General features: G+C 40.1%; 1 protein-coding gene and 1 long non-coding RNA gene across 8 annotated transcripts; one reads left to right on the forward strand and one right to left on the reverse strand.

The window, feature by feature from the left end:
* Positions 1-4,481: 4,481 nt before the first annotated feature.
* LOC120384765 lies at positions 4,482-14,812 on the reverse strand. Its single transcript, XR_005589094.1, has 3 exons — positions 14,663-14,812; positions 13,722-13,774; positions 4,482-5,601 (listed from the first exon to the last, which is right to left on the reverse strand). It is a non-coding gene; the product is annotated as an uncharacterized LOC120384765 (long non-coding RNA).
* On the forward strand, positions 7,395-52,899 carry SLC7A6 (solute carrier family 7 member 6). 7 transcript variants are annotated; one of them, XM_039503800.1, is made up of 11 exons: positions 7,395-7,661; positions 19,726-19,802; positions 21,247-21,818; positions 27,829-27,954; positions 30,201-30,345; positions 33,315-33,438; positions 48,045-48,148; positions 49,161-49,257; positions 49,522-49,671; positions 50,586-50,769; positions 51,754-52,899. In XM_039503800.1, exons 3-11 carry the CDS (start codon positions 21,287-21,289, stop codon positions 51,843-51,845), a joined length of 1,554 nt encoding a protein of 517 aa, XP_039359734.1. In that variant the 5' UTR covers positions 7,395-7,661; positions 19,726-19,802; positions 21,247-21,286; the 3' UTR covers positions 51,846-52,899. The 7 variants fall into 7 exon arrangements, with proteins under 7 accessions (XP_039359734.1, XP_039359737.1, XP_039359732.1 ...); XM_039503798.1 differs by lacking the exon at positions 7,395-7,661 and adding an exon at positions 14,883-14,994; XM_039503801.1 differs by lacking the exon at positions 7,395-7,661 and adding an exon at positions 15,551-15,663.
* The last annotated feature ends 1,496 nt before the right edge of the window (positions 52,900-54,395 follow it).

Below are 54,395 nucleotides of genomic sequence, written 5' to 3' on the forward strand. Positions count from 1 at the left end.
TGCTCACCCTGTTGCCCCCTTACTAACATTCAGTGGGGGTGTTTTGGTTGGCTAGCTCCCAGAACTAAAAGGGGAAGGGTCGATGGGAAATCAGGACCCTGAGACTGACAGTCCCCAGGAACAATGGGGAGAGGCCAATGCTCCAGGTCAGCCTGGCTGACAGAGCGGACAGGCTAATCAGGGAGTCAGGAGGCCTGGGGGGGGCCATCCTGTCCTCCATGTGAGTTGGAATTGCCTGGGTCAGACAGAGTGGGGCCAAGCTAAGGAGAAAGCAGGGGCCCAAGCTGAGCTGGGGACCAGAGCCTTGCCAGACCCAGAGGGGCCAGAAAAGCAGCCACAGAGCCAGAGGCAGCCCAGGGAGAGCAGATCCTGTGCTGGGAGAAGAGCTGCAGCCACGGAGTCAGAGACAGCCCAGGGAGAACAGATCCTGTGCCGGGAGCAGAGCTGCAGCCACGGAGCCAGAGACAGCCCAAGGAGAGCAGATCCTGTGCTGGGAGCAGAGCTGCAGCCACGGAGCTAGAGACAGCCCAGGGAGAACAGATCCTGTGCTGGGAGCAGAGCTGCAGCCACGGAGCCAGAGACAGCCCAAGGAGAGCAGATCCTGTGCTGGGAGCAGAGCTGCAGCCACGGAGCTAGAGACAGCCCAGGGAGAACAGATCCTGTGCTGGGAGCAGAGCTGCAGCCACAGAGCCAGAGACAGCCCAGGGAGAACAGATCCTGTGCTGGGAGCACAGCTGCAGCCAGAGCCAGAGACAGCCCAGGGAGAACAGATCCTGTGCTGGGAGCACAGCTGCAGCCACAGAGCCAGGTGTGGTGAGCAACTGGGGCCAGCCACTGGGGGGACCTTGGGCAAAGGGCCCAGCACAAAAAGACACCCCCAGCCAAGGGTCCTTAGAGGCCAGGCTGGGAGGGGGATCCTAACCCAACAGGGGGCTGACGCTGGGAAGGGTCCCACCACCCAAAGCCCGGAGGTGTATGGCCACCACCAGAGCAAGTGTCCAACCCGCAGCATTCCTGCAGCACAGCCAGGGCCTGAGAGGGAGACCTGGGACCTACAAGGAACAGACTGTGAACTGCCCTGATGTCCAGAGACACTGTTTGTGATGTTCCCTGCCACAGAGCAGGGTGATGTGTTTTCCTTTAACCTTTCCCATTTTTCCTTATTCTTTTTTAAAATTAATTGTTAATTAAACAACTTGTATTTGCTTTAAATTGTATGATGTGATCAGTGGGTCAGGGAGGTGCGCAGTGCAAAGAGAGTACCCGGGAGTGGGGACACCCTAGCCCCGGTCCTAGGTGACCACAGCAGGGTTGGGGGTTGAGCCCCCCAGGAATTCGGAGGCCAGCCTTGTCAGGGTTCAAGGATTCTGCCAGACAGGAGAGTGGAAGGGGAGTCCTCAAGGGCAGGGAGGCCTCTGGGTAAAGGAAGTGGGAGCGAGGACTCGGATCCTTTTGCTAACCTACTTTAGCCTACTTCACCGGGGTAGTGCAGAAGCCAGGAAAGTACCCCACAATAGCGGGACCATTCCCCCGCTTACATATATATGATACATATATATGATATGGAGACAAAAACATCTTCTTGACCTGCACAGGAAATCATATGACATACAGAGGCATGAGGTTTGGTTTCCCTTGTCACATTGACTGAACTGTGATATAAACTCACTAATGCTGGGTCTGTACTTCAATTATATTTTCTGGATCAAGTAAATTTAAGGGTAAATGTCTCCAGTTTTGTCATATGTAATCACATCTGATGGAATCAAATTGCCAGTATTCAAAAAGCTCTTCCATGTAGCATTCAGTAATGGCCATCAGGTACTGAAAAAAGATTAGTAGCAACCTACAACAGAAGTAACAGCTTTTTTCTTGCACTAAAATATACTTAGGAGTATATGCACAGAGCTTTGATTGTTTTTCAAAGTTTAATTTTATGGCACTTCACAGTAAACAACCATATGGCTTTGAAAAGGCTTTTCATATTTGTGAGGATCTTGCATAGCTTGAAGTAGTTTTTAATTAGTCCACTGTGGTTTGCTCAGTGGGACACTGTATGCATCAAGCAATCAAAAGCCAAGTGCGGGACAAAGGAACAAAAGGGAGACCATAGATAATGGAGTGCTGGGAGCTCCAGAAATCACATTAAGAAAGTTAGCAAAGTTATCTGTAATTATCACTTTAGGGCTGACTGCCTTCTGACATTAGCAAAGAACAGAATTTGGAAAAAAAAATGTCTGCTTGGAGACAGAAATTTGGATCCATTTCACATGACTGTGCTACCTCCTGCAGGGGCACATGACATGGGCCTGCAACAAATCCTCACGTAGTTTTAAAGAATTCAATTGACTTAATCTTCCAGAATGTCAAAATAGTGCAAAGTTACACATTTGAGTTTTAAAGGGGTACTGTTGGGGTAAACACTACAAGTCAAATCCTTGCTCAGGCAAGACTCCTTGAAGTCAACAGGAGCTTTGTCTGAGTAAGGACCAAGTAAAAAGTCTTCAGGATTGAATCCCATATTTGTGAAAACACACGCTTTCCCTTATGTTACACGTAACACCCAGGTTATTAAAACTTAGAATTCAAACTCTCAGCTTTAGACTATATATGCACTTTGCTCACTTTTTGCATATCACTTATGTTTGAGAATGAGTATAGACTAGTCAGTTTCACTTTTGTTTATATTCAGTTTGTAGTTAGTTTCTTTAGGATTGTAGGCCTGGCCTCACATAAATAATTAAACATGGGGGTGCCTCATTTCTTGGAAGACAGGAGAAGGGAGGTAAATTGGTTAGCAGGCTGAAAACGACTCTTTGTGCTAAGATAAGTAAATGGGTCAGTAAGCTAAGAGACAGAATGTAATGTTCTCTCAAGATAAAAGGGGGAACATCCAGGGAACTCTTTACTACAAACAAGATAATGAACAAGATAAGTCAGGAATGTAAAGATGAGGTAAAGAGTAGGTCAAGCGTCAACAGTATGTGAACAGGGATTAGTCTCTACCATGTAACCCAAGCCACTCCAAAAATGTGTAATGCAGTGTATATAGTAAAGGCTTAAGATTTTGTCATGTATATTTTTAGTAAAAGTCACGGACAGGTCCTGGGCACCTGTCCGTGACTTTTACTAAAAATATCCATGATAAAATGGGAAGGGACTGGGAAGCTGCGGGGTGGCTGGGAGGCTTCCACCACCCAATAGAGCTCAGAGCTCCGGGGTCCCCCTATCCACCGAAGCGGAGGGGAGCTGCAGGGTCCCCCTGCCTCCTCCCCAGTGGCAGGGAGTTGTGGGAATCCCTCTGCCGCCACCATGGTAGGGAGCTTCAGGGTTCCCCCTGCCTTCCTGGGGTGGAGGGGAGCTGTGGGGGTCCCCCTGCCCTGCCACGGTGGCAAGGGAGCTGTGGGGGTCCCCCTGTCCCACTGCGGTGGCCAGGGAGCTGTGGGGACCCCCCTGCTATCATGGCTGGTGTGGAGCTGCAAGGATCCCCATGCCTGTGGCGGCTGGGTACCCCTGCTGCCCATGGGGGCTGGGAGCTTGGGGGCCCGTCGCCTCAGCTCCCTCACAGCTCCCTGCTGCTGCGGGAGGCGGCAGGACCCTGCAGCTCCCAGCCACCCGGGCTGAAGACACGGTTGTCTTTGGAAGTCATGGATTCCTTTTGTTTTAACTGTGGGCAAATAGGACATTTTTCAAAACAATTGTGAGAATTCTCCTGACTCCAACCTAGTACATCAGCCTTTGAGTCAGACAAGGACACGTAAACACTATCTGTACAAATCCCTGCTCTTTTATAAGTTCTGGTGAAACAGAGGCTTTAACTGCTATATTGTTTTCCAGGAAGTTACGCTTGTGTTCTCTCTTACTGTGAATGGCTTGCCAACTACAAAACCAGTTTCTCCTCCCTTGGTTTTCACACCTCAGCTGCCAGAAGAGGGCCTCATCCTCCCTGATTGAACTAACCTCGTTATCTCTAGCCTGCTTCTTGCTTGCATATATATACCTGCCCCTGGAGATTTCCACTACATGCATCCGACAAAGTGGGTATTCACCCACGAAAGCTCATGCTCCAAAACGTCTGTTAGTCTATAAGGTGCCACAGGACTCTTTGCTGCTCTCTTTACACTGGAGATGGGCTAGATCCTCAGTGGGTTTAAATCAGCTTAGCTATACCAATTTACACCAGCCAAAGATGTGGTTTAACCTTGTTCATTAAATGTAGTTAATTTTAGGTGTCTCCATAATAAAGACAACCACCCTAAAAACAATCACAATTACAAGTGATCAATTTGCACAAATAAGTCCCAAAGGCAGATTAAAGAAACCATAAACACTGCACAAAATGTCCAATAAAGAACCTAATAGTAGACAATAAAAGAAAAAAAAGGCCTTGGACATTGCCCAGAAGGAAGCTTAAGAAGGACTTAAAAGGAATAGATTACACTGGCAGATTGGTTGCTTTCTTGTGCTACCTTTTTGGCCCAAGCAGTTAGCCACAATTCAGGCTAGCATGTTGTTTGAGTTAGGAGGTTGATATTGGAGTAAGGTATTTCTTTGATATAATACTATTTACAAAGAATGTACATACTCCTGTTTTCATTAACACAACAGGAGTAAAACAGCAGGTGACAGCTTCTTTGCCCAGTGTTCCAAGCCCCTTTCCTGCCAGCACTTAGTTCCACAGGTCTCTCTAGGCTTTTCTCAGGGCTACGTTCCCGATGGCTGTATCACTGGATTTCTGCTGCTTCTCTATCAGCTTCTCTGGTGTTCTTCCTATTTTTCTCATACACACACACACTTCTCCTAAAACATTACCCAGTGAAACCTCTCCACCGACATGGGTCTGTGTTTTTGGTTTGGACAGTGCTCCTATTATTTCAGCTACTTTGTTCCATAAATGGGCTTAAGGGCATCTTATATTTATCCCAAATGTAGGTTGGTTGTTACAACCACCAGTTTCAACAAGGTTTACCAAACCCATAACACTCAAGGTTTTCTTGGTATCGTTTGGAAATTGTGTCCAGCCTTTTGAAGATATCATTGCCCAGCTCAGCTCTACAGCATGGATAGAGTTGAAGAAGTAGAAACTGGACTCACGCACGACCATTGTGTGTATCAACAAACCGGTAATTATTGATTAGTGTTGATGTCATCAGGGCCATCACTTCTCCCCGGCTCCAAAGCATACGCTACCATGCCCAGACTCAGTCAAGGTTTATTTTTCATAACCGAGGTTAGGAAATGAACAGAAAACTGTGTCTTAACCCAGTTCTTAGTCCCAGGCTTCAGGGCCACCTCTTCCAGGGGTCTCTGGTGGCATTCCAGCTCCTGGCAGCTTTCCAGCTTCACTCAGCTCTACTCCCCACTTGGAGCAGCAACCACAGGGCTGTTTCCCTGGCCTCTTGCTCTAGGGACTGCCACAGAAGTTAGCTCCACTCCAGTACAGCTTCCTCTGCTAGTGCCGGGTTCAGCCTGTCTCAGTCCTTCCTTCAGATGCCTACTAGCAGCCCTTTGTAGGCCCAGGTGTACCCCAGCCCTCTTTAATTAGCTGAATTTCCAGGGGAGCCTGGCTCTGTCTGTCCACAGAGACCAGCTACCCTGTGACTGTGGACAAAAATGGGTAAAAGGACAAAGTCAGGTAATAACAAGTAAAATGTTACTTGAAAGATAACAGAGGCAGACAGGTGGGAAATGAGGAAGGAAGATGGGATGGGAGAGTTTATTTCACCTCTATGAACTTTTGCAGACTAGTGAGTGAGACCAAGATTTTCAGTATAAGGGCCTAAAATTAGCCTCCGAAGCATCCGAATAAAGGAAGTTGCTGGCTGCTCAGTACTTTGGAATAATCAGACAACTTATTTAAGTGCTTATAAATCTATAAGATATACAGATTTAGAAGCCCAAATGTAGACTTTTTTTTTTAAATCTTCAACTGCATTTTTTTATCTCCTCCCTCAACATTGCATACATTTTGTGTGTATATGGTGCTTGCACTCATGCTTGCCTGAAGTGGGCATACACATGCTCTTGTTAAGATTCTGTTGCAACACTCTACCACACCTAATATTCCAACCCCCTACTTACCTTAAAAAAAAAAGTCTCTGTTGTTGGCACAAAAGTTGCTTTGTTTTGTGTAAAATATTGTTCCACAAATGAAGCACTGGGGAACATGGGTAAACAGTAAGAAAATAATTATCTTTACATCCATCTTAACAAAGCAGAGCAAGCAACAACAGGCCCTTAAATTGCCTAACAAGAATGATTCTTTGTTTCTAAATCAGTGTATGAAACATAAATACTTACGGACAGGATAGCAACTGTAGCACCAGTGATGTGCTGCCCATGTATTAGGAAATTTTCCCAATAATCCAAAATTAAACCCTTGTTCCAGAAAAGCATGTGAAGCACTGAGGGAGAATATACACATTTATTTTCCTATTTTTAAAAAGCCATTCATAACTTTAACCCAAAATAGTGACAAAAGCACTTAAATTTGTAAAATCATTAGCTTGAAATATTTCCATTGCTCTCCTGAAAGCTATGCAGAATATAAGGATAGTAGTGCCCTGAGCTCAGGTTGTACGGTTTGAGGTGGTGAGGTTGGTATGAACATCTTCCAAGGAAGGAGTCCCATTAGAAATTGGAAAATCTGCCAATTGGTCAAATCTGGTCCACTCCATAGGTAATACAGTCTCTCTCCCAAAGCATATTTATGAGCCCCAGTGACAAATCTCCGGCAAGAATACTATAGGAGCGTCCAGTAAACATCAACAGAAGCTGGAAAGTGACCCCAATACTCAACTTTGATGGCAGAATTTTAGCAGGGGTCCATATAAGTACTCACCAATGTGTTACTATAAGCAGCCCCTCTATGACATTTGCACTGGGTACTGGGTCATCTAGTTCCATGTAACTGTCAATCCTACTGGCTACCTGCAGGCCCAGCTCCACTGGACTATCACTATACAGGGGATGCAGAAGCAATGGCACCCTGCCTTCTTGGATGTTAAACGGTATGGAAGGGCTTATGCTGGCTCTTCATATCAGGACAAATTTCACCAGTTAATAAATAATTGACTAGTGTACTTGGATTTCTCTTATTTGCAGATATTCCCCTAGTTTTGTCAGATTTTGATTTTTGTTTAGTTTCATGAGTCTTGTATGTTGGTTTTCCTTCAAATTTTATTTTCATTTGTTTAGATTTTTTTTTTTTAGTTTGTTCAACTGATTTCTATGTTGATGTGTTTACTTGGAAACAGAGTAACTTGCCCCTGGGCTGGAGAGCCTGGAGTTGAGCTAGCCCTGGTTACAAGATGAGTTCCATCTCAGAGGAATCAGGTGATTCAAATATAAAAGGCAGCCACAGGTTATAGGGAGGGTTTGGTTGGATGGATGGAAGAAGCAGCTCAGGCTGCTAGAGGCAGATGGTCTGATAGTCTCCTGTTTCTTGGGTTTTGCCACCTTACTATGTAGAACTAGAACTGATGAAAGACTGTATTGTTTTAGGATGTTTTTGACAAACTCTGCTGCCAGCCTGATGATGAGCGCATCAAAGGACTTAAGGCTCAGAATGTGAGTGGAAAATGTGAGTTCTTAAAGGGACCCTGATAAAGGGGAAATGGAGATTAGTAGCAGCTGCAGAACTACAGGCTCATAAAAAAAAGGTAAAACTCAGATACATCATTAAGTTTTATAAAGCCCTGTTTGGCATTATCTTCGGGGAGGGGGGGTGGCAGAGGGGAGGAGACAAAGGTGTGCTCTTACCTTGTGTTAACTAATGTATGGTAAAGGCTGCGTGAAGAAAATTCTAGACTTCTCCGTAGTCTTTAATTTGACTTGCTAAGTCATGCAAAAACTACAAACTGCCTTATCTCTTGCTATGATTTTTGTCATGTATGAGCTAACTTGCATTATAACAACACCTTTTTCCTAGAGATATGCATTTTTAAAATACTCATATAACCAATCAATATTCTTTATATTCCTAGCTGTTATTTTGTTAGCAAGTTATATTTGAGCTTGCTTATGGCACTATTATTTTGTCCTGGCAAAACTATAAATTCTTAACAGAACACACTGTGACATTATGAGCGTGATATATCTCACTGAAAGATAACAGGGCCAGAAAGAATTAATTAACTCACCTCATCGACTGACCTGACCCATGGGTGAACCTTAAGGACTGGTTAGGAAGATATGTAAATGAATAGAGCTTTGCAATGCAAGTCCGCATTGTTAAAGATCTCAAGGGTAGATATTTGTTCAGGTCTTGTGATATGAGCAAACAAGTCTTGTCTATCACTATAGCTTTGATTCAAAGATCCAAAAAGGAATATTATCATTTAGGAAGATACTTGAGTGAAATAGTAGTATTGTCTGTGTCTCTTTGAAGGTTGTGGTAACCTGTATTTGTACTGTTTAATGGATAAATTACCATGTACTAATTGCCAGGCTACTTGGGAGAAGGAGTTAAGCCTATTGTTTTCTCAGGCCGAAAGGCTGCTGGAAATGTATAAGAACCCTGGGACACGATTCTACTTCATCTCAGATCTGCTTTGGGTTTCAAAAGGGGGAAACTTTAAGCCACAAGGATTGAGATCCCCAGTCATTGACTGGAGCCACCCTGAATATAAACATTGGACTATAACCTATGAACTATATCTGAAAGGACTTTTGGCAACTACAAGCTCACCTCTGCTATGTATCTGAACCTCAAGAATTGAATTTAAGTCTGTATGTATTGATCTTTTAACCAACTCTCTCTTTTCTTTTTTAATAGATTTCAGCTTAGTTAATAAGAATTGTCTATTACTGTGTATTTTGGGTAAGTCTAAGTTATAATTGAACCTGGGTATGTGGCTGATCCTTTGGGATTGGAAGAACCTTTTCTTTTATATGATGAGATAACATTCTCAGTAATCATCATCATATCTGACAGGTGTGTCTGGATGGAGGCCTAAGGCTGGGTACTTTAAGGGAACTGCGTGGTTTGGACTTCTAAGTGACCAGTGAGGTACTATAGAAGATGTTTTGTGCTGGCTTGGTAAATCTAAGTATTGGAATAACCACCAGCGTTTGGGGTTGTGTGCCCTGTTTTGTTCGCCGTTCACCCTGATTGAGTGACCTCAGTTGGCTCCCATGGGCAACACTGTCACACACACACATCCTGAACAGATGTAATTTGCAATTCCAAGTCCTAGAAATACTAACTTATGGATTCCAAGGTCAGACAAGACCATTGTGATCATCTAGTCTGACCCCCTGTATAATGCAGGCTATAGAACTTCCCTATAATAATTCCTACAGCATCTTTTAGAAAAACATCCAGTCTTGATTTTAAAATTCACAATGACATAGTGATGTAGAATCAATCATGACCCTTGGTAAATGTTCCAATGGTTAATTACTGTTAAAAATGATAGGTTCAGCTAAACTATTCAAGTCTGTAAGCTTACTTGTATGTGATGTTTGTAAGATCAGGGCCAGGGTAGCCTTCTCTAGTGTTCTGCAGTAAGGACTAGAGCAGGGGTGGCCAATCTGAGCCGGAGGAGGAGCCAGACTTTACCAATGTACATTGCCAAAGAGCCACAGTAATACGTCAGCAGACCCCCCACCCCACAGCAGACCCCCCACCCCACAGCGCCTCCTACCCACTGGCAGCCCCACGGATCAGCAACTCCCCTTCCCTCCCTCCCTCCCGATCAGCTGTTTAGTGGTGTACAGGAGGCTTTGAGGGAGGAAGAGGAGGAGAAGTGAGGGTATGGGAAGGGGTGGAGTGGAGCAAAGCCAGGAGTTGAGCAGTGAGCACCCCCAGCACATTGGAAAGTTGATGCCTGTAGCCAGCCCTGGAGTCGGTGTCTATTTAAAGAGACGCATATTAACTTCACATGTGGCTCTGGAGCCACAGGTTGGCCATCCCTGGACTAGAGGCTTACACCTGGCTCTGCCTATTAGTGACACTGAAGAAGTGACTTACTGTGCCTATGCCCATATCCATCCTACAGATGGGTGTAAAACATCCACCTCACATGATTATTGTGAAATAAGTTAACTGGTGTCTAATCCTTTAAACATAAGAACAGACATCCTGGATCAGACCAATGGTCCATCTAGCCCAGTATCCTGTCTTCCGACAATGGCCAATGTCAGGTGCTTCAGAGCAAATGAACAGAACAGGTAATCATAAAGTGATATATCCCCTGTCACCGATTCCCAGCTTCTGGCAAACAAAGTCTAAGGATACTTTGGAGCATGGTTTTACATCCTGGCTAATAGCCATTGATGGACCTATCCTCCATGAACTTATGTAGTTCTTTTTTTTAACACTGTTATAGTCTTGGCCTTCACAACATCCTCTGGCAAAGAGTTCCACAGGTTGACTGTGTTGTGTGAAGGAATACTTCCTTTTGTTTGTTTTAAACCTGCTGCCTATTAATTTCATTTGGTGACCCTTGGCTCTTCTGTTATGAGACAGAGTAAATAATACTTTATTTACTTTTTCCACCCCACTCATGATTTTATAGACCTCTATCATATCCCCCTTAGTCATCTCTTTTCCAAGCTGAAAAGTCCTCGTCTTATGAATCTCTCCTCATATGGAAGCTGTTCCATACCCCCAACCACTTTTGTTGCCCTTTTCTGTACCTTTTCCAATTCCAATATATCTTTTTTTTTTGAGATAGGGTGACCAGATCTGCAGGCAGTATTCAAGATGTGAGCATACCATGGATTTACATAGTGGCATTATGATATTTACTGTCTTATTATCTATCCCTTTCCTAATGATTCCAAACATTGTCAGCTTTTTTGACTGCTGCTGCATACTAAGTGGATGTTTTCAGAGAACTAGCCACATTGACTCTCTCTCTTTCCTTAGCGGTAACAGCTAATGTAGACTCCATTTTGTACGCATAGGTGGGATTATGGTTTCCAATGTGCGTTACTTTGCATTTATCAACATTGGATTTCATCTGCCATTTTGTCCCTTTGTAACTCTTCACAGTCTGCTTTGGACTTAACTATCTTGAGTAGTTTTGTATCAGCAAATTTTGCCACCTCACTGTTTACCCCTTATTCATAAATGAGCTGGAAAATGTTGAATAGTACTGGTCCCCGTACAGACGCCTGGGAGACATCACTATTTACCTCCACTCTGAAAACTTACCATTTATATCTACCCTTTGTTTCCTATCTTTTAAGCAGTTACTCTTCCATGAGAAGACTCTCCCTCTTCTATGACAGCTTACTTTGCCTAAGAGCCTCTGGTGAGGGATCTGATAAAAGGCTTTCTGAAAATCTAAGTACACTATATCCACTGGATTACCCTTGTCCACATGCTTGTCGACCCCCTCAAAGAATTCTGGTAGATTGGTGAGGCATGACTTCCCTTTTAAAAAAACTATATTGACTCTTCCCCAAAAAATCATGTTAATCAATGTCTGATAATTCTGTTCTTTACTATAGTTTCAACCAATTTGCCTGGTACTAAAGTTAGGCTTACCGGTCTATAATTGTCAAGATCACCTCTGGAGCCTTTTTTAAAAAATTGGTATCACATTAGCTATCCTCTAGTCATCTGGTACAGAAGCTGATTGAAGTGAGAGGTTACATCCCACAGCTGGTAGTTCTGCTATTTCATATTTGAGTTCCTTCAGAACTCTTGGGTGACTACCATCTGGTCTTGGTTACTTCTTACTCTTTAATTTATCAATTTCTTCTAATGACACCTCATTCTGGGACAGTTTCTCAGATTTGTCACCTGAAAAGAATGGCTCAGGTTTGGGAATCTCCCTCACATCAGACATGAAGACTGATGCAAAGAATTCATTTAGTTTCTCTGCAATGGCTTTATCTTCCTTGAGTGCTCCTTTACCATCCCGATTGTCCTGTGGTCCCACTGGTTGTTTAGCAGGCTTCCTGCTTCTGATGTACTTAAGCACTATGCTTTGTAATAAGTGTTTTTTTTTAAATTGAGCATCTCTATGGGACTGCTCTTGACACACATTACTGAGCAATAATTGTAGCTTCTTATCCCAAGCCCTCCATATGACAAGTGTTTAGGGTTTATCTATTAACTCCTTCTCTGAAAGTTCTGAAAGCATCTTGCTGGTATGTTCTATAAGGAATCTCTTCTGAGGTCATAAAATGATATTTCATTCTCTATCTCCAGCAGAACAATCTGACTACTGTTTAGCTCTAAGGTGCAATGCTCTAATTATCTGAAATGTCATGAGCCCAGAATGCTGGGGACTGAATAATGTCTCTGATGAATGCAGTTTTACACAGCTAGCCAGGTACTCCAGCAAGAGTTTATATTTACCCCCAGCTCTCCTTCCTAAGTTAGTTACTAAGGGGACAGCAATAAAACATAGTGTTCTGGCATGACAGAAAGCAGCAAGTTAATCAGTAGTGACTAAAAGTTGTTACCATCTAATAACCCTTCAGTATGATTTGAGTTCATTTGCCATTGAATATGTTTAAGAAACAATGGTAAGGCATGCGGGCAGGGAGGAAAGCCTGAATTACCACTATTTGTGCTGCATCATTTCAGAGGGCTCAACATGTCTGGAGAATGAGAAGTCAGGGGAGGGTTTAAACATTAGGAGGAACTGTCTGAATTTCACCTAATGTTTCTATACTGGTTTTAAGAGGCAGTATGTCTTGTCAAGTTGGTTCCATATGTAACAGCAGCAGGACAGGAGTGCAAATCAATTGTTTATTATTATTGTATGGTAATAACTAAGATCCCTGTGATTCTTTACATTAATCCTTTAATTAATGACACAAATACTTTTCCAAAACTGCTAGGACAAAGGCCACTCCCTCAGGGTATGATTAACTAATGGGAGTTATTCTGATGATGTAACGTTCAGCACGATAGAAATGATACACCTTGCAGATAAAGTACTGAATAATGGCTCAGAAGCTTCTCGCTTACATCTGTCGTTCAATTTTTATTAAAGCCACCTCCTAAAAAAACAACCCCAAAACCTCACTTCATTTTACACATACTGCTTTATGGTATATTTGGAGTATGTGGTTACAGCTGGAGATGGGGGTGGTTGCAGACACTTAGTGTACCTTCGCTTTCAGAAAAATCATTAAACAGTAGAGCTATAATGGGTGTGGAGTGGAGGTGCTAAGAATTAAACAATATAGGGACCCATCTTGCTTCCTGGGAAGTCAGTAGTTAACTCTCATGTTCACTGGTAGCAGGCATACTGTACTATTTTTCCACTTTGCTTAAGGCAGCATAAAGTTTAGGCTTCGCGTTAATGAGCCTCACATTCCTGAGCCAGTACACTCTGGTTGATAAACACCCTGTGACTCATGTAAGAAAGGGACTGTGTTTTGGCAGAGGGATGGAACAGATGATTTTAAAAGTCAGACAGAGGATGACTACACTAGCTCCTGAGGTCCTCTGCTACTTTCTCAACAGGGTCAAATAAAGGCTCACCTTCCTTCTACCTAGCTGATAACAACACAAGGGCTGGTAATGGGAAACCCCAAGAGCAAGAGGGGTAGTCTGAAGTTCCATGGAATAGACATTCTACAATCAGTGACTTATTTAAGGAAAGAACATGTAAGGAACATGCATAACCCCCCACCCCAAATTACCAGCTTGTAAACCTTCATCCACCTATCATTCTTCTCTTCCCTTCCCTCTGCCATCCACAGCAACAGAGGGCAATCTCATTTACTAAACATTGTGCCTGGCCATTTACCTTAATCAGCAGTTCTGCCGGACCTTGGTGTGCCTGGCTTCCCCGGACTTCTCCTACAAAACAGTCAAAGAAACCAGTGGCTAGACTCCAGGGCCAAATGTATCTTGTTTTAATTCCAGTGGGGGTGAAAACAGGGATGAATTTGCCCATCTGGATAGAAACCTGTGTGGGCCAAGGTACACCCATGTACAGAAGTATCATAATATACCTCACATATGCACTAGCCGATAGTCTTACTGCTGTATGTGCGGTATCTGCATAAGCTGCTGTTTTGATGCTACAAATACCAGGAATCTCCTTATCTACCCTGGAGGAGGTGGGAGAGATTTACCCAATTACAAACACCTGTGGGGGGCAGAGCATTGTTTTTCAACCTCTCCAAACTACTGTACCCCTTTCAGAGCTAGACTGCCACTAGCAGTGCAGAAGTAAGAGTTGCATGGTTTAGTAGTGCCACCCTTCTGTACTGTTGCTGGGGGCGGTGCTGCCTTTAAAGGTGGGTAGCCGGAGAGCGATGGCTGCTGGCCGAGGTGTTGGCGGACAAGGCCTATTTTTTTTAATCCCGTTCCTCTCCCACAATTCCCCTTTCCTCCTTTGTTTTGTTGAATTTTTATCCTGCTCCTGCTATGATGGCAGCAGGTCCGTTGGGACCCAGGAGATCCCAGTCCTGCTGCAGGGCTCTAGCCTGTTGTAAAATTAGGCACATACCCCCCGGATGACCTCTGCCTATCCCCGGGGGGATGCATCCCTCTGAGTGAGAACCACCCTCCAGATAACCCTTAGTCCTGCCTCCGGGTAGGGGACTGGCCTAACTACCGTACTCCAGGGAGCCTCCATCCTACGTCTAGGGTTCCCCCGACAGCGGCGGGCGCTCTCTCGACTCCCCAGGAGATCGCTTACACACCCGGGGGAGGGGAAATCACGCACCCCCCCTTCCCTACCTTTGTGGGGGAGGCTTTACCCCGCCTGGCGCTGAGGCAGGCCCGTCCCACAGCCACAGGGGGCGGAAGCGCGAAGTCCCCGTCCGCAGAGGGGGAGGGGTCGCAAATCGCTCGTGGGGAGCGCAGGACACACCGGGGGGGGGGGGCTCAGCCTCGCCCGCCATGGCTGAGGTGAGGGGCCCGGCGGGAGGCGGTGCCTGAGCGCGCGCGCCCCCCACCCAATCCAGGGCGGAGCGGGCCGGCCATCACGTGCCGCTCCGCAGAGGCCGGGCGGGCTACGAGCATCCCCCGAGCCGCGGCGAACGGGGCGGTAACGGCGGGGAGCAGGAGAGGTAACGGGGGCTGCGGGAGCCGGGCCCCGGGAGGGGAGGCGGTAAACCTCTCCTCAGGGAAGGGGCCGGGGCGGGGAGCGCCGGTGAGACGGGCGGAGGGAGCCCGCCCCTGCCGCAGCGCTGGAGAGCCGCCTGGCGCTGTGGCCGGGCTCCCCCGGGGCTGCGGGAGGCTGGCTGGGTCGGTTCAGGTTCCGCGGCCGTCGCCTGCCAGCGCCCGCTGTGTAAGGAGGCGTGCGGGACCCCCCGGTGCCGGTATCGGGCAGCGCATCCCCCGCCGCGAGGAGCCCACCGCCCGCCCTCCCCTCTTCTAGCTGCGGGGCGCGGCGCGGCGCTGAGGACGGAGAAGAAAATCCGGCTCCCAGTCCTGAGCTTCAGAGACCATCGCCTCCCCCCGCACCCACCTTTTCCCCGTATGAGCTTTGCTGGGTCGCTGGCGCCTTGCTCGGGGGCAGGTTTTGAGGCTCCGTGGCTGGACAAGTGATTCAGCAAGAGCTTAGCCAGCGTACAGGCACCTGAAGATGATCCATGTGTTGGAGCTTTTATGATTATTATTTATTTATTCATTCATTATTTCTGAGACTTTGTCAGCGTCTGCTTGGGCTCTCAGCCATATGTATCTATAGCAGGTTTGAAGTATGTGTGAGAGGCCTGTGGTAGTCTTGGGGATCTGTAAGTAGGCATGTTATTTCGCTGTAAGACCCATCCCCTGCTGTCTGGAGCGTACCAGACTCTTAAGCACCTTTATGTCTGATTGATTTATTTTTTAAACTGAAATTGAAGCGCTTTGAGTCTCCTTAAAATGCGGAACACAGAGTTGGTCAATTTAGAGGACCCTCTACTGTGCTCAGGGTGTTACAGCACTTAGGCCTTGTCTGTACTGCACTTTTGTTAAAACTTTTGTTGCTCAGGGGTGTGAAAAAAACACACACCCTGAACGACAAACGTTTTAACGACAAAAAATGCTGGCGTGAACGCTCTCCTGCCGACAAAGGGGTGGTTTTATTTTGTTGTTGGGCAAGCTTTCTCCTGGTGACAAAGGGCAACTACACTGCACGCCTTACAACGGCATGGCTGTAGCGGCACAGCCACGCCATTGTAAGGTGCGCAGTGTAGACAGAGCCTCATTTGGCTTCCCTTCAGAACATGTCAAATCTCTTGCAACATCTGATTATTAGTAAGGAGAGATGTGACAAAGATCTTTGCAGAGAATTGAGGTGAAGCTCATAGACGTAACCCTATTGCTGTGGTACTGAAAGGACTCAAATTACAGTGAATGTCTGTAGATACGGTTCTTCCTCTAATGTAGTTACCAGGCATTATAATTTTCTGGTGTGTCACAACCAGTAATAAGTCTGTGTGTAGATTCCCAGCCATTTTAGTTATGAAACTACCATTATGTCTGTCTTATGGTTATTGAAGTTAAAATTTATCTTCCTTTTAGCCATATGGGTTGTTCTGTTTGATTGCACGCATATAACAAGGGTGATGAATGATGTTATCAGAACCGTGATAGAAGGGACATTATATTCATTGGATCGCCCTTATCCACCTGTTGATTCCCTCAAAAAATTCTAATAGATCGGTGAGGCATGATTTCTCTTTGCAGAAGCCATGTTGACACTTCCCCAGCATATTGTGTTAATCAGTGTCTGATAATTCCATTCTTTACCATAGCTTCAACTAGGGTTGCCAATTAATTGCTGTTAATGCCTGTGATTAACTGAAAACAAAATTAACATGTTAATTTTTTTATAACCGTGCTAACTGCATCTCTGTGGGCAGGGAGGGAGGCATTGGCTGTGGAGGGATCTGACAGTGACTGGTCAGGCAGAGTAACCCAATCCATCTCTGGAGAGAGAGAAGAGGAAGTGGCTCCTATCCTGGCTCTGGAAGACAGTTAGGGATCCTGACCCCAGGGGACTTAATGTTAGCATCCCCTAACCTTTTTTTGAACTGTAGTTAACTGAAGTTCATGGGTCTTTTAGTAGTGTTATAATATGTTGTAAACTACCATGGATTTATCGATAAAGCAGGAGCCACACAAATAGACTTCCACTGGGGAAAGATCTTATTCCTTACTTTTAAATACCGGTATTTCCTTATATCCAGCCTCTTAAAATTCTGTAGGAAATAAAATTCCATGTCTGGGGTTCGCACTGAGGTATCCTGCTGGTGGCCTTTAGAATACCAAAGTGATTTTAAAGGTGTTATTGGAAGGTCATTCAGCAATAAAACAACATTGTGCCACTGACATGCTGGTATATGGCATGGAGCTAAATGGGCATGCTGAGGAGTATGAACCTGGAATTGTCATGTACTAGAAAACACCTCACTGCACCTTTGTCTCCTCTTTCTCTCCTAGCCGTCTATTTTCTCTGCCTAAAAATGGCCTCTGGCAGAAACCTGGGTTTTAGTAAATATTTTCTGTTCACAGTATGTGTTTTTCTAACTTTAATGCAGTTTCAGTTTTGTTCACTAATATTTTTCCATATTCTACACTCTTCCTCCTTGGTTACATGGAGACTGATAAATTTGGTGCCAGTTAATGTTAGGTGTAGTGTTTGTAGAGACACTATCTGTAGCATTCTAGATATTTATATAGACAAACAAGCAGTCCCTGCCCTGAAGGTCCGCTGGTCATAACTGACAGTATAAAATAAGACAAGAGGATAGCTTGTATCTAACTGAGTGAACTGTTATGTGCATGTATTAATACCACAGTTTCTGCAATATTTACCATTTAGTAAACACTTATAATTGTGACTTCAGGAGGTGCTTGAAGGTGGGGAGCAGACTGTCAGTGTGAGATTCTCCACGTAAGGGCTATATGGGAAAATGTAGACTAGAGTGAGAGGACATTGTGGCAGTTGTCTTGAGCAAGGCAGAGCATGGTAATAGATAAAAACAGAGATAGATAGAAGCTAAGTTGTGTAGGACCCTGTAGGCAAGGAGCTTAAGTTTGTGGTGGTGGCAAGGGCAAGTGAAGGGATTTGAACTGTGGCTGGACCAGGAGTTTCCAGCTCTTTAAATATGTCTCTGGGATTAGCATTTGAACATAAACTTGTGTGGCTTTTGTTCTGAGTTGGTACAGAAAGTCTACCTCCACTATCTTTCTGCAGGATTAGGTTTTGTGTGTGAATAAGTTCATCAAAATGTTTGTTGAGTCACTAAGACTCTGTCTACACAATAAAACAGGCCATGTTTTGAAAGCTGTTTCAATAGAAGCAGTTATACTGGCCAGTGTAAGAATACCTTAAACACTGCAAATATTTCCTGAAATTGTGTTTAAGAAGAGTTCTTGCTGCACACATCTTGTTTCATAGTGTAAGTGGGGGCTTTAAAATATTGTACTATTTTATAACTTGACTATACAAAACTAAGAATAAATATCCAATATTTTCAAAATAGCAGTGGTTTCAGTATCCTCATTAAGTTAGAGCGGTGCTTCTCAACCTTTGCAGACTATTGTACCCCTTTCAGGAGTCTGATTTGTTTTGCGTACCCCAAGTTTCACCTCACTTAAAAACTATGTGCTTACAAAATCAGACATAACAATACAAAAGTGTCACAGCACCCTATTACTGAAAAATTGCTTACTTTCTAATTTTTTCCATATAATTACAAAATACAATATTTATATTCCAACTGATTTGTTTACATTTCAGTGTATAGTATATAGATCAGTTTAGACAAGCCATTATCTGTACGAAATTTTAGTTTGTACTGACTTGGCTGTCCAAAGAGATTGTGCTGATGTTGTTTGTTGTAGTGATGGAGGTTCTTGCTATGTGTATGTGAATTCCCTCAGAAACTTGCTTTAAGCTTGGCATCAGCTAGTCATTCCTCCAGTGAGCTGAGCTTCTTGGTGGAATAAAAGAGGATAGAGAAGTTTTCCAAATATAGGACTGCTTATTAAACTAGCATACACAGAGTTACTTAAACTAAACAAATCCGCCTCCGTAGTGCTTTATAATTACAGTAGAATTAGCTCCTTAAGACTTTGGTAGGCTTTCTTAATCAGGAAAGCTTTTACCTATATCTTCACTAGCAAATTACATCCTTGAATGTCAACACCGTCTCACCAAATAGTTTTTACAGCACTGACAGGAATGCAGAAGAGTTGGTATGATTTAGGGCCTTAGATTCTTTCTCACTCCCTGCTAAAAGGAAATAAACAGACCTAGCTTTACTTCCCCTTCCTAGGTTTCAGTGAGGGAAGAGGCTATGTTCTACCATGCTGTGAGTGTATGGCTATATTGGAGCAAATTTTCCATGACCTATTTTCTGGTTGGGCCTTTTTCCTCTGAAAATAAATGCCAGATAACTATGGGGAAAGAGAGAAATCCTGAACCTTTCAGAACTCTTAATATTTGTGGAGAATAAATCCAGTTTAAAAATAAAAAATAAAAAAAAATTCTGAGGCTCTTTTCTTTTACTTGTGATAGTATATTCTGTCATACAGATGTTTCTGTGTTGGATGACTTTTCCAAATATGACTGAATTTGACTGTATTATGCTATTACTGTTTGCTCTGATAGAATAAAAGTTTAACATTTTAAACAAATATTTTAAATCTTTTTATAAAAGCCTTAAGGGAGGATTTGCAATAATACAGCAGACTTATTTGATGATATAATAGTCTTTCAAGTGCAGTCAATATTTTAATGTATGTACATAATACTACTTTGGATACTTACTGAATTTTTCTTTTTCTTTTTCTTTTATGCAAAGAGATAGAAGGCTCATACTGGAGATAATGTGAACGGGCTATATTCCATTCCAGTAAATGGCTTACATTCCATTTCTGTGTAGGTTACATATTTATTTGGTTTAAAATATTTAAAATGGCTTGAAAGAGCAAGAACATGTTCTAAGTATATTAGTTCAGAATGTTTTAATTAACTTACATTGTAGAGTATAATGTTGACAATATAACAAAGTAAGGATTTGATTTTTTTCAAAAGGAAGGATCTATAACTGTGTGAACCAAAAGTGAGTGCAAATTACCATAAATGCATAGACCAGTGTGTTTATACTCGTATGCCCAGGTAGATGCATCTCTTAATTACTTTCAGGCACAAATACCTGAATTGTGTACATAATTATATATTGGACCTACTGAAAATCAGACCATAAATACTTTGTATATGCCTTTTCCCTCTTTACTAGGTTAGTGCCAGGATCAATTTCAAGATGATAAGTTTAATTTTGGAATGAAATACCCCTAATTAAGTTTCTGTTATAAAGAAAATATAATGCAAGATAAACTAGTTGCTTTCTCTGCGAGAGCAACTGCTTTGCCAAATCTCACTCAGACTTGCATCTTTCTGCTCTGCAGTAGGCAACTGAAATGTGCACTCAGGATTTAGTGCTTGGCAAGGACATACAAAAATGGTAGCACGTTTTTAGGAAAGGTGTAGGCTCGCTCTTATGAAACTTCTGATAATCCAATCAGAAGTTAGATTTTGAATGAAAGCTAGTGTCAATGCAAATTAAAGATCAATTTGTAATTAATTAGATTGTTTCATCTCTAAACTTCTATATTGTGTCTGCATTTCAGAATTGTTGATACTGGTATAATCTTATGTCTAAGTGTTAAGGCCAGCAGTGATTCTTTATAAGAAGGAGGGAGGAGAAGATCCTTTTGAGACTTGAGATGTAAGATGTTCAACTCTGAAGTCCAGGAAAAGAAATATGAACCATTCAGAAGCTTTATCCATGCTTTTTCCACTTCTGTATTCTTGGGTGCTTTTAAAAACAATTAGTTATGGAAGAGGAAAGAATGAAACTTACTTGAAATGTGTTTTTTTTTAATATCGCTATAAACCTGTCATCTTCACTACTTCCACCTTCTATTCTTTCTCGTACTATGCTTTCTCTTTCCTTATACACCTCCATTACCCCTTTTAATCTTTCCAGTTCAACTGACAGGTGTCAATGACCTTTGAATTTTCTCTGCCCTGTGCTTCCCCACAACTTCCCCCTTGCAAATCAGCACCATGTATTTTTCTTTTCATCTTTTTCTTCCAAGATATTTTGAAACTGTCACTTGTTCAAATGTCATGTTTTTTACCATCCAAAGATTTACCCCTGTTCAAAATCACATAGCACAAGGTAGCAAAAGAGGGATATTACACAAGAGGAGGTTACACAAGTCAGTCCTATGCTCCAAGCAGAAAGAAGAATTGATGTGAAGGGTTAGACAAAGTTATTGATGTTATTAATTTTTAGCTGTCTGTAATTTTGTTTTAGATTGGGATTGATGTTATAGAGAACACACAACAGTTCCACAATGGAAGAAAGGGCAAATGGTACAGTGGTTCATAACTCACTGGCTGAATACTCTCCCATCAAGGAAGCAGGCAAGCCAGATTCAAGTGATAGCTGTGAAATGTATGAAAGAAACAAAGAAACAATGCAGCTGAAGAAAGAAATCTCTTTGCTTAATGGAATCAGCCTCATTGTAGGCAACATGATTGGTTCAGGTATCTTTGTCTCGCCTAAAGGAGTTCTCATCTACAGTGCCTCCTATGGATTGTCGCTAATAATCTGGGCAACCGGGGGGATTTTTTCAGTGTTTGGAGCACTCTGCTATGCTGAACTGGGAACCACTATTACCAAGTCAGGAGCCAGCTATGCATATATCTTGGAGGCCTTTGGGAGCTTTATTGCTTTTATTCGCTTATGGACCTCATTATTAATTGTTGAGCCAACTAGTCAGGCAATTATTGCAATAACTTTTGCTAACTACATTGTGCAGCCTGTCTTCCCTTCTTGTGAGCCTCCTTATGTTGCCTGTCGTCTCATCGCAGCTGCTTGTATATGTAAGTATTTATATGACAACTAATGTGATTATTATCTTGACTGTGAACATCTATTACATATAGTCCTGTTTAGATTCCAGAACTGTAGCATTCTGAATCTAGAATGGTTTGAGTTAGAGTAAGGAAAATACGTGGTTTACAGGCAATCAGCATAGATTGGATGTGCATGACGAGGATATTTTGACATCTTAAAGGCAAGATCTTTCACTCTTAGCTAAAAACTTATCTCAAGTCCTAATTCTTCTTGGAGGAATTTTTAATTATGGCTTGCAGAATTTAGCAGTCGCATCTTTAAACAGACAGGCTAGGTTTATGTAATTTTCTCTGTCTCTCTCTGCCTCCCTCCATGACATCCAGAAAACCCAATTTCTTATTAGAAACCTTGTGTGCTTTCAAACACAAACTCTTCACTTTTAAACTTCACTTTCAGTGAATAGCTTTATTGACAGAGGCCTGTCTTTTGGGACTCAAGTAACTTTTTTTCTTTTTTGACGTGGGTGCTGGGTGGATTGATTTATCAGGGTGATTTCTATAATTATTTAAATCCGCAAGCAGGGAACCTTGATTAAAATAATTTGTAATCTTGTTTTGCATTTGTACTTTTCAGTTCTTTTCCTAAAGAAAAATTGATTCTTGTTGATTTGGTATAACCGTTAAAACATGGTTTGCAACTAAATATAGTTTTTATTAATATTAAATTTATACTAATTTTAGTACTTTTTGCTAACTTTTTGCAATTCTATATCTTAATATACATTTATTCTGATTCTTAATTTTTATACTTTTTTAGATGAATGACATTTATTTATTACAGAGTGATCAATTTGTGATTTGTGTCTAGCTGCATTTAGAAGACATTGAAATTAAATTAAAAATGCACAAAACAAGCATTTTCAAATTGTTATTAAATAAAACTACCTGAAGTGTGGTGGATACACACAAAAAATAATCACAGCATATTTCTCATTTAAAACTATTTAATAAAACAAAGTATTAGCTGTACTTAATGAATTGGACTGATTGTTTCTGGTCACCAGGTCCTTGAAGGTTTTAGAACTAGTAGATCTCATCCTCATTGTCTTTATTTATAGATTGGAAGTTGAAAAAGCTTGTTTTTTCTCTTCCAAAACAGTTTCTCATCTTTGACTGAACTCTAGTTATTCAACTGAACTGGTTTAAATGAAGAAAATATTCTCTCAGCGCCTGCAGAAGAGGCTATTGCTGTCAAAAGCTGGTTTAGTACTTAGCCAGTGACTTCAAATTTAAATTTAAAAATCCAACTTTTTTATTTAAAAAATATATATATTTTATCCAGCATGGGTGGGTGAGTAAAATTTCACTAATCTTTCCTTCTCTATCATACAGATGAGAAAATACCTTTTGTGCCTACGATTGTAAATTGTATGTTTTATTATAAGGCTCTGATAGTTGAAAATCCCCTTTTGTACAATAAGGAAACTGATCTCATGGATCAGTAACTGGTTAAAAGATAGGAACCAGTCTATTTTCATAATGGATAGAAGTAAATAGCAAGGTCTGCCAAGGACTTAGGCTGTTCAGCATATTCATAAATAATCTGGAAACGGTGTAAAAACAGTGAGGTGGCAAAATTTTGAGATGATGCAAAATTACTCAAAATAGTTGAGTCCAAACTGATTGCAAACAGTTACAAAGGGATCTTACCAAACTGAGTGACTGGGCAACACCATGGCAGATGAAATTCAGTGTTGGTAAATGCAACGTAATACACATTGGAAAAAATAAATTCCAACTATACATACAAAATGATGGGGGCTAAATTAGCAGTTACCGAAAGAGATCTTGGAGTCCTTGTTCTCTAAAGATGTCTGCTCTGGTGCAGCAGCAGACAAAATAACTAACAATGTTGGGACCCATTAGGAAAGGGATAGATAAGAAAGAAAATATCACAATGCCACTATATAAGTCCATGGTAAGACCACACCTTGAATACTGTGTGCAGTTCTGATTTCCCCATCTCAAAAAGATATATTACAATTGGAAAAGGGCAACAAACATTCCAAGTGGTTAAGAACAGCTTCCATAGGAGGAGAGATTAAAAAGAGTGGGACTGATCAGCTTAGAAAAGAGACGACTAAGGGGAGAGATATGATAGAGGTCTATAAAATCATGAATGGTGTGGAGAAAGTGAATAAGGAAGTGTTATTTACCTATTCACATAACACACAAACCAAGGGTCACCCAATGAAATTAATAGGTAGCAGATTTAAAACAAACAAACAAAACAAAAGAAAGTAGATCACACACCCTACGTTCTCCCTGTGGAACTTATTGCTCAGGGATGATGTGAAGGCCAAAAGTATAACTAGGTTCAAAAAGAATTAGATAAGTTGATGAAGGATAGATCCATCAATGACTGTTAGCCAGGATGGTCATGGACGCAGCCCCATGCATTGGGTTTCCCAAAACCTCTCACTGCAAGAAGCTGGGAGTGGATGACCGGAGATGGATCACTTGGTAAATTGCCATGTTCTGTTCATTCCCTCTGAAGCATCTGGCACTGGCTGTTGTTGGAAGACCGGATACTGGGCTATGTGGATCATTGGTCTGATCAGTATATCTGTTCTTATGTTAAAGAAATGAGAGAAAAGCAGACACATTATTTCTGGCTGAAAAGGTTATGGCTTTCATGCTTGATTAACCTAGCGTTAGATCTTAAGATGTGTCTATCTTGGAGAAGAAGAAGTAATTTAATAAATCAGTCTCCTTTGTGGTTATGGCAGCAGGGAGAAACCTTTGCAGAAAAGCTTTGTTTTAGAAATCAGTTGTGTACTTTAAAATTCTGCCTTCAACCACTTGACTTCCTTGCTAGGACTCACCCCACTGCACTACTTTTATTTGTAGCTCTCTCGCTACAGAAGTCCTCCCTTGCTACGTGGCAGCAGTTTGCAACCTAAAATTGAGAATCAAATAAAATCTGTGAAGGGTACTAACTCGTTAAGGAAAACCAACATGAGCAGTGTCTCTGAACGTTATTGGGGATAGTTTCTGTGCAAAAATGGAGATTTTGTTTTCCAGTATACATAGTAACAAATACAAATTGTTTACTAGCTGATACACTGCAATATCATCTGCTTCCTGAAAATTCCAAATGTTGTGACACTTTACCATTCACTTCTGAAATCTTTACTATCATGGGATATTATCTCAAAATGCAGAGCCACACTTTACAATGCTATCAATATAAGCTAGCAAATTGACAACAGCTGCAACAAAATTGATAGAAGTAATCTTAGGGCAGGTTTACACTGCGGGGTTAAGTCAACCTAAGTTACATAACTTCAGCTACGTGAATAACATAGCTGGAGTCGACGTAGCTTAAGTCGACATATTGCAGTGTCTACACTGTGTTGGGTTGATGGGAGAAACTCTCCCGTCGACTTATCTTACGCTTCTCGTTCTGGTGGAGTACCGGAGTCAACAGGAGAGCAATCTACGGTCAATTTAGCAGGTCTTCACTTGACCCGCTAAATCGACCCTCAGTGGATCGATCGCCACAGTGTCGATCCAAGGTAAACGTAGACATACCCTTAGTAACCAGAAAAAAGCATATTCTAACAGTGAAATGGTTTGGTTTGTCCAAATTCTTAATTAGATTTTTTTAAACTCCAGAGATAGGACAGCACTTCACAATCAAATTGTCATGAAAACAGAGACCAAATGTTCTAATGTCTTCGTAATAGGAAAAACTTTTCATAAAAAATCATTTGCATATGGAAAATAATTACCTAAAAATGGTTGGCTAGAATAAAAAATCCTGTTCACATAAGTATGGTTTATTATAGAGTAACAAAAACAACTGTTTGTTTATGTTGGAAGGCAGATCTGATGCCAATTGTTTTCCCCTGAGTGTTTCTCAGGAGCTGCTACGGTCATGGTTTTCGAAATTTGATACTTCTGTTTTTCCCAGTCTTGACAAGTTGAAGGAAATGTGGTTCATCCTTTTCAGTTGCCAACTTTTCAAGTTCACTAGTCTCACGCTTGTATGGGATCATTACCCTTGTTTTTTAGTATTTTTGAATTATTATTTTTCCATGGGGTAACTGGACTAAGTACATTCCTGTCTCCGTGTGCTGCCTCCTGTTTTTTTTTCCTTGCTGGGTTGTAGCTCTTTAACCAAGTTTTAAACTATATAAGAATATAACTTTTTATAATCCAGAAAATTGCTTTGTATATTAGTTAGTTTTGGTTTGCCACTACATCACTTTATCAATCAATGTGACTACATTGTTTAAGATACCCTTATAATACCATGTTTTTTCAGTAAGAAAGCTTTGTAAAATACAATTGGATTTCACTAACTATATATTGGTTGCTAGTGCAGATATCTGCATCTGGGGAAGTGCCTAAAATGCAGGATTGAAATAAATTAATTATAATCTGGATAGTGCAAAAATTCCTCTGAATTGTAGAAGAACAATCAAGATACAGCTAGATAATCCCTGAATATTCAGATGGTACTTAGGTTGGGGAGATGTTTGAGGAAAAAATGAACACAATAGAGCAATACTGCGAACTGTTGAATGTAGTGTGTAGCAACAGCAATCAGAGGAGAGATGATCTGATACATTTGGTTACATGAGCAAGTCTAAAGTCACAGAATCATAGAATATCAGGGCTGGAAGGGACCTCAGGAAGTCATCTAGTCCAACCCCCTGCTCAGAGCAGGACCAATCCCCAAGTAAATCATCCCAGCCAGGGCTTTGTCAAGCCGGGCCTTAAAACCTCTAAGGATGGAGATTCCACCACCTCCCTAGGTAACCCATTCCAGCGCTTCACCACCCTCCTAGTGAAATAGTGTTTCCTAATACCCAACCTAGACCTCCCCCACTGCAACTTGAGACCATTGCTTCTTGTTCAGTCATCTGCCTCCACTGGAAACAGCTGAGCTCCATCTTCTTTGGAACTCCCCTTCAGGTAGTTGAAGGCTGTTATCAATTCTCCCCTCACTCTTTTCTCTTCTGTAGACTAAATAACCCCAGCTCCCTCAGCCTCTCCTCGTAAGATATGTGCCCCAGCCCCCTGATCATTTTCGTTGCCCTCCACTTGACTCTCTCCAATTTGTCCATATCCCTTCTGTAGTGGGGGGACTAAAACTGGACTCAGTATTCCAGGTGTGGCCTCATCAGTGCTGAGTAGAGGGGAATAATCACTTCCCTCAATCTGCCGGCAGTGCTCCTACTACAGCCCAATATGCTGTTGGCCTGTTCCCCAAGGTGTCTCCTTATTTCTATTTTTCATCACACTAACACCAGTTTTAATGAAAAATTTTTCCCATCAGTCAAATGTTGCCTTATCTGTGGAGCTTACCCCGCTAATTGGTGAGATCTGTTCTAACCTTGTCTCTTTCAACTGTCTTAAAATGTGCAATTGATCTCAAGAGAATTATCAATGTCCATTTTCAGCTTTCCAAATTTCACATTTTAAAGACTATAAAACCTGTGAAATTATCTTGGATGTTGAACTAATCTTCAGGCTACCAAGAAAAGGGCAAAATCATTAACTTACCATTTTTTGCATCTGTCTAAAGGAGTTTTGAGGTGAACCAGAACATTATTGTAAAATATAAAATGAGAGGAGATTCTCTGCTGCCTTTGACTTGAATGATAGTTGCAGAACGGAGCCTCAAGACTGAGGGGTAAAACCAGGAAAATGGGAACAGGCCCAGCAGGTCTGACATGTGGTGGAGGGTCTTTCTTCCTGTCCTTGGCAAAAAGAATAGAATGTGTCTTTAGAATGGATGTTCCCCACTCTTGTTCTTTTGTCATAAATTAAGCAATGCATAATAGTAAGACAATATGTTGTGAGTGCCAGTAAACATTGCTTAGTTTAATTTTCCCAGGCTCTTAAGCTTATTTTAGCATAGTTTAAATTTAGCATCTATACACTGACAACATGGACAGTAATTAAAATCTGTGCTTAACAAAGATCATGCATAACTTCATTTTCATCTTCCTTTTTTGTCTCCTAGGTCTTCTAACATTTATAAATTGTGCCTATGTTAAATGGGGAACAAGGGTGCAGGATATATTCACATATGCTAAAGTCATTGCCCTTATTGTCATCATCATAACAGGAATTGTTAAACTATGCCAGGGTAAGTGTATGAAACTAATTAGAGGTTGGTGTGTATCAATAAGGCTGGGGAATAATCAGTTTGGTTTTCATTAGGAATATCCATAGTAGCTGCAAAACAGTATTTTTAAATTAATCTGTCATGTTATATTTATGTAATACCAGATATCTCTATTAAGCAATAAGGTTCAACATATCCATCCAGATATTAACAACTTGGCCAATGTTGTGAATGAAGATCATACTTGAATTGGCCTAAGACACCTAAGCAATTTTACACCCTCTAGTTTGGAATGGTTAGTGGAATGAAAGAGCAAGCAGCAACATGCAGAACTTGCAAAATACAATATGAATAGAGAAATATGATCTCTCCAACATCTAGTAAACAAATCTTACTATCATATTGTTAGGTTCAGTGAACCTCAATCTAAGCTTTTTGTAATCTGGATTTTGGATAAAATGTGCAATTACACAAAACTGTAAAATTGCAATACTTCTCTTCAGAAGTATGCCTTCACAGATATCTGTCTATGAAGCTGAATGGACTCAAAGCCATTTAAAAGGAGCTATACACTTAGATGCGTGCCTCTGAAGGTGACTGTACTGCATCTATAGAAGGAGTATCAGCCCAGCTTGCTTTGTTCCTGACTTCTCTTCTTTATTGTTCAGCATTAAATAGTTTATTGCTGGTTCTTTTTCTTATTAGTCAGAATATTTTAGTTTTTAAAGTTGTTTTCCATCAAACTTTTTTTTTTGAGTTTTACTCCTGTGTGTTTTGGAAGCTCTGTGTTGGCTTAAAGTACACAATCCAATTTTAAATTATATGAAAAATGTGTCCTTAGTCCAAATTATACTTTCTGTGTTTAGAGTGAAGTCACTGTTGAGAGACTGTAGCCCTTGTTCTTTCCTTATTCTTGGGCCAGTATGGAACAAAACGTGCCTATATGAGCACTATTGCACAGTGTGTCACTTCTTCAGTTCAAAACACCGCTGTACCATCAGCTGCTCCACTGACCTTAATATGTTTACCACTAACATCCTGGATGCTGCCTACCTTCTTCCCTCCTCCTAACTTGGCTGTTGCTCCATCTTTCTCAGTGTCATCCAAGATACTGAGGAGAGAGATGCAGTGACACATTTAAAGGACTCAAATATTTAGGCTGGTCAACCTTGGCAATGCCTTATAAACTGCTTTTTCCACCCTACACATAGCAACATATTGCTGTAAAGTACAAGGTGTTTAGAACTGTAGCTATATATTTGGGCATTGGAATGAACAAGATAGTAACTTGCCTTCCTGTAGTCAATATTATAAACTGTTTATATTGCTATCGTATTGCCACTGTGCTGACAATGTCAGCACATGTTGGAAAAACTCACTCCAAGTTGAAGGGTGATGTAAATGATATTAGTCACAACAGTATTGATAGCACACAAGACTTAAGTGTACTTGGGAAGATTTTCTCCCAACTATTATTTAATTAGATTTTACGTTCCCTTAATTGCTATCAATTTGGCCCTTTTGATACTTAAACTAAATTGGTCTACCTCTTAAAATGCACGTATTCATTGACTCGTTACTTTTTGTATGCACTTAAATGTTTACAATGTAATGGATAGTAGTCTGGTCCTATGAAGTAACTGTAACTCATCAAATAAATCAGAACTTTAACAAAATTTAGATACAGATATTTATCCATTTGGATAAATGACTGATTTTAGAAATCTGCGTGCATTTTTGAAAGAGAGTAATCCCTGACTCCCCCGCCCCCACCCTCCAAAAAACAAAACAAAAAAACCCAACCACCCCAAAAGGCTTAGTTTTGACACACACAAGCAAAGTGGTTCAGAATTTCAGAGATAGTATGACCCATAGAATTGTACCATTTCATTTGTATACATTGGCTTGCGCTAAAAGGATACTGCCAACGCTGTTACAACTATGATTGAACTGTATTTTGGGTTACAAGCCTGTACTTCACTGTCCCTCAGTTCTGTCTCTGCTGTTACTGTGAACAGGTCAGGTATTTATTGCATAATAATAATGCTTTCTGAGTTCTCCATAGAGTAGACTTTTTACAAAATTAAGTGCCCTGCTTATTCTCAAGGCTGTAACAGGCAGAATGGAAAGATGGGTCAGTGAGTGATCTTGAGAATGTCAGAATTCCTAGTTCTTGGCTTGTTTTGCAACTTTGTATATCAAACTAAAAAACATTTTTACTTACTGTCATACAATAATGTATGTATGTATTTCTCCCCAACACACAGGACATTCAGGACACTTTCAGAATTCCTTTGAGGGATCTTCTTGGGACCTAGGAGACATTTCTCTTGCACTGTATTCTGCATTGTTCTCTTACTCAGGATGGGATACCCTTAATTTTGTAACAGAAGAAATCAAAAACCCAGAAAGGTAAAGGCTCCCTTTTTTTTTCTTTTTTAAAGGAAGGATGTTATTTCATTAAACCTAGACAGTTCTTAAGTCACTAAGGTAGTGACTATTTTTCACTGAAATGTGTTCTGAGCTGACAAGGAATTTGATTATGGTAGAATTACTCTGTATGGACACACAACTCTCACAACTTTATACTGGATCACCAACACAGGATTATTAAGTGTAAGGTTTATTAACGGCTGAAACACTTTAAAAGTAAGGAAGCCTTGATGACTACAGCATACTAGTTGATTAGCAATCGTTACTTTGCAGTTACGTATCATGGATAGTTCTTTACAAATAGACTTCAATATTGCAGTGTAAATGGTGCACACAATGTTTTTATTTGTGCAATTGCCAAGACAGTTTCTAAGTCTCAAAACATAATCCCCACACACAGGTGAATGCTGCAAATGTACGCCTGACAAGTCAGTTAATTGTGTAGCTCAGTCTTTAAACAGAAATGGTTAATGTAAAATTCACATCTGTCTGACAATTTTTACCTATTACAAGTAACAGCTAAGATTGCTATAGCTGAAAGATGAGAGAGAGAGAGAGAGAGAGAGGGGTTTCCTTTTTTCCCCAGCTGGCTTGCTTTATACATTATTAGTCAGTTTGCCCTGTTTGAGCTTTCACACAGCAAAGGAGACACATTTTCCTTTAAGAATTGTTGTTGCAAAATGACAATTAGCAACCATCTCTTAACTGACTAGATTTCAGGCTGACAATGTCTCTTTTTAACTGCTTTGGTAGTGAGTGTTGTACACCTACCCATAAGAGATTTAACACTGCTTATGTTAGTTGCCTTTCTGCATCTGTTGGCAGAGAACATTTATTTTAAAAACTCCCTTTTGAGTGCTATTGCAATATCTTTCCACCTTCCTCTTAAAGATAATATTCTGCTGTGTTAACAGTTAAGTAATTTTTTTCTATTGGATTTCATGTAAAAACAAGCTTTCTGCTAGGAACATTTAATTAAGATGATGAAACCTCCTTTACATCAATTTGTTGTTCATAAGTTCAAGTTTCTAATGCAGCAGGCTTTATTCCTGGCAGTGACTCTCACTCATAAAGCAAGCTTCACATTCTAGTCGCCCATATTATACTAATGCTCAAAAGAATAAGGAGGTGTTTTGATCTCCTGAAATTCCTTTGAGTATGATAGAATTTTTCCATAATCATCCTGTCTTATGCTTGTCCTGTGAAAGTTCTAGTCCACAATTACATGTGAAAAGGTCCCTGGGCTTTTTATTTCTTGAAGATTAATGCTCTTGAAGAGCCATTCCAGTTTTTTTTTTGTTTCATTAGGTGACATGTCTGCATTTCTTCTTCATGCTAAGATCCACAGACCCATTACAATGGGTACTTCAGGCTGCTTGTCCCGGACCAGGGACTCTATAGCCAGCAGCCACGTACTGCCCTGCCTCCTACTCCACCATCTGTTTCCCTAGGCCACTTCCCCGCAGCCCTAGCACCTTCTCTGTCCTCGTATCAGGGCCTCAGTCTGGCAGCCATCAGGTTGGAGCTCCCTCTTGCTCCCCTGACCCTGACGGCACTGCTCTGTCCGTGCTGCTGTCTCTCTCAACCCTCCTACAGGGCAGCCAGTCCTCCTCCCAAGAGACTGCCTCTATTCTGCTCAGCAGCCCTTCTTATATGGGCCAGCCTGATCCTGATTGGCTGCTCCACTAAGCCTTCTCCCTATTGGCTGGCTCAATAAGCCCTCTTCTAATTGGCTGGGTTCTGCGCAGCCTCCCCAAGGCAGCTTTAACCCTTCTTCTGCCTATGTGGGGCAGCCACCCCACTGCACTGGGGTACTAGATTATTACTAAATGTCTATTAGTAATATATATTTCAGGAATGATCCTTGTGTTCCTTGTTTTCCAAGAATGTAGTGGGATATAATTATATTGGTTAATCTTTGGTGCAATGAAAATTATTGCTATTGCTGAGAAGAACATAGTTATATTCTCCATTTTCTCTCCTTTCTTCTCTGCGGAGCTGGCACTTTCCTTTTGTTCTTGTTTCACATCATTAAATTGTAGCTTAAACTGGTATTTGAAGTAAGTAATTGCTCTCTGGATGGATCTCAGCCACTAACCAGTACAATGCTCAGATCTTTGAACCACGAGTGTTGCATTAGTCACTCTCTAGGAGAACAGTCCCAAGAATCATGGTCTGTTAGTTATCTTTTAAAGAGTTTTTAATGACATTTTGCCACAGCAATTTGACTTTATGATAGTGATGACATTGCAATGGTGTTGAATACCTTTTTTAATGTCATTAAGTCAGTAATGGAAAAAATCCTTACTCTATGCTAAATTATATTTTAAAAGGTAAATGACTCTTCAACATATTAAATCCAATAAATGCAAAAGGCTGACTTGGAGTTTATCACTCTCTAAGAATTGATCCAGTTTGCTGGCTTTGCCACCCTGAACGAGTGACAATTTTTTCAAAACTTTGTTTTGTTTTGACAGGAGGTTTTTGAAAGAGGAAGAGCTTGCATTCAGTTTGATTACATTTGATAAATGTTTCTGTTTAGTCTAGCTCTAAATAACTTAGATATTTCCATTGACATCTGACATTGACAGATAGGCAAAGTAAGAAAAATGCTACTTAGACCTTATTAGAGTTTCATTTAACGATATTACTTTGACATGCGATGTTGACAGTTTGTGTTTTAACAGTTATAAAGCATTAACTTTTTGAATCTGTATTTAGTGTTTTTAGTCTAATTATTGTCTGACTTCCACCATAATTTTCTGCAACTGTGAAAATTTAAATCTATTTAAAAATAGGGAAAAAAATTAACCCATAATTTTGCACAACTGTAGACCTGTAAATAGTTTAAAAATGCTTAAAAATAAATATTGATATCTGTTGAAATGATATATTTTAAAAAACCCTAGAATTTTCCCAAGCCTATTTGCTGTTTTTTGTCTCATCAGGAATCTGCCACTGGCTATTGCAGTTTCTATGCCCATTGTGACGGTTATCTATATTTTGACCAACATAGCTTACTATACGGTGTTGGATATTCATGCTGTTCTTTCTAGTGATGCTGTGGCGGTGGTAAGTCAAATATATACCATACTGCTGTATTGCCAAAACTTCATATTTTAGGGATAGATTTACTACTTTACCTACAATGTAAAGTCCCTGGTTTCTCATGTCCTTTCCTGTGCCATTTATATTTCCCCTAAATCTAGAAGGGGAGACAAATTGAATAATTTCTCCTAAATACTTAAATCTAGTCTTAAACACAAATATTGTGAATGAGCATACTGTGTATTGGTTTCTTTTAACTTAATAGCAGTCTTATTTAAAACCAGCACCTAATCCAAGCCACTGGCATATTTTGAAAAGATTCTGACTAGGTGTTTGCTCCTTGAGGTATGTAAAGAATAATAATAGGAATCATTAATACTTAGCATGTTAGTCATTCTTATGCTATAGTCTTTAATAACTTGAAATGTGTTTGAAAAATGTTGTACTGAGTCACTAGTTAATCTGTCTTCAGTGTGAAATAGCTTTATCGTCTGTTTGCAAATAGAGATGTTGCAATTTAGCCGTGCTAATATTTGTACTTTTCTCTCTAAGTAAGTTTTATCACTCATTGTTTCCTAGCCCTACTAAAATTACATCAATTCCTACAATTCTCCTGTAAAACAGAAGTACAAAATTGGGGAAAAAAATAAAAATCTTGAATTTGGAGGATTGGATGCTCGTTTGTGTGTGGGTTTTTTTTAAAGTACCCTAAGTTTTATTCAGTAATTCACCTATTCTCCATAATATAATGTCTTACAGATACAATATATTCTCTATATCTGGGATTGGCAAACTTTGGCATGTGGCCCATCACGGAAAGCCACTGGCGGGCCGGTTTGTTTACCTGCAACGTCTGCAGGTTTGGCCGATTTGCAGCTCCCCTTGGCCGCGGTTCACCATTCCAGGCCAATGGGGGCTGCAGGAAAAGGTGGCTCGGCCCATGCTGCTTCTCACAGCCCCCATTGGCCTGGAAAATGGTACAGTGTAAAATGGTACAGTGTCTTTTAATTCTGACTTGGAAGTTGGATTCTAATGCTATTTTCACAGTATTTCTTTTGAAAAGAACCCACTAAGTAGTTTCCATTTCTACTCATCTATTTTTGATTTAGTGGATCTCGATGCAGTGATTTATTGAATGTAAAAATATGTGCATTTTATATGCAACGGTGATACTCAAGACTGGGCAGGTTAGGGTTTCCCTTCTAATGCATTGCACATTAGGACACACTGTAGACAAAGGAAAGTTTTGATTCTGGGGTAAAAGTTATCCTAACCATATGCAGTGATTGTATACAGAGCAGCAGTGAAACTGCTAATGTTATCTCACTCTGCCACTACTTAGGAACATTGTGAACAGTATCCAAGGTAGGCATCGGTGCTGTTCACAGTGGGGAGAAGGCCTTGAAACATTGAAGCTGGGAATAGAGTCTCTTTCCCCATTGTCGTCAGTCAGGAGGCTTTGGGGTGAAGGAAAAAAGACCAGTTTCCCTTTTCAGCAGCCAAAGCTGGAATGGGAGGGCTTCAAATCTGACACATACTAGTCAGAGGCTGGATCCAAACATGGCGTCTTGGTGTGGGAATCCACCATACTTGCTCTTCTCAGTAACTGGGAGCTGAAGGAGTGGCTTCAGCAGAGTATAGCTTTAGACCTAATTGATGAAGCATTCCTCCTTTCATATATGATGTCAGCCTCTGGTTACTAGGCTTAGTCCATGTGTTAGTGTCTGGCAAATTTGTCCTTTCTCCCCATCCTAATCCCTGATATAAGATCTTTTTTTTTATTATTATTATTATTATTATTATTATTTTTTTTTTAGATTTATAGCTCTGCAGTTTTTCTCAAGGGAGTTTGCCAATCCTAAATACATCTCATTTGTCAAAAGTTGCTTGCAAACTGTCACAGATATGGTTTCAACTCTGGTCTTCCATTTCAGCTTCAATTATGTACTGGAGTCCTTGCTACTGTTCATTTATACATATACAAACTAATTATTACTCTACAGAATGAGCATACCTTTTCAGTAGTGCTGGAACAATTTTTATAGTGGGGGTGCTGAAGGCGGAAACCATATATTTGGGTTGTTTTTACTACTACAAGCCAGGGGGTGCAGTAGCACCCACACACCTTTTAGACAGTGGTTGTGAACTTCTACGTCACCTTTCCCTCCCAGTAAATATTTAATTGTTAGAGTGTTTTTAGTTTCTACCAATTTATTTGGGACTCTGCTGTCTACAGTGTGCACATGTACTAGTCATAACATCTTTCCATTCAGTATATGGCCGGCATCTTATTCCAGGTACAGGGTCTTATCTGACTTCCTAATTCTAAGCATATACTTGGCTTTCTCCTTCATGACACTGTGTCTACAGATCCTCACTCCCACGCAGTGATGGAATCTATTTCAGAGGTACTAAAAAAACACCCATCTGCCCCTTGGACGCAGAACCCAGTACTCTCCCTGTATCAGAATCGGTGTTGGGTTAGGTAGTATAATATTTTAGTTGTACGTATTTATCCAGTAGTATTTTCCTTATTTTTGTTATTTGGACTCTGTCTAATGGTTAGATTCTTTCTGATTTGACAGATGGGGGAAAGAGGTCAGGTTAGGGATATGGCTATGTAGTTATCAGTTATGCCCAATAAGTCCTTTGATCTAACAGGTCTGAATAGTTGGATGGTGATGGATGGCTCTTTGGTTTGAGCCCAGCTGTAGAAGTTATTGCATCCATTAGAGAGTCTTTGGGTTCTTGCTTGTGAGTAGAGCAGCCAGGTCCTCTAAGAATTTGGGGTGCTGTGTCTGCTTCTAAGAAAAGGAAGCATAGTGGCTGTAAGCATTTCAGCTTACTGCCTCTTTGCTAGGTGTGGCCATGGCTCAGATGACAAACACCTGTCCCTCAGTTTTCTTTCATGCTTTGGGTAGTTTAGGGATTTCCCTTCCCCTCCTTCAAGTCAGTATTCCCCTTCCAGGGCAACAATAATTTGCAAAGTAAACAAAACAGTCCTTTGCCCTCTCCTCTTTCCAGGAGCCATATGGCCTTCCCCTTGGATGTGGGAGAGTGAAGATGTTCACTTATGCAGAATCTTTGCATCTGGTCCTATGAGTCCAAGGTTGATGGGGCATATAACCAATGTGCTGAGATTCCTGGAATAGACATGCTTTTCTCAGAGCTGCTTTTACCTCATATTAAATGGGAACATGGATCTGGGGGAGGCTCCAGAAGGGAAAGGCGGTGTATGCTAGCAGTTATCCTTTTGGGTTTACAATTTCTGAAGTTCCCTTTCCATTATGATTGCTTTTCTAGGCCTATCATCTGCATTTGGCTATTACTGTTCTTGGGTGTCTGCCAGCTTCTCTTGCAGTAGAAAACTGGGAGCCTGATTGACTTTGCCAGCTAGCATCCAGCCCACTTTCTTTGGTTGCGTTGATATCTTCCAAAAAGACCAGTTTGGGAGGAAGGCATCTTCTTCTGCACCTGTTAATTTAAGAACTTATCATTAGAAGCAGTAATGGGTCGCTGCTTTCAGATACAGTGTGCTTATTGTACCAGAAGGACCTACAGCCCTTTTCACCAGGGGAGCAATAAGTTCTGCAGTATCTATTTGTCATGTGCCGGTTATTGAGATTTGCAATGCTGCTACCTGAAGTTTTATTCATGTCTTCACAAAGCATATTCTCTCTTGTTTCCCAATACTGAGTCAGATCAGACTAGGTTGCCTTCAGGAGAGCAGTGTTTTCACTATCATTTCAGTTATTCCTACTCTGCCTTCTTGTTGAGGCTTGTCACTGTTTTCTAGTCTAACTGTATCTGCAGAAACAGTGTCATGAAGAAGAGGTTGCTTGCTGACTCAAGTTGTTCTCCAAATGTATTGCCTCTGCAGATTCAGATGACTCTCCTTTCTCTCCTCTACTTTAGAGAGTTAAAGTATGTGCCTGAAGTTAGAGAAGAACTGAGGGACAGTTGAGGACTTACAATGTTGGTTCTAAAATCCATGAACAGAGGCACATGCCTTCCCAGTGGTGAGCTTCTCTGAAACAAGTTCCTGTCACACAGTGAAGAGCACATGATCTCTCAGTGGAATATATGGAAGTAACACATTTGGAGAACAAAAGCTATTTTGCTAAGGGTATTTTAAAAAAGGTTGCTTATCTGCTTATGAATCTTGTACTTTTCTGACTTAAAACCTGATTGAAATTTCTTTGGTATGCAACATTGATTGTTGGATATAGGTATATTGAAAGAGTTCACTCAATTTGAGTTATCAATCTTTTTACTGGTTCTTACTTGTTAATTGGTAGGTCCCTCATCTCTTCTCATTTTCAGCACTGAAATCACTAGCACACCTTTGGGGCTGTGTAAATAGAAATATTGCTGTTACTTTAGCCCTTGAAGACTGCATTTATACTTGCAAACTTTCGAGAGGTTAATGAACTGCCTGTGCAGCTTCACCAGTGTAAACAGTCATGGAAACTATAGTATAGATGGGGCTCAAGCATCTTTACCATAGTCCTCAAACCTAGTCCCTGTCTGTTACAGCTTCCACTGAAGCTGCACTGGTGGTGCTTTATAGCTACAAAGTGTGTGAGTGTAGACATACACAACAGGAGGTGTGAGATCAAGGGGTTGAGTCAGAACTGGGGAGAAGGATCGGCATGTTAGTATAATTTTAAGGGAACACATTTTGTCCTTGGCTATTCTGCAGAATTTGTACCCGTTTCCAGCATTGTTGCAGCTCCTACACTAGGGTTAGGAGCAGTTTAAGCTCTAGTGTAGATTAAGCACAAGCATTTTCACCACTATCTTGAATTTCTGATCTGAGTAGCTGTACTGTTGGAAAATGGGTATGCAATTTTTTTAGTGTAGATCTGGCCAAAGAGGCTGGGGTATATCCAGAAGAGCATATCCATGCAGTGGACTATAGATCTTAAATAACCGAAATCATGCATGGCATAATCGAGTGGTTGAAAGATGAAGAAAAGATTCCACCCTGTACCTTGCACTGCAGCAGCACCTTCTGTCCCTGGGAAAAGAGAGGAGATATTTTCCATCTCAAATATTTAAGGGGAGCAATGTGGGTTGCAGTGGGGACCAGCCAGTAGGATTATCACTGAAAGCAGAGTGGAAAGACACTTTAAAAACATGACAAACTGATTTCTATTGCACCACCAGAAATTAGAGTACCCCGTTACATTTCCAATTGATGTAGTCACTACTTTAGTGCAGGTCACTTGAATTTATTTGATCAAATTGAACAGATCTCACCCAGTGTTTTTGTTTAGACAAACAAGCTTTCTGTGAGTGGCACAGAATTTTATGCACTCAGCAGTTTTCTTTTGTTCGGGTCTTTTGCAGGTGCAGCTTTCCTACTTGCAAATGAGGTTACCATGAGTCAGTTTCCTTATTTCCTTTAGGAAACAGTTCTCAAAGGTCAGGAAGCTTAAAGGGGGGGAAATGTTCTACGTTCTCACGCCAGATCTTTCTGTTCCCTGCCTCTGCCCTCCAGTGCACAGACCTAGGCTGGCAGGGGGAATCCAAAACAAAATGCTATACTGCACACACTTTTCTCTCTCTGGGGAGAGGATGAGCAAGAACAAACCCACAGGGGAGATGTTAGTTACTTAATATATTACTGAAAGGTGCTCAGATACAACAGTGCTGAGAGCAATATAGGAACCTGTATAAATGGAACCTAGAAGAGCTCACTCATGTGTGAGACAAACCTGAAATGAGCTACACAAACTGGCACTGCAGAAGTTTTCAGTCTTATGCAGAATATCATCTTTGGTCTTTAGTTTTGCATGAGTTCTGAATTCAGGAAAGGCTGACATCTATTTCCAGTTATCCTTTTAGGTCAGTGGTGTTTTGGAACTGTTAGTGTTGCATCATGATTCGTTGCACTGTCAATGTCTGGTGATCTTTGCCATCTTGTTACAATGCAAACTGAATGTTGTGAAGACAAAGTCCTTGTGTGGACAGTCCTAAAATAAATGTAGGACTATCTTATCTTCCTGCAACCATCGCTTACTGAACCTGGGACAGATCCTAAAACAAGGAAGTTTGTGAATTTTGTTTTGTGGCAAAATTTTATTGGGGGAGTTCTCTCTCTGCTTCCAGTCAGACTTCTTCAAATAGAACTGTTTGTAAGAACTGTTGTTTCAGCATTTCAGGGGGCAAAGTAGTAGTCTTGCAAATCCTGTTCATATGTTGAGTCCAGCTGTTAAAGTCAAGAAGCCAAACTAACTTTCTCGCTGCAGGAAAAATAAATTTAGTAAATTGGGCTTTTGTGTTGTTTAACAAAGTAGATTTTTTGAGTGTTTAATTTTGTGATCATTCTTCTAGGATTAATTTGTCATAACACTTCAGTCAGAAAAAAATGCTAGCAATTCAGCTGTAAAATGCACAGCTAGAAGCTCCTGGCTTCTGTTCTTTCATTAAGGTGGTCTTAAAACAAAATTCAGAATTAAGGTTGCTAGTGAGGGGAACAAATACAGGTGTGTCTATATACAGTATGATAGTTGGGAGGGAGGCATTGTCCATAACGGAAATGATTTATAATCCATTTATTTCTTTTACTGTTTTCTGGCTATAGAAACAGTTCTAGTTCAGGACTTGTCAGATCATAATGAGGATGATGATTTAATCTTAATGCTTCTTGCTCTTCAGACTTTCTCAGAAGAAACCCTGAGATTTATGCAATGGACCATCCCCATAATGTTGGCTTTCTCCTGTTATGGCGGACTAAATGCTTCTGTAATAGCTGTCTCCAGGTAGGCCCTTCTGTCACCCTCTGCATATTCCTTCAAATGCTCCATTCTTTCCCTACAAATATGTTTTTTTCATGTGGCCGGTTTTTGCACCTCCATAAAATTTTACTGCCATGAGTAACTGTGTAGGGATCCTTTTATCATTTGTCAAAGGAAAATATAGCACAACCTTGAAGATGATATCAGTTGGTTTACAGAATAATTTACGACAAAAGTTGTAAGAAATTGAGTCTTCCTGTGGAAGTGAAAGATGATTTTATAAATATGAATTTATGAACTAAAAAGTGCATTTTGTCTTGGAAGTAACAAAGAAACCAGGCAGACTTATCCACTACAACTATGGAATCAGAAAACACATTTGATAGGTGCTCTTCATCTATGCTTTGTCTGTTGAATTTGCACCACTGGAAATAAAAAGTTAACCAGAAAGTTCAGGTGACTGAGAAACTTGAACTTAATTTGGCTGAAATATCTTGTGGAAGATATGCTTAGCAGAGCAAACTGAACTTCTTAAGAGTTCTTAAATTATAACACAACGGTTCCCTCCCACTTAAAGTGAACACCAGACCTCTCAGTTTCGCCCTTCTATAAGAACATCATAACTTTTCCCACCCTTGAATACAGTGCTATAAAGTGTTTCTTAGGGGGATAATATATTGAAGAGTAGCATCTTCACCAGATTACTCTTTACTTCTTTCTGAGACTGAGAAAGTGAGGTTTTACAGAAAATAATTGGCTGCCTGGTTTTATGAGCCAGATTATTCATTGTACTGTTTCATTTTATGAGCCTCAAAACCTTATCTAGTATATGTTGAATCTGTTTTATCTCATCTTTTAAGATACACTTTCTGGCACAGTGATACTATATTACCTTTGCCTGAGCTTTTTCCAGACTTGAGTATGTAAAACCTGTCACACGTTAAATGTGATTTCTGTCTGTTCAGCTGTATGAAACATTGTTAATTCCTTCTTACAAGAATAGAATTTGACTTACCAGATAGAACCAATGGTCCACCTAATTCAGTATCCTGTCTCCTATACTGGCCAGTACTAGATGCTTCAGTAGAAGATGGAAAATCCATAATGGTCAGACAACCTACCTATTGGGTGGAAGGGAAAGGGGATTTCTTCCTAACTGCAGTTGGTTAACTTACATCCTAATGTATAAAAAAAATAAAATATGATATAATGGGAGATATACCAATCTCCTAGAACTGGAAGGGACCTTGAAGGGTCATCAAGTCCAGCCCCCTGCCTTCACTAGCAGGACCAAATACTGACTTTGCCCCAGATCCCTAAGTGGCCCCCTCAAGGATTGACCTCTCAACCCTGGGTTTAGCAGGCCAATGCTCAAACCACTGAGCTATCTCTCCCTGATGAATTTACATAGTTTATAAATTTGTCATCTATCTCTATAACTCTAGCTAATATAACTCTAGCCGTTAATCATCCATATAAATATCAAAAATCACCTATATTAACAGGCCACTTCATCTTGAATGGTCCCTTGAAATATGTGTTAACTACTTATGCTAAACAATCTGTTCCATCTTGTATTTAGTTGTGACACTCTGAGTAAGTTTTCCAAGAACTGAAGAGCTCTTTGTAAGCTTGAAAGCTTGTCTCTCTCTAGCAGAAGTTGATCCAATAAAAAATATCACCTCATCCATCATGTCTCTCTAATCTCCTAGGAAGCTTTTTGCCTCCGTGACATCTTGTGGAAGAGAGTTCCACAGTTAGTTGTGCAGTGGTGTGTAGGTTTTTTATCATGTCCTTCATCAGATTTAAATTTTGGAGTCTCTTAATTTCATTTGGTCTTTGGATTGCTCAACTTTGGAGACCAGATTTCTTATTCTTCTATTGCAACAGTTGTCTGTAAGAATTTTCATCTCTTGACACAGCTTATTTGTTGTGAAGAATCTTTCAAAATTCCTTCATTATTCGATCATCAGCCATTACATTCTTCCTTGGGAGACCTCATTTCTCTGAACTGCCTTTGCCTTAATTCCAGTAGGCATACGGATCTGATGATACAAAAGAGGCACCTATAAGTTTACAATACTCCATGTGTAGGATGTTTGCAGACCAAGAAAGATACCCACTGGAATCATCAGTCGATTTGAATTGGGCAATCCAGGCTGGAGAATATTTCTATGGTATAAGCTATTGTTATACTTGATAGCCTCCAGTTTTTGCAGTCAGATTTTTGCACTATTCAGTTCCTTTATTTACCCTCTTCTGTTTCCTCCCACTCATTTTTATGATCTAATGGACTATAATCAGCTTTGCATAATTCTCCTTTCCTCAAGGATTTTTTGATGGACAAGCAATGGGTAGTCTATTGGATAAGGAAAATTTTACAATTATTTTGATTAATCATTGTAAAGGACAGATAAGTAGACTTACTCTCCTGAGTTTGCAGACTTTCATGACAGCTTCTGCGAGGCTGGATTATGTAAATTCCAAAATAGCTTTGCTTTCTTTGCATATGGTATCATTCTTCCGGCTTTATAGAAAGGCAGTTCTCTTCTTTTGAAGGGAATAGTCTTTGTGGACATCCTGTATGCTACTGCTTTTTTACAGGACCATGATCTGTTTCGGTATGGAGGATTTCTTGTCTACACACTGTATGCTCATTCTGTGAGGCAAAGAAGGATAGGAGCAAATAATTTGGGGCAGAATATTCCAAATGAAGTAGGTGGGGAGATATAAAGCCAATGTTGCATGTTCCTATGCAAGAGTGACCTCTGCAGACAGCTCTGTGCCTTAGGGTCTTTGGATGACAGCAAGAGGACAAACCACTCTTTGCAAAAAGCCCCAATCTGAGACAGCAGATAGCTGCAGTCCTATTAATGTTGCCTTCAGCAACATTAGCTTCAGCTTTGCACTTATACTTCCCACACAGAGAGAACCATGTTGACAGGGGGGAGCCAGAGGCTGGGCAATACAAAGTCTATATGTTGAGTCCTTGCAATGGTCAGTTTTCATTGCTCACATTTGGAAGGCTGTTTTTTCCCTTTTTGAGGCCAGAATCCTCTGTCTCTCTCTCTCCACCCTCATAGAAGCAGTGCGAGAACTCTGAAGTGCACCTTAATACATTATCTAAGTTTTCTTACACATTTCCTACAAGTTTTATTGATTGGCTTTTGTCCTGACTTTACAATTTGCCCCTTCTGGTGGATTAAATCTGTTGATGTTAGCCATCATTTGGTGACAAAGAAAACCTTAATTAGGATTTTTTTGGAAAAGGTAAAAACAAAATGATGAAAATGCAAAAAAGGGCCCCATTAAAAATCAAAGCAGTTATAGACACAAACAGTACAGAATAAAGCCTGGATTTCTGTATTTTGAACCGAGGGCTCTTTTTACAAAGAATAATCTTGGTGAACTTTTTAACAAGTGGGGTAATATGAAGGAGCAAGAGGGGTCAAGTTAAATTTTTTTCTTTAAAGCCTCGGGGCAATAGTTTATATTTAATCTGACCATTTAAAGAAGCAAATGTCTTCTTTTTTTGCATTCACCTTTTCCTCTGTGGTTGCTTAATAATGAGGGAATTATGCCACTGTGTACAGTTTTTCTGGAAACTTAAGAAGGAAAGGCAACTTTAAGTTTACCTACACAGTTGACTAAGGGCTTGTCTACACAGTGGGATAACGTGCTGTAAGGTGGTGTGATTTTTAAAGCACGCTAAGTTGCTGTGCATTAAGACCTTTCTGTTATACACTAAAGGTCCCTCAGTGTGTTTTTAATGTAGTACTACTATCAGCAAAATCTGAATGGACCAATTCAAGTCCAGCATTTTAGTGCATTTTAGAAATCACGCTCCCACAGAACGTATTACATCGCCATGTAGTCAAGCCCTGAGTAGCTTTTAACCTGTTGGTGCATATTTCTGTAAGCATGAATACATTTTTGCACTGGCACATCACATCAAGAAATTCATTCCTCTGTGCTGATGCTCAATTAAATTTGCTGAGAGTTGCATAGAAATAGAGTACATTCTGGTTTATACTGCAGGTCATCACATGCAGTAAGCGCAGGGCTTTGGAGCTGTGCTCTGGCTCTGATCCAGCTCCAGCAAAAACCTGCAGCTCCACTGCTCTGGTTCTGCTCCACGCTCCAGCTCCGGGCTCCGCTCCAAAGCCCTGGTAAGCAGAATTAAGTTCAGATCCTTAAACTAGCTGGACTACTTAAATGCTGGAGAAAGCACTTTGCTGTCTAGAAGTTTGGACAGGGTACTCAAGGATAGGCAAGCTTTGTTTTGTGTTTATAAAATGATCTGGTTTTGGTAGCTGAAGGATTTAAGTCACATGAAAACTTTAGGGTTTTTTTTTCTTTCCTTTTCACAAGAAAAATAAACCTGAAACTCTCTAGTTCAGATTTTGTCCAACTTGGGCCTCATGATATTTCTTTAAACAGCACATACCTTGGCCATGATGTGATATAACTTGCATCTAGAGCTATCTGAGGAAGATAGGAAATGAAGCATTCTGTGCTGCTTTAGGTGGTGGTTGAGGAGAAGCCAATTAGAAATATTTCAGGCCACCTTTAACTCCAGATGTCTTTGTACACTATGAACAAAGTGCAGTGTTGAATATTTACCCATTTTGAGTCACCCGCTTAGTCCATAGTTTCATGAGTGAAAAGCCATCTGAAAAGGGTGTATTGTGAGGGTCAAAATACTAACAGCTGGTGGTTCACTGTTGGCCTGAAAATGAATATTTATGACTGAAAAGACGGAAAACACGCAGGAATCAGGGACTAATTTTTGCAGCTCTTGCCATTTGGTATCTTGCTCTTGAGGCTGAAGAAGAAGAAAGCTAAGAAATGATTTGGGGAGGAATTACTGGAAATGTTTAGATGACCATGTACACCTACATATGTACTATGTAAATACAGAAATATAAAATACCTACTGTATGTACAACAAAGAAGCTTGATATCTCCTGCAACTAGTTGTGTGCTGCGATTGTCACTTGGATACTAACTAGCTGTTTCTTCCTTTATAGATATAAAAAGAAGTGTGCATTTGTAGCCTGTAAATGATGTAGAATGATTTAGTGCAGCAATTGATTGATTTAATGAAAGACACTAAGCAGCCGCTGCCATCACTACTAGTTTGCTCCAGAAAATGGTATAATAGAAGTAACATGCCATTTGATAAAATTCAATAAAGAAATAATTGATAGTAGGACTGTCAAGCGATTAAAAAAATTTAGTGTGATTAATTGCACTGTTAAACAATAATAGAATACCATTTATTTAAATATTTTTGGATGTTATCTACATTTTCAAATATATTGATTTCAATTACAACACAGACTACAAAGTATACAGTGCTCACTTTATTTTTTTATTACAAGTATTTACACTGTAAAAAACCAAAAGAAATGGCATGTTTCAGTCTCCTAATAGAAGTACTGTAGTGCAATCTTTATCATGAAAGTTGAATTTACAAATGTAGATTTATGTACAAAAAAACTGCACTCAAAAACAAAAAGTGTAAACCTTTTAGAGCCTACAAGTCCACTCAGTCCTACTTCTTCTTCAGCCAACCACTCAGACAAACACGTTTGTTTACATTTGCAGGAGATAATGCTGCCTGTTTCTTGTTTACAGTGTCACCTGAAAGTGAGAACAGGCGTTCTCATGGCACTGTTGTAGCCAGTGTCACAAGATATTTATGTGCCAGATGTGCTAAAGATTCATATGTCCCTTCATGCTTCAACTACCATTCCAGAGGATATGTGTCCATGCGTTCTGCTTGATAACAGTCCAAAGCAGTGCGGACCAATGCTCCTTATCCCTCTCAGATTTTGGAAGGCACTTCAGATTCTTATGTGTGAAATCTGCAGTGAAAGTGTTCTTAAAATGAACAAAATGTGCTGGGTCATAATCCGAGACTGCCATAACGTGAAATAGATGGCAGAATGTGGGTAAAACAGCAGGGGACGTACAATTCTCCCCCAGGAAGTTCAGTCACAAATTTAATTAACACACATTTTTTTTAACGGGCGTCATCAGCATGGAAGCATGTCCTCTGGAATGGTGGCTAAAGCATGAAGAAACATAAGCTAAACATTCATAACTGGCATATAAATATCTTGCAATGCCGGCTAAAAAAGTGCCATGTAAATGCCTGTTCTCACTTTCTGGTGACATTGTAAATAAGAAGGTAGTATTATATCCTGTAAATGTAAACAAACTTGTTTGTCTTAGCGATTGGCTGAACAAGAAGTAGGACTGAGTGGACTTGTAGGCTCTGAAGTTTTACATTGTTTTGTTTTTGAGGGCAGTTATGTAACAAAAAAAAAGCTACATTTGTAAGTTGCACTTTCACGACAAAGAGATTGCACTACAGTACTTTTATGAGGTGAATTGAAAAATATTTCTTTTCTTTATAATTTTTACAGTGCAAATATTTGTAAAAAAAATAATATACACTTCAATTTCAATTACAACACAATACAATATATATGAAAATGTAGAAAAACATCCAAAATATAATAAATTTCAATTGGTATTCTATTGTTTAACAGTGCGATTAAAACTGCGATTAATTTTTTTAATTGTGATTAGGTTTTTTTTAGTTAATCGCATCAGTTAACTGCAATTAATCAACAGCCCTAATTGATAGCCTTCATTGCAAATAAGGAAGCTTTCTTCCCCCCAACTGAACACAACTCTGGGAGGATAAGGGAATTTTTTTTGGGGGGGGGGCGGGGAAGAGGGGGAAAGGGTGGGGCATAGCTCCCCTTCCATCCCCTAGCACACACCCCAAAAGAGAAAAGTTAAAGGTACAGGGCCCAGGTGGTGGGAGAGAAACTACTGTATCTAAGCAATTGTCTTTCATTATATATTAAACCACTTTTTAAATATTCTGAGACCTGATATTCTAAGAGATTCTATCCTATTTCCTTCACCTGGGGGAAATCGATTATGCTGAACAGAACGTTATCCAACGTACTCTCTAGCAAATTCAGCTTTTAAACATTTGCATGATAGTTTCCAGAGCATTGGCATCTGGAGGCTTCTGCTCATTCACCTACTAAGAAATCCTGTGCCCCTGGCCACCTTGCTCTAGAGTCACTGTTATTGGCGATCACTGCAATGGCATGTAAGTGGTCTGGCAGCATCAGCAGTGAGGAAGCTGATGCTGGCTAACAGAACACCAGCTGCTGTGCAGCTACAGTGTTGTAGGACCAAAGCCCCTGTGGTTCAAAGAAGGGGAAGGGCTGCCTAGGGGACAGAATGTGCTGGTTGGGGACAGGAGGAGGGAGTAGAAGGGAAAAGAAAAATAAGGATTATAGACTGGCTCCGAGAACAATAACTTTATAGAAATGCTCATGTGATGGAGGGTTTTGGGGAGAAGTTCCCTCAGTTGTGCTTTGCCTTCTGAAATACCATCTCCTTATTTGGATCTCAGATTGTGTTTTTCCCCTTGGAGCCGTATGTAATTCTCGCTCTGGAAGCGACTCTGTTATATTTACTTCTTATAATTAAGGTGTATCACACAGCATATTATGTGGGTGAGCCAGAGAAACCAAAGCAACTTAGAAATCTGTTTTGTATTTATGAGCATAATTATTTGTGGATTGCTTAAAGAAAAGACTTCTTGGGTTCACTGACCAGTAAACTCAAACTAAATTGCCTGACTTGAGCTTCATTTTGTGTTGACTCTCTATAACTAAAATAGGTGAAAGGAATGGCTGCCAATTTATACAGCTCTGTGGAAGATTACTAATGTATGTGTTAAATGCTGTTTTTTTCCCCACACAAATCTTATTAAAACAGGTTTAATTTTACTGTTCCATTTATGTCCTGCCATTGCAAAAATTATTTTTTTCCCTTGTCTTCATTCATTAGACATTTGCTGACCAGGTGTTCGGAATTTTCAGTTGGACAGTTCCTGTTGCTGTAGCTATTTCATGTTTTGGTGGACTTAATGCATCAATTTTAGCATCATCTAGGTAATACACATTTTGGTTCTGTTTTAAGATGTTCATAAGCACTCTTGGCCGACTTAGTTTATCACACATAAAATCAATGAACACTTTTAATGTCCGTGCCATTAAAGAATATCACAATAAAATAACTGTCCTCAATAGACTTTAGTTTGTATATTCCAAATCACTAGTCTGTCCCGTTTTCCCTACCTTCCACTCGCAAAATGTGACTGCATAGCAATATGAACAATACACTGTAAGGTATAATAAATGTACTAGGTAAATCAACCACATTGTTTCATGCTGTTGGTCAAGAATTGGATTATTCTCCAGTTTTCTTGTGGAGTTAATAACTTAATTTTCTTGTTTTCCTGTTTAAATACTATGTTTAAAGCTTAAAAATGTATTAAATATATGACCTTGTGTGTGAAGCTTTAAAAGTTTTAATTGGTATGACAGTCTTTTTAAAGCTTCAGCGATGTCGTGGAAATTTTCTCCTATTAATTGACTACAGACATGACCAGTACAAGCTTCAAAAGAGTTTTTATAATTCTTATAAAATCTTGTTTGTCCATTAACATGCATATTTAACCTCCCCCTACTGGAAAGAGATGTTATTTTGAAATTATACAATAGATAAAATTAGAACATTGTTAGAATTATTTATAGAAATTCTTATGTACAGTCACTTCCTTCAGGATCTGATCATAAATCATGTCTCATTGTTACGTCATGAAAATTACTAACTTGATGTCAATTCTTAAAATTGTACCAAAACGTTTAACTAACATTATACAGCTGTAATTATGGATGGTTTCTGCCTCATAACAATGAAAACCTACTTCAGTAATCACAGAAGTTTACCTTTAGCGCGGTTTTATTTTAAATGTGTAGAGATTTACTTATGCAGACCTACATAGAGTACAAGAATAGTTGAATACACATGCAGGTTTCTTTGAGGTTGTTCTCATAACATATTTTTACACAGCTGTCTTTCTTTCCTTGGCTCAAGATTTACTTCTTGTGTCCTTTACAGGCTATTTTTTGTAGGATCCCGGGAAGGTCATCTCCCTGATCTATTGTCCATGATCCATATAGGGAGGTTCACACCTGTACCAGCACTACTCTTCAATGTAAGTTGCTGCTGCTGCTTTTAAGCTGTATGGAAGTGTTTGGGATATGAAATAGATCCAAAATGGATTTTTTTTTACTTGGGTTGGAGTTCATGGACATAAAGGTCTGTATTGTATATTACATTAAATGATCTTTCACTTGTATGAAGTAACAGTTAATTAGTCTCAGACATGAAAGATTACATTAAGCAAAAAAAACCAAAAACTTGAAAAACGTATATGTCACTTATAGTTCTTCATGGTACTCATGTTCTTTCCCAACAGTGTACTATGGCCCTCATTTATCTGACTGTAGAAGATGTCTTCCAGCTTATTAACTACTTCAGTTTCAGTTACTGGTTTTTTGTGGGACTATCAATAGCTGGGCAATTATACCTCCGCTGGAAGGAACCAGATCGACCCAGGCCTCTCAAGGTACAAATTAATGAATTAATGTAAGCAGAATTAGTTTATTTTTAAGATCTTTCCCCTACCCCAGTACATCCTACAGCACTGTCTGAAATTTGAACCCATATGCGTTATGTCTGAAGTGTTAGATTGTGAACTATCAGGGCACAAACCATGTCTTAATTTTTGTAAAATGCCATGTGTTGCTGTTGAGTGCTCAGTAAATATTCCTGCTCTAGCAGACTGGTTTAACTACTAGGTGAAAATGACTGACTGATATTCCTCTTCATTTTTTCAGTTCAGTCACTAGTCCATCTTTCTGCCATCTGAAAAATGGTTCATGTGATTGAAAACAGGAGCTACTCTTGCTCTCTGGATTATAGCTCTCGCTCTCTCTTCCCCTCTTCCTTAGTCCCAGCACTATTGTGTGAAAGTTAGGGAGGGCAAATTAATCATGCTGGTAGCACCTTTGCTACCAAGGCAATCTTTGGAGCTGTTGTGGTATGTCTGAATTCGTAATTCCTTTAGCACCTTTCTCTGGTAAGTTTGATGCACTTCGTTAAACTAACCATGCCATTCTTGACTCCTGAAGGGCAATGTCTCAGTGCAGTGGATTTGTCTAAAAGCCACTCTGCTGCAGTGAAAAGCTACTTTCAACATTGCATAGTTATCTTAACTATTGCACATGTGACTCAGCTTCTGTTCTGTGGTTCTGCTGTACAGAGTGTTGTCCTTGTGTCCACATAACATGTTTCTAACTAGCCAAATACAAGTCCACCCTGTGCTGTTGTGTGTATGGAAATTAAAAACTTGATTTGGAAAAATGTTATGTATTAAAAGTTGCAATTAGAGAAAATTGCATTCCCATCAGAATGCATGTAACTGTTGATATACGAAAGCATTCCAAGAATGTCCTAATCTCTTTTTCTCCTTTTCTACAGTTGAGCCTATTTTTCCCAATAGCTTTCTGTATATGCTCAGTATTTCTGGTGGTGGTGCCTCTATATAGTGACACCATTAATTCATTGATCGGAATTGGCATTGCTATATCTGGAATTCCAGTCTATTTTATTGGAGTCTACTTGCCCATTTCCAGGCGGCCTCCATTTATCAACAACATCTTAGGTAAGCGCATGTAGATTGGGAGATTTCTCTGTTTGCTAGACTTGAATAAAGACACTTGCAATAAATTTTAAATTTGTGTGAGTGATCACATATGAGCTGAATGGCAGTGATTGGAAAAAAATTCATTATTTTTCTGTATTTGACATTTTTTAGTGTATATTTTATAGCTTCTGTCAATCTCTCATTATATTTGTATCTTACCAAACACATTGAAAAATATAAATCCAAAAGGAAGGCTGGCTGTAATTCTAAAATCACTATCTTTCTGGACTCAAGCAAACATGTTGTCTTGCTTCACGTTAGTTGGAGCTTGATCAGCTGCTTGGAAACATGTAATGTTTATGCTATTCAAAGCTGGGGGTGAGGAGAAATCTTCTCTGGAGCTTTGCCTGTCATATCTCTTTGTTGAGTAATCCTTAACTGGACAATTCAATCTTCTCTTGCTGCCTACTGCTTTGTTTTTTACAGTTCAGTGAAAGTTCCCACAGTGGTTGTTCATAAATCCACTGTTAAATGAAATAGGTTACATGGCTTTATCAGTCAGTGCATGGATCAATTATCAACCCGTATCAGTTTCTTAAATGTATACAGAAGCCCTTCCCCCTCCCACACTCTTTGAAGCTTTTACTTTGTAAGCCTTATCTGTCTCTTTTAACAGGGAAAACAAATTTCAGTGTATTGTATACCCTACTGGGTGCCTGGGAGAAAAAACTGTCACCATTAGGGCATCTTTTAAACATATTGTTGGTTTGTTTAAAAAAAAAAAAATCAGACTAGACCAACAATGGAACCTTACCTTGTGTTGCAAGTGTATCCTTTGTATATATTTAAAAAAAAAAAAACCAGAACTGAACACACTTCAAGACTAACTTTCACTGATCTATATGTAGTCCAGTTGGCTTAAAGTTCTGTTTAAATAATTTGCTGCTTTTATGATGATGATACTTGGATATTCACCTGGTTTATCTTCAATTTCCTATGCAGGTGCTATCACTGAAGCCACCCAGGTGCTTTGTTACAGTGTTTTGACAGAGATGGACAGTGAAGATAAGAAATTAGAGACTAAATCTAACTAAATATTTAAAGCAGTTCCAAAAACAGCAGAGAACCAAGCAAAGGTTACTAACAGGAATAGAAGAGGATCAACAGGGAATATGGGGCAACTGAAGAACCATTGGAGCCAGGAACAGATGTACCAGCTATTACTGAAGAGGGATGCTTGGGTGCATCATACTCCCTGTCATGGTCTGTAGTTGAAGTAGTGTCAATTCACATTATTATGGGTAATCATTAGCCAGTCACTTCAGACATAGAAACAATGTCTGAACTATTCATTATAGTTTGAGGCCAATGGAAAATCTCATAGAAATGGGATTTAAGTAGTAAGAGGGGAAACAGATTCTAGAATAGTAGAACTTGAGTGATCAAATTAAACGTACTTTGGAGAACTAGGTAGCAGAATAATGAATCATTTTAAGTACAATTAGGGTGACCAGATGAGAGACATGAAATATCAGGACACTGGCAGAGGAAAAAAAAAAAAAGGATGCCGGAGCATAGGAAAAATGGGTGGGGGCTGAGCACCCACCTGCAGCTCCCTGCCCTGCCCCCCCCTCCACCACACCAGCTCACCTCTGCCTCCCATGCTTGGGGAAGAGGCGGAGCCAGGGCTGAGTTTGGGGCACAAGCCCCCTCCACCTGTGCGCCAGAGGGCAAAATATCAGGACAATTTGCATCCCAACTGAACATCGGGCGGAACACGGGACAAACAAGTACATAGCGAGACGTCTGGTCACCCTAAGTACAGTTCAAAACTACTCCAAGTCAGAAGTGACCAAAAGCCACTCAGTGGCCTATGTGAAGTGACTTGCTTGGGAATCTGCCCCTTATCCCAGACAGGCATCCATAACAAACATTCGTCATTGGCAGTTGCAGCAGATTGAATCGGCATATAACGATTGCCCTACCCTTTCTCCTCTAGAAACTATCATTTCAATGAAAAGTGGTGGGGTCTGCAGAGAGAGAATTCCAATCTCTAAACCTGTTTTGTTCTGCACCTTTCACATGCTCCAAATTGCCTTTTCACAGAAAAACTTAGACTTGATTAAAATGTTAATATTTACATATGGATTGTTACCGGTTTTGTGGTGATTGATTTGTTTCTAAATGGTTCAAATAGAACCCCAAAAAGTAAAATACTTAAGAGGCAAAAACTTAAGCTTCCCTATTTAATAGTTTCTTAAATTACAGCAAAGAGACCAGACATTTTAGTTTGATTTTCAATACTGTTCACCAGAGGCAGTACTTTTACATATTATAAAGACTTTATAGTAGAACTAATATGTAATACCATGGCTGTCATCTCAGTTTGAAAATTTAGATGTATAATAGTGACTGGCACAGAAGAAATCTATTTATACATAGAATTCAACTGAGAAACATTGTGGGGAAAAGGGGAAATACTTCCTTGATCTGATGTGCTATTAGTTCACCTCAACGGTTAGTAATAAATGCTAGAAATAATTGTACTACTGAAGTAAAGATCAAATCACCTTCAAGATACTGGGGTTCTAATCATATATTCTTGCTGGGTCTGCTCCTAGACACTTTACATACCAATGTTCAACAATATTGTAAATATAACACTTAAGTTGAGAGCTGAAACACCTGGGTATCACTTGTTTTTAGAGGTTCAAAATTGGAGATGATTAGCGGGATAGCAAACTATAGTCCTGTGGTGCAATATAAATACATGTCAGCTTATTTGCCTGTGCTTGAGAGTCAAATACTATAAAACCAATTTTGTCACAACTATAGCTAAATTAAGATGAAATACAGCTGCAAAAATGGGTCTTATATTCTGCCTTCTTCGTGGCACAGTGGGATGACCCTGTTTTGCAATCTTGTTAAAAAAACTTTTAGTATCTATATCTCAACTTATTTAAAACATCAGGGTTTTTTTTTAAACTAGGTAAACTGTAACCTTGCAATCTTAATTATTTTCTATTCCATGCTAATTTATTTCTCTGTAGCTGAAGAGTGAGGTTTAAAATAAATCCCATCAAACCCACAGCATGCTGAATTGAAAGGCTCTCTCTTTTGGAGTCTAAAATCTCTAACTATATTTTAAAACAACATCAGAGGTATTTAGTTCTCTGGCACTTATTTTAAGTGTGCCATAACTTCTACCTTGTCTCAATTGTGACTATTTTTTTATGTAAACTTGCAGGCTTTTGCTAGGTTTAGAAAGCAGTACATTTAATTTACCATCTTATTCCTAGTAAATTGAAGCAGAGTCTAGTCCAGGAGTTTATTTAAACCTCAAACCTTTTCCTTGTTTTCCTGACATTTAATGAAAAGTGGCATTTAACACTTTAAATCTTGCTGTGGCTTATTACAACCCAATGTACTATTATGGGAAATTCCATATATTTAAAGTTTGAGATTTGTTTAAAGGATTATAATAGGTAGTTCAAGGTCTAACACACTGTGGTTTTATTAAGAACTTTGTGCATAGTTTCTGTGAAGGCTTAGGATAGGCTTGAACTTTAAATGAAAAAATACAGTCTCAAATTCCAGTATGCTGAAGTCCTTTCTAGTGATGGGAATTAAGTGCTCCTCACAGT

The sequence above is a fragment of the Mauremys reevesii genome, linkage group 16 (genome assembly GCF_016161935.1).
Source record: "Mauremys reevesii isolate NIE-2019 linkage group 16, ASM1616193v1, whole genome shotgun sequence".
In the NCBI taxonomy this organism is placed as follows: domain Eukaryota; kingdom Metazoa; phylum Chordata; order Testudines; family Geoemydidae; genus Mauremys; species Mauremys reevesii.

What these genes read in the sequence shown, in the direction of transcription:
- SLC7A6 (XM_039503800.1), top strand. Translation starts at nt 21,287, where the DNA reads ATGGAAGAAAGGGCAAATGGTACAGTGGTTCATAACTCACTGGCTGAA. An exon ending in AATTGTTAAACTATGCCAGG is followed by an intron (nt 27,955 to 30,200) that starts GTAAGTGTATGA and finishes CCCAACACACAG; the next exon opens with GACATTCAGGACACTTTCAG. An exon ending in TACCAGCACTACTCTTCAAT is followed by an intron (nt 49,258 to 49,521) that starts GTAAGTTGCTGC and finishes CTTTCCCAACAG; the next exon opens with TGTACTATGGCCCTCATTTA.